The 72089-nt window shown below is 48.8% G+C and overlaps 1 protein-coding gene across 1 annotated transcript; it reads right to left on the minus strand.

The window, feature by feature from the left end:
• Window positions 1–5340: 5340 nt before the first annotated feature.
• On the minus strand, window positions 5341–46112 carry FAM174B (family with sequence similarity 174 member B). Its single transcript, XM_025271284.3, has 3 exons — window positions 45745–46112; window positions 23136–23267; window positions 5341–7070 (listed from the first exon to the last, which is right to left on the minus strand). The coding sequence occupies exons 1-3, from the start codon at window positions 46095–46097 to the stop codon at window positions 7067–7069; spliced, it is 489 nt and encodes a 162-aa protein (XP_025127069.2). The 5' UTR covers window positions 46098–46112; the 3' UTR covers window positions 5341–7066.
• Window positions 46113–72089: the final 25977 nt, after the last annotated feature.

The following is a 72089-nucleotide window of genomic DNA, read 5'->3' on the forward strand; positions in this document are numbered from 1 at the left end:
ACAGCCCCTTTTGAGACAAAGAGTGCTGCTGTTTTCTTGGGGCAGAGGCAGCAAGGAAGGGTATGATCAAGACTCATGGAAGGAGGCGAGGTTCCCCAGAGCCTGAGGGAGACCATCCCAAGGCTCAGCGAAGAGTGGGGACTAACTGCCCCCAACAAGTAGGGGGAGGGCTGATGCTTTTGATTGAGGGGGAAGGGATGGAAGGGGAGCATACAGAGTCAAGAGAGGGTGGGAGAAGAAAGGGGTGTTGGCAAGACTCCATGCGAGGCTGGACGCTGATCGGGGGCCCAGGGGACACTCCAGTGGCAAGAGGAAAGAAGGTTTAAAAGCAGCAAATGTCTGAAGCCCCTTGTAGAAGTGTGTGCATGCGCGCCTGTGACACGCAGGGTCAGCCCTCCCCGGAACACCCGCCCCCGTTCCTCCAGAAAGTCACAGCACTGCCCCTGAATATTTCATATGATGCAGCCTTAATGGCATCTCACACCCAGGGTGGCCTGGTAAATAAATACAGCTGCAGATGTGCAGAAGGCAGAAACCAGGAGGCCAAAATGACCCCATGGTCTCAAGCCCGCAGGCGACCGACAAGCGCACGCAAAGGGTGCTGGCCTCTGAGATCCCGCTATCTTAGATGCCAACAGGGCCCGGCCACCTCAGAGAACAGACCCCTCTGCAGAGTGCCACCAGAGCCATCACCCAGCGCGGTGGGCGATATCACCACGGAGAAGCAGACCTTGAACTGGATCTGAACTGGAAAGGCACGGTGTGTGGCTCATCCAGAAACCACTGAGGAGGTTGGCTGGATGCAAACAAAAGGGCTGGGCAGGTGACTGGCGGGGCGAGGGGAAACGGAGGGCCAGGAGGGGCTGGGAGAGGCTGTGAAGAGCCTCCAGGGCTGAGTTAAAGAGTTTGGACTTTTAATCTGTTGGCAACAGGGAGCCGCTGAAGGTTTATTGACCAAAGGAGCACTTGGGTCCACTGCCCTCCCTGCAAAGAAGGTGGGCAGAGCCCGGGGCGCCCAGGGGCTGAGAGACCAGTTAGGAAACTAGCTAGGAGTTTAGGGTCTCCGGAGGAGGGATCCTGACCAGAGCAGGGGTTGTGGGTGGGAAGCATGGTGGCAGGGGAAAACTTAGGATGCCCGGAGATGCGACAGGACCGGGGAGCCACCGGGTGGGGGCGGGGAGGGCGGAGGAGGAGAATAGACATTGAGTCAAAGATGACTCGGCTGACATCAGGGCCTGGGAAGGTAAGCGGGTGCGCCCAGGGGACCCCAGAGAGAGGCCAGTGGGGCTCTGGGGAGCCAGCTGGGAGACGCACCTGATGAGTTCACGGTCGGGGAGAGAGAGATTGGGGGGGTGGGTGGTGCTTCGGGAGGCTCCTCCTCAGGAGGAGACTTGCTGGCGGCTGACTCCTCTGCCTTCTCAAGGGCTTAGGGGTGGCGTGCCACCTTGCCCTTCTCTGAGAGCAACGTCTCGTTGGATGGAGACGTGTGCCACCCCAAACGGCCCCATTCACGTCCCCCTCCCCAGTTCGCAGCAGTTGCATGGAGCCCGAGCTACGCAGCTCCTCCCCTCTGCCACTGGGTCCTCCTGGGAGTCAGGCCTAGGGACCCCCGCCCTGCAGTCTTCCCCCACGCCCGCTCAGAATTGGCACAGCCACCCATCCACCTGCATGATTCTCTTACGCTTCTTCAGACCCATGCCGCAGCGGGTGCTGGCATGGCGCCTGTGGCTCAGTGCGCCTGAGACCTGGCCTGTCATCAGGGACTTAACAAGGCACTGGGCTCCAGGCAGGACCCAGGCCGCTGCCTCCAGATGACCTGGCCTGCAGGACCAGGTGAGCCCTGCGGGACCAGGTGAGCCCTGCAGTGGGCAGCTGGCTTTTCCTCATGGGCAAGACACCCTCTCTGAATTGGAGCTTTTCACCTGTAGGTTCTGAGAAGGAAACTCAGTAGTACTTTTTGAAGTTTTTTTGTTTTTTCCCCCTGCTCACCAGGAAGAGCCCAGACATACAGGAGCGTTGACAACCAACCCTCCACTCAGACTAGTTTTAACCCTTCCTTAGACATCAGGACCATCTTACCAGGTACCCAGGAACCTGGAAACTCTGATCCTCCAAGCAGGATGGTTCTCCTGCGCACGGGAAGGGACCTGCCGCCCCTCTAAGTCCCCGCTCTCCCTCCAAGGCACGTCGGGCAAGCCCCTGCTGGCTTTCTGGCCTCCAGTATCTGGGACGAGGGACCATGGGTGACCCTCCAGCTGGGACATCGGGGCCGGGTTGGGGGCGGGCATCGCGGTAACTACGGGCTGTGGCGGAAGACGGGCCAAGGCCTGGGGGCCGGAACTCGGGAAGGCCTGGGGCCGTGGCGCCGGGCGGGGCGCAGGGAGCCCGCCGCCTTCTAGCTCTCCGGGATGAGGCCTCGCCTGGGAGCTTGTTGGAAATGCAGAGTCCCAGGCCACAGGCCTGCTCTTTGAGGGCCCACATGATGAGGTCCGGCGAGTGCATCGTCGGGAGGCTCCTCAGTACCAGGAGACGTGCAGCCGATGTCGCCGCAGCGGAAGCTGAGGTCGGCCAGGGTGGGGCGGGGGCAAAGTGTCGGGGTGTCGGGGTGCCCCCACCGGCCGCAGTGCTCTTTGGGCAGGCCAGGTGAGGTTCGGGGCTTTCAGACTCTTGAGTCTTGGCGCCTGACCGCCTTCGGGAACGCCCTGACGGCGGTCTCCCTCGGGGGGCACCGTGTTGTCAATCTGAGGTGTGTTTGTGTGTGTGTTTTTATAGGGGGGCCCGAATCCACCCCCGGCCCCGCAGGCTGTCGCCACAGCCTTTCCAGTGCCGGGGTGCGGAGACACAGCCCCCAGCACCCCCGCCGCGCCAGCCGGGGCGCGGAGAGCCGCGAGGCGAGGCGAAGGCAGCGGCCTCCGGCTGGGTCTTGCTTAGGGTTCTGGGTACAGACGCTTCGGGCTCGGCGGGAACTTACCCCCAGTGAGGGAGAGGGCCGAAGCTCCCGCCAACTCCAGAGCCCGAGTCTCCTCAAGTGTGGACCGACAGTGCTGGACTCTGCGACCCCAACCTGAACCCCCGCCCTACACTTTCCAGCGTCGTCTCGCTCCGCGGTGCTCCATCCCGGGGTGCAGACTTTGGGGTCGGCTCCGTCCAGGCCCTGGGATCTCGTTCCAAGGATGACCAGCAGCACCGCAGAGGTACGCTGCAAAACTTTCAACACAAACCTCTGATGTTGAACGTAGTAGTGCACGACAGAGGCGGCATCCCATATCAGTGATGCCTGGACCTTTGGATAGACATCTGAAAACACATAAGACTGAATCCTGACCTCCTTCGACGGCCGCTTCCAGGACAGGGTTGGGGGGGCCAGTGCTCCGGGACCCCCCCTGCACCTCGGGACCACAGGGGACACGTGCTGACGCCACGCCCACGGCGGTTTTGGGAAGCCAGGTAGGGCTCTGATGAGTCTGCTGCGCGCAGGTCGGGAGCCAGGGCAGCAGCTGCCCTTTGTGAGCTCCACTCAGTGCCACATGGACGGTCCCTGAGCTGCTCGACCAGGGTGCAGACAGCGAAGGGTCAGAACCACACACAGCCGGGCCTGGGCGCGAGCAGAGATGACACTAGACCGGAATGAGCCAAGCTCCGCACTCAGGTCGACCTCATCCTTCCCCAGGAAGGGGCCTAAAAGGGAGGAAAGAGGAGGAGGAGAAAAAGAAACTAGCCATAGTCTGAGCTCTCCTTGGGGTGCAGTTCAGACCCCAGGGGCCTCACTCCTTGTGCTTGGCCAAGGGGCTCTTCCTGTCCCTCTGCTTTTGCGGGTATCAGAGATGGAGTCCCTCGGTGGTGCAGTTCTCCCAAATACAATGCCAAGTCTCTTTTAAAAAGTGTTAAATATTTGTGGACACGGGGAAATGCTAATAATGCTACGTGAAAAAAATCAGGTCATATGACCCAAATGTGTAGAGAACAGTTGAAAAGGCACAGAAGTGTAAGCAGAGCTGGCTCCTTCGCTTGTCAAGGCTTCTGAGGCCCCTATCCACCCCCCATCCCTGCCACACCCTTGTCACCCTGCCATCCCTCTAGGCCACCGTGTCTGGTCTTCCTTTCAGACTCAACTTCCTGAGCTTTCCAGTTAACACAGAGCCCTGCATAAGTGGGTCCTCAATAAATGGTTGCAAATGATAAATGCAGATAAATGACCAAAGGAAGGGAGGGAGGGAGAGAAGGGGAAAACACTGAAATGCCATTTGGAGTTATCTGATAACTTATTTTATCTTCTTTATAATTAACTATCTTCCAAAATGTCCCCCATAAAAACATTGCTTTTATAATAAATTCACTTTTAATCAAAATTTGCTTTTTAAATCAGTCTGAAATGTTTTTCTCATAACTTCCAGTCCTATTTTTTAAGTGAATCCAGAAGACACCAGACTAGATTGTGTCTCCACAGCATTCACACCTTTCAGATCTGATGCTGGACATGTGATGGGGCTTCCCTGGTGGCTCAGATAAAGCCTGGTAAAGAATCTGCCTGCAATGCAGGAAACCCCAGGTTCAATCCCTTGGGTCAGGCAGATCCCCTCGAGAAGGGAATGGCAACCCACTCCAGTATTCATGCCTGGAGAATACAGGCAGAGGATCTTGGCGGGCTATAGTCCATAGGGTCACAAAGAGTTGAACTGATGGACTAACACTTTGAATTTCATGCACTTGTAAAAGAATGGGAACTGGGTCTTCGGGATCGGGGTACCCCCATTTAAGGACACCTGAACTTCCACCAAGGGAGGAAAGCAGAGATGTGGGAAAGCTGGGGGTGTGGGATCCTTTTGGACCTTGGGCCCCTTTCACCATGAAGTCGGCCCCTCTGAAGGGCCCAGGAAAAGAACAAAAAGAGGGAGGAAGACCACCTACCAGCTCTGACATTCCCTCCAGCCCAACTTTGCTTTTCCAAGGCCCAACTCACTCTGCTTTTAAGAAACAGAACTTATCTTCACAGAGGAGGGGCTGGATAATGCAGGTAATGGAAGGGTCCCCCCATTGCCTCCTCTCCTACCCCACCCTCCCTTCTTCCCACTGCCTGGACCCCACTCCCCCCAGTTCCAGTCGACACAAAGGCCGGCCTGCCTACTTCACCTTGCCGCCTCTCCACCAGCGAGGGGTGTGCAGTGGACAAAGGGGGGCAGTGTGCCGTGCCCCTGGGATTTTTTTCTAAACTCCCAGGACCAGGGACCTGCCCATGGTCCCCCATCTCTGCCCCTCCCAGCCTCAGGTCCGCCTCTCTGATCACAGGAAGGCACCCTACTGGACTCCCAGCTCAGAAAACATCCAAGGCAATGCACACAGTTTGCGCCAGAAGGGTTTTTATTTAAGAGCCTGTGGTGCCAGAGCCCTGGCATCTGGAAGGTCATCCTTGGGGGCTGCCTCTGCCAGGCCCAGTGGCAAGCACCTGGCATTTACGCATCAGGCAGAAGAACCAGCTTCTCCAAGGATGGAAAGGCAAGTGGGAGCCGTGGCTCCAGTTCGAAGGTTCTGAGGGCACACAGCTCCCAGGTGCCCCGGCCCACTGAGTCACCCCCCGCGAAGACACAGTGGATGGCAGAGACAAAGCTGTCCTAGCCCTCCGGCAAACAGGGCAGAGAAAGGGAGAAGGGAGGCCAGCGAAAGCAGTGTGGTCACGGGAGGCACCAAGGGGCAACGGGCCCCCACCTTCAGGCTGGCCATCCCCAAGCATTGTCCTCTGTCCCCCACAGGCCGGCGAGTCAGCCTGGCAGGCCCAGCGGGGCTTGGGAGCCAGGGGACCCCAAAGCAGGGCAGCCCCCTTCTCAGGAAACTGAAGAATTTGAATAGAGGAGGCAAGTGGGAAAAGGCTGGAGTTTTTCATCCCAAGCGGTGAAGCAGCCAATACACAGGCAAAGATGGGAACCCTGCAGAATGCCAGGAAAGAGGAGATAGAAAAATTTTAAAAACATCCTTCCAGAAAGGACAGAGTCCCCAGCACCCCAAGGCACTGCCCGGAGACTTTAGCCAGAAGGACACTGGGAGACGGGAGGCCTCCAGCGTCCCAAGAAGTCAGCCCGAGGCCCCGCTTCCAGAAGCCGGCAAGTGTTGGGCGCTCGAGCTGTGGGACAGCCCGCCGCCCCGACCCCCGGCCCCACCTGTGGGAGGGGCCCGCCTGCTCTCAGCACCTGCATCCGGATGGGCTCCTGGACCAGCCTGGCCTGGACCAACAGTCCCTGGCAGGGGTTTTTTATCAGCAAACCAGATCACCATTCAAATTATCACAGTGATTTTTTTTTGTTTTAATTCCATTTCTAAGACCAACAACGTAGAACGGTGACAGGGCAGAGAAACAACGGATGTTACTAACTGAAGATGGGTGAGCACTTTCTCTTCTCTTTGGAGATGGAGAAATTATCTCACGTATACACACACACACACACACACACACACACACTCACACACTCACAGCAAACACAGGTAGAGGTCTCTCCCTGATATTCAGAATTCTTTGTGAGCTAGCCATGGCCAGTTCCGCTGAACCCTTTGGGAAAAGGAAAGAAAAGGAACCACAAGGACTTGTTTACACCTTGTACGAGCTGAGCAGCTCTACGCCCCGCACTCTAAAACTTGGACACAGCCACCACCAACGAAAGGCCAGCGCTCCAGCAAGCCCAGAAAAACCATGTCCAACACATCGCTGATCCAGGAGAGCGGACTGTCGGAAACTCTTAGGTCCTTGGTCACTTCTGATGTCTCTCACTTTTGTCGACAGAGTTGCTTTAAAATTATTTTTAAAATCAGCCTGTTTCTACCCCTTAGCAAGGCAAAAGCCCTCTCGGGGAGGAAAGGAAGGGGTGACGTTTTAAAGGGGCGTCCGGAGGGTGGTGTCTCCTGCAGTGACACACAGAGCCGACGTTGCACACACACACACACAGGAGTGTGCCAGAGTTGCACAAATAATGTTTGTTTTGGTTTCAACACCTCGGATGGGACAGCTTCCAGATCTTTCACACCCCGAGCCTCAGCTGACCAGCTTGCCACAGGACACCGACACGCTGGTGAACAGGTTTTACCTAAAAGAAGAGGAAGAACAAGTCAGCGGCCTCTGGCAGAGCCGCACACCCACTGCCACCCCTCCCTACCCACGGCCATCCCCCAGGCCACATAATCACTGTCACCATGGCAGGGCAGATGGCACCCTTCTCCATGCCCCTCCAGCAGCACTTCCTGAGCTGCCACCCCACCTCTATTCCCATCACACTGAAAAGCCATCTTTTCAGTTCTTGAAAACCCCACCCTCCTCAACCCCAGGACCTTTGAACATGCTGCCTGCAATGCACACCCACTCCTCCAGGTAATGCCTTCCCTTCACTCAGCTCCCAGATCAGCATCCTTTCCTAGGTCCCCACACAGACCTCTGTACACAACCTCTCTTCTTGTAACCCTCCTTCCTAGCACTCCTGCGAGTATTTACACCAGGGCTTGGAAAAGGAATTGGCAACCCACTCCAGTACTCTTGCCTGGAAAACCCCATGGACGGAGGAGCCTAGTAGGCCACAGTCCATGGGGTTGCAAAGAGTTGGACACGACTGAGCAACTTCACTCACTTACTCAGCAAGCTCTCCCTGTTTAGAAGTCCGGAGAGTATTAGATATTTTTGACTTTTCAGGTCCTTTAGTTTTTGTGGCAGCTGCTCGACCTAACTGCTAGAAATGCTTGTGGCTGAGTTTCAATAAAACCTTATTTGTGGATGCCGAGGTCTGAACTGCATTTAAGTTTTACATGTCATGAAACATTATTCTTCTTTTGATTCTTTTCAATAAAACCTTATTTGTGGATGCCGAGGTTTGAACTGCATTTAAGTTTTACATGTCATGAAACGTTATTCTTCTTTTGATTCTTTTCCAACCATCAAAACTGTAAAAATCATTCTTGGCTCGGGAGTCATAAAAAAAACAGGCAGTAGGCCAGGTTTGGTCTGGGGGCCGTAAGCTGCCGGCTCCTGGTTTGTGGATTATGACCTGTGGTTTATGTAATAATCTGATTGATGTCTGTCTCTTGTTTAAACTGGGAGCTCCCTGCAGATGAGATGCTTGTCTGAACTTGTTCACCTTTAAACACCAGCACCAAGCACAGCATCAGACAATTGTAGGGGGTGCAAGAGATATTTGTGCAATGATCAAGGAAAGCTGAAAGACTAAATCTATTCAAGACATCATCCAAAGACTTACAAAAGGAGGGAAAATCTGAGACGTGTCCATCTATTAACGTTTAAACGTGGGCATTATATAATCTGGGCTTCCCAGGTGGCTCAGCAGTAAAGAATCTACCTGCCAGTGCAAGAGACATGGGTTCAATTCCTGGGTCAGGAAGATATGCTGGAGAAGGAAATGGCAACCATTCCAGTATTCTTATCTGGGAAATCCCATGAACAGAGGAGCCTAGTGGGCTACAGTCCATGGGGTCGCAAAAGAGTCAGACATGACTGAGCAGCTAAACAATGATAAAATCACATGAAAAAATAGTAGGGACTTAATAGAACTTATAAAATAACAAACTTCTCTGCATGATATTGCTGTTGTTCAGTTGCTAGATTGTGTCTGACTCTTTTCAACCCCATGGACTGCAGCATGCCAGGCTTCCCTGTCCTTCACAGTCTCCCAGAGTTGGCTCAGACTCATGTCCATTGAGTCAGTAATGCCATCCAACCATCTCATCTTCTGTCACCCTCTTCTCCTCCTGCCTCCAATCTTTCTCAGCATCAAGGTCTTTTCCAGTGAGTTGGGTCTTCGAATCAGGTGGCCTAAATTTTGGAGCTTCAGCATCAGCCCTTCCAATGAATATTCAGGCTTTATTTCCTTTAGGATTGACTGGTTTGATCTCCTTGTTGTCCAAGGGACTCTCAAGAGTCTTCTCCAGCAGCACAACTCGAAAGCATCAATTCCTCAGCACTCAGCCTTCGTTATGATCCAACTCTCACATCTGTAGATGAGTTCTAGAAAAACCACAGCTTTGATGTTATATGATCCCAAATATAAATATCAGGTAGCTAATTACTGAAAGATATGGACATCCTATTTTTAGGAAATGCACACTTTATTTTGGGGGGAAGGGACATGATACACGTAACTTATTTCAAATGGTTCAGAAAAAAATAATCTGAACACACAGAGCCACCATAAGGCAAATGAGGCAAAATATTAAAATAGGAAAATCTAGGTAAAGTGTATCTGGGTGTTCCCTATACTCTATTTGTTTTGCAACATTTTTTAACTTTGAAATTATCTCCAATTAAAAAAAAAAAGGTGGGGGGTATCCTCGTACTGTCCACTAGCGTCCCCTACTCAACAGAGTAGAGAAGAGAAAGATAAATCCCCATGGCCACGTCCACACTGTGAAGGCTTAGATCACCCACATGCCCCCTTCTCTGGGTTGGGGAGTGGGCGGCTCACTCCCACTGACTGACATCCACAATCTACAGAGCCAAGGCACTCACCCCCACTCTATAGACGCAGCCTGAGGACCTCCCAGCAGCCCTGACCCCACCATCAGGCTCTCCACTGCATCTGGCTGCAAGTTCAGTGTTGAGCGTGAAGGGCAGGGGCCAGGACCCAGGAGATGGAGCAGCAAAGGTTTCCGAAAATGAGAATCGGACCAGAGTAAAGGGGCCCGATTCCCAAGAGCTATGCCCGAGCAGACGTGCATGTGAACAGAAGCACAAGCCAGTGACCCTGCTGAATCTGGAAAAAGCAGACCGTCAGCACTCACAGAGATGTGAGCTTTACATACCACCAACGCGCTGAAAATTCCCTTTCACTGGCATCCCCAAATTGCCATTTAGTTGAACTGCATCTTCCGGATGCCCTTAGGGCCCGCCCCCTGATTCTCTGATAGGTTCTCTGCCTGCACCCCGGCCCCTGCCACATACACCATGTGCAGCTGTTGACACCCCTTGTGTTTATAGGAATAAACACCCTCGTGTGCACACACACACACAGAGCCGGTGGAACTGGATCAAGAGGAGGGGAGCCCACAAGGAATCAAGCACATCTGATTCCTCAGGCTCCCTCTCCAGCGGAACTAAACCTCGGAGGCTGCTGCCGGACAAAGGAAACAGACCTGCTCATCCACCCCACAGGGAGTTCTGGGGGCGTATACCAGCACCCTGGAGGTCACCGGCTCTGGATCTCAAGTCTGAGTGCTGTGCTCAGCTGTGCTTCAGACTCCACTGCTACCAGGATTTGGGAAGTTCTGGGGAAAACCAAGATGGGGATTGGGGTGAGGAGGCTGGCCGTAAAGTCCCCACTCTCTTCTTTTCACCCCACTGTTTCCCTGAGGCCATGAACTTTGGGGTGCTCTCCTGGGGAGGGGCCTAGGTTCACAGCTGTAGGCCACCTGGTTAGCTCTGCATGCTTAAGTCACTTCCGTCGTGCCCGACTCTTTGTGACTTAAGCTCCTCTGTCCACGGGATTCTCCAGGCAAGAATACCAAAGTGGGTTGCCATGCCCTCTTCCAGGGGATCTTCCCAACCCAAGGACTGAACCTGCATCTCTCATGTCTCCTGCATGGGCAGGTGGGTTCCTTCTGGTTGGTGCCACCTGGTTAGTCCCACATCTGCTTAAAGCTGCACCTGTCGACATGCCATTATTTCTTCCTCCAACGCCCTCACACTCCCCCCTGCCTGTTAATCAGCTCCGGGCTCACTCCCTGGTCCTTCCTAATCCCCTGTAAGCTTCATCTCCACTGGGAAGGGGTGCCAGCGAGACGAGACCCTCCTGGCGGCCCACAGAGCCCTGTGTGACCAGGTCCTCTTGTGAGAGTCTGTGTTCCTGCCGTCTCGCCATCTCAGCCCAGAACCTGCACTCACCGTGATCTGGACACACACAGAAGGTGATGGGCAGAGACTCCAAGGGGGTTCTCTGGGTCCTTTCCCTCCTCCAGAGCAGCCAAACCACTGTTGACATCCTTGCTTTGTCATTAAGGCCAACCAGAAAGGGGGTCCATTCTGACCCTGTCCCCACCCTCCCTGGAGACTCCAGGTGAAGTGAAGGCATGTTTAGGCACCATGAGATATGTTTATGCCCTTCAGATTTGTAACTAACCTGCATGACACATCCCAGAAAAGGAGAGACACTCCCCAACCTGTCCCTGTCCCATGCTTCACAGGAAGCTTATCTGTGGGTACAAAGAGCCCTCCACAGGGGAGCAGCTGTCTGGGAACCAGGATGCCACAGAAGGACGGCACAGCAGGCACGGGAATAAACAATGGAGAAGCCGGGCGGGAGGCCGGGCTGCACGTATGAGTGCTCCGGAGACAGGCAGACGGGAGGACCCCACCACCCCGTGCCAGGGGCCCCGGGCAGTCCCCCTGCTTTGATCCCACCGCGCCGACCACAGAAAAGAACAATCCAACAGCGCGGCAAGCTTCTACCAAAGCTCTGCCGGCAAAGATTGTGTGTGTTCCTTCCCTTTCCCCCCTTTTCACGCCTGATTCTCACACAGCACTGTAAACCGTATATGTACGTAAGCAGGCCACTCAATCAAATTCACTGAAACATGGACGGGCCTAGAGAGTATCGTACGAGGTGAAGTAAGTCAGAAAGAGAAAGACAAATACCACAGGATGTCACTCAAAAGTGGAATCGAAGAAAATGATACACATGAATTTATACACAAAGCAGAAACTGATCCACAGATACAGAAAACAAACTTATGGTTATCGAAAGGGAAAGGGAGGAGGGAAAACTTGGGAGTCTGGGATTAATACATGCACACTGCTATATATAAAACAGGGATTCCCAGGTGGCGCTGGTGGTGAAGAATCCACCTGCCAGGGCAGCAGACGTAAGAGACGTGGGTTCGATCCCTGGGTCAACAGAAGATCCCCTGGAGAAGGAACTGGCAACCCACCCCAGCATTCTTGCCTGGACAATTCCATAGCCAAAGGAGCTTGGTGGGGTGTGTCCATGGGGTCGCAGAGAGTCAGACACAACTGAGCACGAAGGTATATATAAAATAGATAACCAACAAGGATCTGCTGTACAGCACAAGGAACTATACTCAAGGTTTTGTAATAACCTAAGAGGGGAAAGAATCTGAAATAGAATAGATATATGTATATGTATAACTGAATCACTTTGGCTGTACACCTGAAACTAACACATTGTAAATCAACTATACTTCAATAAAAAAAGGAGTCACTGAGCAGTAAATTTTCATCACCACACAAATTCCTGTTTCCATAGTCTCCCTCCTCATAGACATAAAACTCAACTAGTTTTAAGGGGCACAATACCTTAGCTGAGAACTGCCCCCAGAATGCCAGAATTGCGATTCAAAGAAACAAAAATGCCTCAGGAGACACTCATTTACATATAACACGTAAGCTCAGCATTCTGCAAGCAAGAGGGCTGGCAGAGAGTTAGTCAGACTGCTTTGGGATGGCCTCTGAGGTTGTTTCAGGTCCAGGTAGGATGCTCTGGGGGAATCCATGTGCCAATGCAGGAGACGCATGTTTGATTCCTGATTCAGGAAGATCCCCTGGAGAAGGAAATGGAAATCCACTCCAGTATGCTTGCCTGGAAAACCCCATGTGCAGAGGAGCTTGCTGGGCTACAGTCCACAGGGTTGCAAAAGAGTCGACATGACTAAGAGACTCAACAACAAGAAGGATGCTCCAGCACCCCTGGGGAGCCTGCAGGTCCTCGGGTCCCCTCTGATTCCTCCCAGGCCCCAGCAACTCAGGGTACCCACTGCCTCTGCAGCTGTCCCCACGCTGACACTCCAATAGCCTCACTCCTCATCCTCAGGAGATGAGGGCTCGTGGGGTGAGCCAATGGGCTTTCCCAGCTCGAGGATTCGAGAAGTCATTGCCCTGAGTGCGCTTAGCAGGGACTTAGCTTTGGCACTGCCCTAGGGTGGCCGTGGGGACCCAGGTCCCGGACCTCAGTCTAGGATAACCAAATCAAATCTGTTTTTTCCCTCTCCTACCACAGCCTCCAGGGGCCTCTGGCTGCAAACAGCCACTGAATACGTTTTGTTCCAAAGATAAGATGATGCTAGGCACAGCCCCCAGAGGTGCAGGGGACATCTCGCGCGTTTCTAATTATATTTCCTCCGGTAGCCCTATCCAGGAAAAGGTGGGTGGCAGGCATCTCTGGAACGCACATCGGCACTCCCACGGGTCACATCTTTTCCAGACTTAAGACGCAGAGGAACTAAACCCTCCCTCCCGGCCCCAGGGAACCAGTCTGGTGTGTTCTCCAAGCAGAGTGCCTTTGGGCTGTGCTGGTCACAGCTGCCGGTGCCGCCTACCAGATGGAGAAAGAGTAGCATCCGCCTCGCCCCTGGGATCGCCTAGATGATGTCACAAAAGGCCTCAGTAATAAACCGGGGAGGTACAGAGGCCCATAGCATCAGCCACCATATACGCAAGGCCAACCAAGCTCAAATGCATGCAACCAGGATGCAAATGCCTTTTGAAATAAGGAACCATTTCAAAACCCCAGGGTTCTCTGCACTCCACTAAGCCATCATTTCTCCCTTCCAATTAGCCTTTTTAAGTACAGAGTTGGAAACTCATTTCCACAGACTCTCTTCCCTCCCCACACAGGCACATGTGTGTGCTTAGTTGCTCAATCATGTCTGACTCTTTGCAGCCCCATGGACTGTATGTAGCCCACCAAGCTCCTCCGTCTCTGGAATTCTCCAGGCAAGAATACTAGAGTGGGTAGCTATTTCCTTCTCCAGGGGATCTTCCTGACCCTGGGATCAAACCTGTGTCTCTTAAGTCTCCCGCGCTGGCAGGCGGATTCTCTACCACTGCACCATGTGGGAAGCCCCTTTCCCTCCCCGCACCTGGCCCTAAATGTCAGGGTTCTAACCTGACATGTTGTAACATCTCAGTGCCATGGGAACCTGGGAGGAGGGCTGCCCACAGAAGCCTTGCTCTGCCTGCCTTCTCTCCGCCCCACTTCCTGCCTGGCTGATGCTCACGGGCTCCAAGTGAGGAGATGTTATCCGAGCCACAAGCGTAATACAAGGCAGGGTACCACCTCACCACCCGGGCGCCAGAAACACGATTTTCCTCTTTGCACTCATTCATAAAACCAACTAGGGTCATGATTCAGCCACATCCGATTTAAATGTAGTCTGTTTCCCAGCAGGAACCAAAAACTTTAGCTGAGTTCTGTCTAAACAGGAAAGATGAGGACCGGTGAGCAGACCATCACGTGTAGACAGAGAAGGTCTCAAAAGCACTAAAGCCGACATAAAACCGGCCTTAAAATCCTTGTTCTTTCAAACGTATTGACCTAAAAACTGGTTTGTGACATGCCATTCAGGTGGAAAACCATTCCAAAGCTATGTGGGTAACACAGTCCTATTTCTGTTAAAAAAAAAAAAAAAAAAAGAGGATTCTACAGGTACGTACTCACACACACTCTACTGGCTATCGTTAAGTAGCGAGATTAAATGTAATTTTATTTTTCCTTTTTTTAAATCTGTAATCTCCATAGCATACATTACATCTGTAATAAGAAAAGCTATGACCCAGTCTTTGTCTTTTTCAATGACCGAAGGTCTTCGAGCCCGAGGACTAGAGTGGTCTTTTGTCGGATGACTCGGCCCCAAGTTCACTCACATCCTCACAAATGGCACCAACTTCTCACAGGAACCACTTGAAGTCCATCGTCCTTCACAACAAACAGGGAGGCAGGGTAATGCCTGGCACTGATAAGGAGAGCCTGAGGGAGGCAGCTGAAGTAGATAAGATTACAGAATAAATGCTAACATCAAGGCAGCTGAAAATAAAGGAGCTGAATAGCCAATGGAAGAAGTTAGAAAAAAAAACAGAATGCACTCAAAGAAAGCTTAAGGAAGAGAAGCAGAAATCAACTGAAATAAAAAATGATAATACAATAGAAAGGATCAAAGAAATCAAAAGTTGGTTCTTTGTACAGATGGATAAAATTAAATGTACAGCAAGACTAATCAGGAAAAAGGAGAAAAGGCAAACAAGCAATATTATTATTGGAGAAGGCAATGGCACCCCACTCTAGTACTCTCTCCTGGAAAATCCCATGGGCGGAGGAGCCTGGTGGGCTGCAGTCCATGGGGTCGCGAAGAGGCGGACACGACTGAGCGACTTCACTTTCAAGCAATATTAAGAATGCAAAGGGGAGACTTCCCTGGTGGTGCAGTGGCTAAGACTCCATGCTCCCAAGGCAGAGGGCCCGGGTTCAATCCCTGGTCAGAGAATGAGATCCCACATGCTGCAAATAAAGATTACACGTGCCACAGCTAAAACCTGGCAGAGCCAAATAAACAAATACTTCAAAAACAACAATGAAAAAGAATGAAAAGGGGACCATGACTACACACGGGACAAAGAATAAAAAGACGATAAAAAGAGAACATTGTGAATAACCTTAGACGATACATTTGAAAACTTGGATGACAAGGACAAAATCTCAGAAAAATAAAACCCATCAAAACTGCTCCAAGAACAGGACCTCCCGGTGGTCCAGTGGCTAAGACTCCATACTCCCAATCCAGGGGGCCCGGGTTCCGTCCCTGGTCAGGGAACTAGATCCTACATGCCCCAAGTAAAGATCCTGCATGCCCCAACAAGACTGGGCACAGCCAAATAAATAAATAAGTATTTTTTAAAAGCCAAAAAATTGCCCCGAGAAGAAACAAAGACTAAATAGTCCTGTAACTATTCAAAGAATTAGACATCAATAGTGTTTTCCAGTCTTCAAACAAAGAAAGCATCAGGGCCCAGACAGTTTTAGCAAATTCTACTAAACATTTAGAAACAAATAATTCCAATCTGATACTATCTCAGAGAAAAGGAAAATAAGGAACTGCCTCAATTTGTTTTATGAAGCTAGTAAAACTTCTACCAAAGCCTGACAGTTCAGTTCAGTCACTGAGTCGTGTCCACGGACTGCAGCATGCCAGGTTTCCCTGTCCATTACCAACTCCCAAAGCTTGCTCTAACTCATGTCCACTGAGTCGGTGATGCCATCCAACCATCTCATCCTCTGTTGTCCCCTTTTCCTCCCACCTTCAATCTTTCGCAGCATCAGTGTCTTTTCCAATGAATCAGTTCTTCGCATCAGGTGGCCAAAGTATTGGAGCTTCAGCATCAGTCCTTCCAATGAATATTCAGGACTGATTTCCTTTATGATTGACTAGTTTGATCTCCTTGTAGTCCAATGGACTCTCAAGAGTCTTCTCCAACGCCACAATTCAAAAGCATCAATTCTTTGGCGCTCAGCTTTCTATATAGTCCAGCTCTCACATCCATAACATGACTACTGGAAAAACCATGTAATGCAGGCATAAGTGGTTTAGCCACTAAGTCATGTCTGACACTTGGGACCCCATGGACTGTAACCAGCCAAGCTCCTCTGTCCATGAGATTCTCTAGGCAAGAATACTGGAGTGGGTTGCCATTTCCTTCTCCAGGATTCTTCCCAACCCAGGGATCGAACCTGGGCCTCCTGCATTGCAGGCAGATTCTTTACTGACTGAGCTACAAAGGAAGCACCATGGCTTTGACTAGATGGACCTTTGCCGACAAAGTAATGTCTTTACTTTTTAATATGCTGGCTAGGTTGGTCATAGCTTTTCTTCCAAGGAGCAAGTGTCTTTTAATTTCAGGGCTGCAGTCACCATCTGCAGTGATTTTGGAGCCCCACAAAATAAAGTCTCTCACTGTTTCCATTGTTTCCCCATCTATTTCCCATGAAGTGATAGGACCAGATGCCATGATCTTAGTTTTCTGAACATTGAGTTTTAAGCCAACTTTTTCACTCTCCTCTTTCACTTTCATCAAGAAGCTCTTTAGTTTTTCTTCGCTTTCTGCCATAAGGGTGGTGTCATCTGTGTATCTGAGGTTATTGATATTTCTCCCAGCAATCTTGATTCCAGCTTGTGCTTCATCCAGCCCAGCATTTCGCATGATGTACTCTGCATATATGTTAAATAAGCAGGGTGACAAAATACAGCCTTGACGTACTCCTTTCCCAATTTGGAACCAGTCTGTTGTTCCATGTCCAGTTCTGCATACAGACCTGCATACAGATTTCTCAGGAGGCAGGTCAGGTGGTTTGCTATTCCCATCTCTTGAAGAATTTTCCATAGTTTGTTGTGATCCACACAGTCCAAGGCTTTGGTGTGGTCAATAAACCAAAAGTATATGTTTTTCTGTAACTCTCTCGCTTTTTCTATGATCCAACAGATGTTGGCAGTTTGATCTCGGGTTCCTCTGCCTTTTCTAAAACCAGCTTGAATATCTGGAAGTTCATGGTTCACATACTGTTGAAGCTTGGCTTAGAGAATTTTGAGCATTACTTTGCTAGCATGTGAGATGAATGCCATTGTGCAATAGTTTGAACATTCTTTGGCATTGCCTTTCTTTGGGCAAAGCCTGACAAGGATATGACAAAATAGGAAAATTACAAACCAATCTCAGTCTCTAAGAGAAACAAGAAAGTCCTAAGCAAAATATCAGCAAACTGAAGGTAGCAATGTGAATAAAAACATGACCAGGACCAAACTCCTTTTATCTCAGGCATGCAAAATTGATTTAATATTAGGGGAAAAAATCAATAATTATAAGTTCACCACCTTAACAGATTAAAGGAAAAAGTATAATATTCTCAATACAGCTGGGAAATACATTTAATAAAATCAACATTAGCAAACTGTGAATAGAGGGAAGCTTCTTGGGAAAAAATCTACAAACCCTATATGGTTTGTACAGGGTTTGCTATAGCAAACACTGCAGTTAGTATCAATACTGAAAGCACAGCTGTTGAGATCAAGAATAAGACAGGATGCCTATTACCATCACTTCTATTTAACAAGGACCTAGAGACCAAGAATGAGTATAAAAAGGCTTTTTAAAAAAGGGTGAAATGATGAAGGACTTGAGGGAAAGGGGGGCACTCCCATTAGTCTCACATGATATATCGACATAGAAAACTGAAAAGAATCCACAGTTACACTACTAGAATTCATAAAGTTTAATGAGGCTGCTGGATATTTTTTAAATCACCATTTAAAAAAAAATCAACTGCATTTCTAGACACCAAGAACAGAAAGTACGAAAGCGACATTTTTTAAAAGGAGGCTCAGATTGAGGTCATGAATCGTGTGGCAGCGGCTTGCAGAGGTACTTGTCTTTGAAGCTGTTCCCAAAGTGACAGCAAAGAGAAGCCTGCAGCCCCAGAAGCAGAAACGCAGGCGTGGAGACTGATCCGGTGGGACACGGGGGCCATTACGGTGGATGATCGGGGATGAAAGACTAATATGAAAGGACTTGCTGGGTCTCGACTTTCTGCCCAGAATTGGGGTGGAGGAGAGGCACAGAGGTGCCTGGGGGGCCTTAAGTGATTCCTGTATTAAAAATCACCACAGGTGAAAGGGCCCCATGCTGTTGCTGTGTGACTTAGAGAATGGGGCGGGGGGGCATTACTACAGTGACCAAAGAACACACTCCAGAGCATGGCCACAGACCAGGGAGCAGACTCAGATTCTCAAACAGCAGAAGTATTATCTGCTGCCTTAACACTTTCCAGGTGGTTCCATGTAATCATCTGGCAAAGTGTCCACTGACAGACGAATAAATAAAGTGTGGTTTACACACACACACACACACACAATGGAACACTCCTCAGCACCAAACAGAAAGGAATCTTGCCACTTACAAGACCACAGACAGCCCATGAGGGCATCGCGTTAAGTGAAGTAAGTCAGACTGAGAAAGACAAATATTGTGTGATCTCACTTATATGTGGAATTTAAAAAAACCAAACTCATAGAAAAGGAGATGAGATTTGCAGTTATCAGAATCAGGGCCCTGGGGATGGGAGAATTGGGTGAAGACGGTAAAAAAGGTTCAAGCTTCCAGGTGGGAGACGAATACATCCTGGGAAGGTAATGCACAACGTGATGACCCCACGTAACACTGCCGCATGACGGACCTCAGAGCTGCCCGGAAAGTGGATCCCAGAAGTTCTCATCACAAGGGAAAAAACGGTTTTCTAACTATGTGAGGTGCTAGATGTCAACTAAACTTATTGTGGCAATCATTTCCCAATACATGTATGTCATATGTTTTCCTTCAACTTATACAGTGCTATGCAAGAAAACTGAAAAAAAAAAGTTTTAATTTTGCCTTTGCAAAATCACCCATCATTTACCATCATTTGCCTTTGCTGGTGACTGTCCTAGCCAGGAGCAATACCAATACAGCACTAATTGTTCCTAGGAAAGGAACTTGCTCCATGGTCTGAAGCACTGAGATTCACCGGGGAAGGTTCTTGGTCTGACAGTGGGTTCTGTATGTTCCTCCTCCTCATGCCATTGGACACGACTTCCACCCAGCTGTGTTCAGACCACAGTAATACTTATACCCAGACCCTCTTCCCACCTATACTCAGGAACAAGCCTACAGTTAAGACTGTCCAGACAGACTATTATATTTCTTTCCTCAGGCTTTTCTTATGCAGTCAGACCTGGGGCTACCACAAAAATCACTCCGTCCATCGCAGCCCCAAAGGAGTCAGCTCAGACACCAAATATAAACGAGATCCCATTCCATGGCTCAGAATCAGAACAGTCTGTAATCCACTAAAGCCATCCAGGGCTCCCTCCTGTACAATAACCCCAGCAGGCCTGCAGGACACAGCCAAGCCTTTCCATTGTGACTCAATGAAGACAGCGTTGTCTTCACATTTCATTTTATTTCGGTGACTTGAATGTGAGATAGATAAAATGGCTTAGCAATAAAATCAGTATAACCACTTCTTATGTACATAGTATTATGCAGTACAGATGCATATTAGTAATTGTTTTGATTCTTCTCAAAGGGGGCCGTTATTTACCTAAAATGCAAATCATAGTTAATGGTTTGTTCCTCTATATATAACAAACCCATGTCTTAATGTTGTGCATTCCCCATAAAATTTATGTGTGATTCATTAACAACTCTTTTTCCAATACCAGTATGTACATGAATACAATAGTACATTTTTTTCAGACATGAGTATAAATAAAATAGCATTTGAAAGCAAAAAATATACATGTCAGATTGTAAAACACCTTGGAATATATCTAGCAAAAATTCATAATACATTAATGGAGAAATTTTTGAAAGACATTTCTTAAAATACCTAAATCAATGGGAAGTCATTCCACACTCATGGATGAGAAGAGAGAATATAAAGGGCCTGATTCTCTTTATTTTTTTTTTATTGAGGTATAGTTGATATACAGCATTATGTAAATTACAGGTATGCAATATAATGATTCAAAATTTTTAAAGGAAAAACTTTTAAAGGTTATACTCCATTTATGGTTATTATAAAGTACTGGCTATATTCCCCATGTGGTGCCATATATCTCTGTGGCTATTTTTATACCTAGTAGGTTGTACTTCTGAATCCCCGACCCCTATCTTGCCCCTCCCCGTTGCCCTCTCCTCACTGGTAACCACTAGTTTGTTCTCTGTATCTGTGAGTCTGCCTCTTTTTATTTTGTTATATTCACTACTTTGTTGTATTTGTTAATTCCACACATAAGCGATATCATATAATATGTCTTTCTCTGTCTGATGTAGTCCACTTAGTATAAAGGGCTGATTCTCTTTAAATCAATCTACAGAGTCAACATGTCTCTCATCAAAATCTCAAACACTGCTTTCTCAAATCTAACTCATTTATAGCCAAGTACACCCAAGGTCGTGCTAGAAAAGGACAATTCAGGAGAGATATGGATGACCTATATTCACTCCCTGGAGGAAAGACTATGACCAAGCTAGACAGCATATTAAAGAGCAGAGACATTACTTTACTGACAAGGTCCATCTAATCAAAGCTATGGTTTTTCCAGTAGTCACATATGGTTGTGAAAGTTGGACCATAAAGAAAGCTAAGCACCGAAAAAGTGATGCTATTGAACTGTGGTATTGGAGAACACTCTTGAGAGTCCATTGGACTGCAAAGAGATCCAACCAGTCCATCCTAAAGGAGATCAGTCCTGAATATTCACTGGAAGGACTGATGCTAAAGCTGAAGCTCCAATACTTTGGCCACCTGATGCGAAGAGCTGACTCATTGGAAAAGACCCTGATGCTGGGAAAGATTGAAGGCAGGAGGAGAAGGGAACAACAGAGGATGAGATGGTTGGATGGCATCACTGACTCAATGGACATGAGTTTCAGCAAGCTCCGGGAGTTGGCGATGGACAGGGAAGCCTGGTGTGCTGCTGTCCATGAGGTCCCAAAGAATCAGACAGGACTGAGGGACTGAACTGACTGACTGACTTTCTCAGTCATGGGAAATCTGTGTGCAATGTGACTCTTATGCGTCAACCTGACTGGGTGACACGGTTCCCAGATATTCGGTCAAACAGTAGTCTGGGTGCATCCGGGAGGGTGTTCCTGCTGAGATTAATGATTGTCTGGGTCAACTCAGTAAAGTAGGTTGCCCTCCCCAGCGTGGGTAGGTCTCATCCAACCTGTTGGGGGCCTGAACAGCACAAAAGGCAGGATAAGGGGAGATTTGCTCTGTGCCTGTGTTGAGCCAAGACACTGGTCTTCTCCTGCGCTCCCACTGCTCACACCACCGGCTCTCCTGGTTCCCAGGCCTTCAGACCTGGACCTTTGTACAAACCTCTTCCTGTATGCACATATGCTGTTGATTCTGTTTCTCTACAGAACCCTGTGGGGGAGGGTGGAATCTCCAGATTGGGCCCAGCCTGCTTTTGGGTCTCATCTTTGCCATTAAGACCTGAGACCTTGGCCAACCCAGGGCCCCTCTCTGGGTCTCCATGCCCTCATCTCTAAACTACATTCGCCAGGGCCACCCTGGCAGTCTAGTGGTGGGGAGTCCATTTTCCACTGCAGGGGATACAGGTCTGATCGCTGGTTGGGGAGCTGGGATCCCACATGGCTCGGGGCAGGAGGCCCACACATTCTAGACACTAAGCCTGGGTACTTAGTGGCTCACCAGATTGAGCTCATGGCTCACCCATGAGCCATGGAGAGCCCGTGTGCCCCCACTATAGAGTCCACACCCACACTCTGGAGAGCCCATATGCCGCAGCGAAGGCCAAAGACAGCCATAAATAAATAAATAAACTCCAGTCACCCCAGCTTTCACACTGAGAATCCCACAGACCCAAAAGCAGTACATCCCAAAGGAGCCAAAACCCAAAAGACAATCCTGAAGTCACACAGTCATTCTGACTTTCCATAGGCAACCTTAAAGAAAAACACCTGCCTTTGGAACTCAGCAGTCAGTTCCATCCAAGGAGTAGCCCCCACCCCACACGCTCCGTTACCAGCTAACCAAGCCCAAAAGAGCAGTTTCCATTCACGTGCATGGCGTGAGGCACAGGAGGCTGTGTGCACCAGACCCCCGCCAGCCTGTGCTCGGGAAGCTCATGGTCTGAAATCCAGCCCCCTTTTTGCTCCTGTAAAGCTGGCTCCTCCCAGTGAAGGAGTCCCGGGTTCAACCCCTGGGTCGGGAAGATCCCCCAGAGAAGGAAACGGCAACCCACTCCAGGATTTTTGCCTGGAGAATCCCATGGACAGAGGAGCCTGGTGGGCTACAGTCCATGAGGTTGCAAAGAGTTGGACACGACTGAGCGGATAACACTTTCACTTTCACCTTATTAGCATATGGAAAGAGCTGAGAATACCCATTTCCCTGCTGGCTTCCTGGGTGCTGTGCATTCCCAGAAGGGATCAGAGCACTTCTCCCCACATAAGCAGAATGCCCCAAAGTCAAAGACAGCCAAAAAACAAGATTATACTCCTGGCCACTCAGTGTCTTCAAAGGTGGACCACCCCACCTTCCTGAGTCTGTGAGCTCAGGAGGAAGCCGCTGTCCCCACCCAGCCTCTGTTGTCGTTTAGTCTCTCAGTCGTGTCCGCCTCTTTGCGACCCTGTGGACTGTAGCCTGCCAGGCTCCTCTGCCCGTGGGATTTCCCAGGCAAGAATACTGGAGTGGGTTGCCATTTCCCTCTCCAGGGGATCTTCCTGACCCAGGGATCGAACTTGCATCTCTTGCTTGGCAGGTGGATTCTTTCACCACCAAGCCTCCAGGGAAGCCCCCCAGTACCTGTATTTGATGTCAAATACTGTGGAGTCCTCGTCCTCATCATCCTCTTCGTTCAGCGGGGCCATTTCCACTCGCTCAGCAGGAGTGGTGATGATGTCATACTTGCGGGTCTTCTTCAGCCTCTTCCCAGACCTGGACAAGGGGAAGCACATGCCTGAGACCAGAGCGATGCCCACTGAAGTCAGCCACACTGCCACCCCCAGCCCAGCTCCCAGGAGATCTGGCAAAACCCCATCCAGCTCCTTCACTTCTAGCCATGGGACCTCGGGCGGGATCCTGAGCTCAGCATCCCTTGTTGGTCCTCACCCACAAAGCAAAGATGTGCCCTGAGCGCTATAAAGCCCAGGGATCAGGATCCATAACACCCAGACTCAAGATTTTCAAAAGGCAAAGTAAGGCAAAGAAAACCCACAACGAGCCAAAGATCAGAATGTTCACCGTGGATGGAGCTCAGCCACGCCCTGGGCCAGGCCTGAGATACCTTGTCCCCTCATCCCCCGGCCCCTCACCTTTATCTCAGCCCTGCTGTGGCGGCATGTCACTGCTCCAAGCACAGGCGTCACAGCCTGGCACCACCGTGTGCGCTGCCCCACAGGCTGGCCTGCTGAATCAGAACCCAGGCTGGGCCACCTTCTACCTGCGTGATCACAGGCAAGTCAGTCAATCTCCCGGGGCCTCAACGTACTCATGAAGAAAATGGGCTGAGGACAGGATCTGTACCTCACAGGCCAGGGAGGATGAAGTGAGACGAGGCATTCAATCAGCCCAGGCAGCAGGCTCTCAGCAAAAAGGGCTGCTGGTGAAAGAATCAACAGAGAGGGACCTCCCTCGTGGTCCAGCGACCAAAACTCTGCACTCCCAGTGCAGGGGGACGGGGCTCAATCCCTGGCAAGGAAACTAGAGCCCACATGCCCCAGCTGAAACATCCTGTGTGCCACAACTAAGACCCAGCACAGCCAAATAAATAAATTTTTAAAAAAAAGAATCAACAAAAAGGACTTAAATGGGCTACGGCCTCTCTCATATGACAAAGACTTGGACAAATGAGTATTGTTTCCATCACAAGGATTTACGACCATCGGGAGCGGTAACCCTTAGGCTTTTACCTCTGGGATGGTGGACGGTCACTAGGGGCCCCCAGGAAACTGCTGAGCAAGCCTTTCGGTCTCCAGCGTCAGACCTTCTCTATGAAGCATGCATCATTGATCAGGCCACGCTGAGAGTTTATGATGCCACAAGGAACAATATTGTTTTACGACTACTGATGCTCTATGCGTTTATTTCTCCACTATTTTGAACTTTTTCCCAAATGCCTTGTATCCTCTGATGTCCCTCTTCTGAAAAAAAATATTTGAAACTGTCTGTGAGAAACCAGTCAAACCACCACCACCCCCAAATCACAAATACGGCGCTGAAGAATCATATTCTCTAAACATGCTTCCCACAGGCCGTAAGCCGTACCTGCACAGAGACCATGTCAAAGACACATGTGGGGTCTCTTTGTCCCCAGCACACAAAACACCTCAAGAAGTTTGCAAAATAGTGAAAACAGAAGTTCACCTTCAAGTAAGAATTTCTTAGGAACAGCAACTTGCTCTTTTCTTGAAGAAAGAAAGCGTTAGTCTCTCAATTGTGTCCAGCTCTTTGCAACCCCGTGGACTATAGCCCACCAGGCTCCTCTGTCCATGAAATTTTCCAGGCAAGAAGACTGGAGTGGGTTGCCCTGCCCTCCTCCAGGGGATCTTCCCAACCCAGAGATCAAACCAGGGTCTCCAGCATTGCAGGCAGATTCTTCACTGTCTGAGCCAACAGGGAAGCCCAGGGAAGCTCTTTTCTTGCCTAGTATTCATCAAAAACATGATTTGTGAAAGGATTATTTACATAGAAAATATATATATTTATCTACACCTTTGACATAAAGCAACCTACATAGCCTATAGTATTTGCCGCCCGCGGTTCTCTGTGTAGAGACTTTGCGGCATCAGGTATACAGCCTGACAACCCCCTAGCCTCATTACAAAGCAATCTGCCATTCTGCTTCCATCACAAGCACTGTGTGTGTGTGTGTGTGTGTGTGTGAGACACACCACATGCATTTCAAGCACAATGCAGCAAGATGCAAACGCCAAGCCAGGTGTTAAGAGGGGCACAGCCATTGGCCTCCCCGGGGCCACAGGACAGCAGTATTTAGGAAGCAGGTTTGTGCGGGAGCTTAAATGCTAAGGTGATAAACCCCACCAGTCCAGATTCTCACCATCAAGATTCTTGTTTTCCCTCCACCTCCTGGCAATGGAATAAAATAGATCTTTTGTTCTGCCTCAGAGGACTTACAAACCCTGACCAATTTAATCTCCAACATTAGATGGAGACATTTAAGCCCAGAAATGGCTCCATACGCCACAGGCAACCCACGACAAAGCCACAAGGAAAACCATCCACCCCCGAGCCCTCTAGACTAGGGTCAAGCCCCAAAAGTATGCTGACCCACACACCACACCTTTCTCAGGAAGTCTCCTATCTCCGCCCTGATGGGTCACAGCTGTTCAGAGGAACACCTGACTTTGCAAAGGACTTGCCCTTCTGTTAGCTGTGCCCAGTGCCAGGGCTGCCCACTGGGCACACACCTGCACGAGCATCTGGAACACTAGAACAGGAGATGGCCTGTGGACCCGAGGGCTCAAGAAGGCTCCTATAGATGCCCAAAGAGACTAGCACCCAGATGATTTCTGGATGAAGTCACCACTGTTGGTCACCATTTTTCAAACATCATGAGGCTTACAGTGACCGCTGTTGGTAGGTGAGGCTTATAGAATGCAAAATCTGGACTGTAAACCTCAGACTGTAGTTGGAACCTGAAGCCTCATGTAGTCACTCATTCTGGAGCAGGACTGACCGCTGACCCTGGGAGAAGATTCTGGGGGCTTTGACTTCAGCCCTGCTTCACGGGAATGAATCCCCATCACCCACAGAATCACTTTCCTTCTCCTGACTGCTTATACAAAGTCTTGTGATGAGAAAATTAACCTACTGAGCTTAAAATAAGACCCTTGAACACTTACCCATGGGAGAAGCTGGAACACAACCCAGCCTCTAGAACACCATGGCCTACTTGCACCAGGCATTCCAAACCAGGTCACCTGAGAAGATAATTTTAAACCTCAAGATTACACCAAAGGTGTGACAGTTAATTTTATGCATTGACCTGACTGGGCCACACTGTACCTGACTGGGTACCCCAACATTTGTTTAAGCACTATTTCTGGATGTGTCCGTGAGAGCGATTCTGGTTGAGATTAACCCTGGAATCGGTAGACTGAGCAAAGCATATTGCCCTCCCCAGTGCAGGTGGGCCTCACCCAATGAGTCAAAGGCCTGAATAGATAAGAAGGACTGACCTCACACAAGGAAGAGAGAATTCCTCTGCCTGGGGACTGAGACACCATTTTTTTTTTTTTTTTTTCCTGCCTTCAGAATTGAAATCTTAGCTCGTCTTGGACTTCTGGCCTGTATGTGTACACACACACACACATATACACAACACACACACTCTTGGTTCCATTTCTCTGGAGAACCACATCTAACAACCCTCTGCAGGAACCCTCATGCATACATCAAGCACCAGTTCTGAAACAATAAAGACACTGCATTTCCAACAAATCTCTGAGACACAACACCCTTCACAAAAGAGGGGTAATTTCTGCTGTTTTGCTACTGGGTCTGTTACTAAGGGGAAACCAGGATTTGGGAGAGGTTGAAAGAGGCTCAGCTTCATCTGTGGCAGAAGCTGTGAAGCTGGTAGGGCAGCACTGGAGGGAAACCATGGCATACAACTGGAGTGGGCCGGGATGGGGCAGGGGTGGGGTGGCTCGTGTGTCTCTCAGATTGAAAGGTGAGCTCTTTCTTTACCGTGTGGGAGTCAGAAGCAAGGAAGTGCATGAACAGGGTCAGTCAGCATTTCCTGCAAAGGCTCTGACTCTTGAGCCTCGCTGGACTGGAGTCAGAGAACGCAGTCATCCTGCCTCAGGGAGGGAGATGTGAGACAAGGGGAAAACAGACTCACTGAGAGTGCATAAAACTGCGCCGAGGCCTGCTGTCTCTTCAGAATGCTCTAACACAGCCATCCCCAACCTTTTTGGCACCAGGGACCAGCTTCATGGAAAACAATTTTTCCATGGAAGTGGGGAGGGGCAAAGTAGTTTTGATTTCACCCACTGCTCACCTCTTGCTGTGCAACCAGGCTCCTAACAGGAACCCCAGTTAGGGTTGGGGACCTCTGGTCTAACTCATCTTTCCCAATAACTCATCTTTTCCCAAAAATTCATCTTTTCCAACTGGCACAAGCCAGTTAGGGTTGGGGACCTCTGGTCTAACTCATCTTTTCCCTAAGAGTTGAGCTCCTCCTGAGCACCAGCTAACCAATTAACATTAAGATTGCATGCAAGACATAAATGATCCTATAAGGCAATGGGCTTCCCATGTGATGCTAGTGGTAAAGAACCCGTCTGCCAAAGCAGGTTAGACACAAGAGACACAGGTTCAGTCCCTGGATTGGGAGGATTCTCTAGAGGAGGGCACAGCAACCCATCCCAGTATTCTTGCCTGGAGAATCCCAAGGACAGAGGAGCCTGGTGGGCTACAGTCCATAGGGTCACACAGAGTTGGACACAACTGAAGGGACCTCGCACACACGTAAGGCAGCACTGTTATCTCTGTGTTACAGACGAGGAAACCAAGGCTCAGAGAGGTCAACGTCCCCACGGCCGAGGACCGAGGGCTGCCCCAGCACAAACCTCCCTGGAGGGTCACCTTGAACCACCTCATGCCAGCCAAGAGGAAGGCTCCAGTTCTCCGCTCACTCTTTCTGCAAGCTCACGCCACACTCCACTAGAGTCCGCCTCCACTTAACTTTAACATCAGGGAACTCTCTGCCCTTGGTATACATTTTTCTGGAACTTGTTGCTTAACACAGCTCACACATTCCTATTTCAAAGGGATCGGGGCTGACTGCTCATAATAAATGCCTTCTAATAGTAACTCCCTCTGGACACGAGTTGGTTTGGGACAGGCCAGCCTCCATCTCCTCCCTCCTTTGGGCATCTGTATCCTTTGTGAATCCCCCTGCCCCATGGACCCTAGGGGAAGAGGAGGCCTGACCACTGGCCATACCCTCAGTTCCAGGAGTGGACCTGGGACTTAAGTCTGAGTCAAAATCAGTGTATTGCCACCCTAAAGCCGTGACTGGGAGGTTGTGGGGAGTATGTGACTAATCGGAGCCAGTGACCTTTGCTGGTCAGGCAGCAAAGAAGGCAGGGAATCACCCAGGTGAGAGCCACCTCGCCACCTTCTAGAGACGGAAAATATCCTTTTCCGGTAAGCAGTCTCTGAGGTGACCTCTAAAAATGGTTCACCATTCACCTGACCCAAAAACCGCACAAAATCATACAAACCAAGAGGTTCAAATCTTCACGTTCACTTTAAGAACACCTGTGAAACTGCCCGGGCCATGAAGGGTATGCATATCTGGAAAACCACCATGAATGCGATGGGTGTCACTTTAAAGCCGCAATGCGTGTCATTCCAGCGTTACATTGCTAGAGTTGGCAGGCGTGCACCGTCCAAAAAGAGTGCTGAATTTTGGCAGCCCAAGCTCAGAAATGCAGAGAGTGGTGCTGAATTTACAGGTTTAGATGTAGATTCTCTGATCATGGAGCAGGCCCAGGCAAACCAAGCCCCCAAGACGCAGAGCAGGACTTACAGAGCTCAGGGTCGGATCAACCCAAGCTCTCCCTGCCACACGGAGAGGATCCACACTGAAAAAAGAAGAGACTGTCCCTAAACCAGAAGAGGAGGTCGTACGGGAGAAAAAAGATACCCTGGAAGAAACTCAAAAAATAAAAACTTAACAGCCCAGGAATAAATGCCACCAAAAAAAAAAATGCAAATAAAAGTTTTGTTTTTTTTTCAAAGAAAGGAATGGAAAATAAACCAACATGGCAGAGGACAGACTGGAAGGAGAGACCCAGCTCCAAACCGCCTATGACGCCAGCCCTCCTTGACACCAAGAAACTACCCTCGTTGTCACCGAAGCCCGTCCAGCCAGGGCTTCTGGTCACACACACACAAGGAGTTTGACCGTCCCTGGGTCTCAGAGGAGCGCAAGCACAGCTGTGAGGACAGGCACCACTTCTGATTCTCCCACATTCTAACAAACCTTCAGTGTGAGTAGAATTCTCCCATTTCGTCAAACCCTTTGAAACCGCAGGACCCTTGTTCTGGTCCTAGAGGCAAAGAGCCACACAGATGAAGGGTCTCGGTGACAATGTTGTCCAAGTTTCCGTTCAGGGCCTACCGGTCAACTGGTTTTCCAAGATGACAAACGGCCCCTTCCCACGGGGCTGCTCACCAGCATGCTGGTCTGAGGAAAGGGCAAAGGGGACGCGGCTACAGGGAATCTGAAGCTCCCCGAGGGTGCCCGGGGGCAGTAGGTCAGCCTCCGGGACACAGCTTGAGAGGAGCATCAGGTTCTAGACAGAGGCCTGGGTCAGAGTCAGACTTGGGTTCCTATCCTGGTGTCTCTAGTTACAGACCTGCTTCCTCTGGACCTGGGGCAGCCGTGGGGATGGGGAAGACCAGCAGGAGGGCAGCTTGCCACAACTGCCACAGCACCCGCTGCCCAACAAGGGGGAGACTCAGGGAACAAGGGAGGGAAGTGAGAAATGATGCGGCTGGCCCATGCTCCACAGCACGGCTCCCCGCGGCCGTTGTTTTGCTCTTCCGGTACCAGGTCCACTAAACCAGGAGGCCTCCACAGAGAGACAGCGAAGGGTGCTTTTAAACAAATGCCTATGCTGTGCTTCAGCAAGACCAGAGAAGTTCTAGAAGAGAGGAAGGACCCTTCCACTGGGGCCGGAACACACATTTCTAACAAGACAGAGAAGTCCCAATTCCTTTCCTCGGAAATGTAATCCTACAGCCAGAGGGTTTGTTTACTCAAAGGCTCGCTGGACAGCTGCTCAGAAGCTGGTCTCCCCATGCGCCCTGGAGGCTGGGGCGCGAGGGGAGCCCAGAGGACCCGCATGGACAGGAGCCTGCTCACCCCAGCCTCCCTTGCGAAGATACACAGAACAACGCAAGGCCGGGTGGGCTCCTTTGTTGTCAGGAGTTCAGTCTGGGGGCACAGTGATCAGATCCACAGGCCGAGCGTCCAGAGGCTTGACTCCACCTCAGTCCTTCCAACTCCTCTGTCTGGGAGCCTCTGGCCAAGTCCTCACCTTGAACCTGAATTTCGTATCCACGTTGACCACCTGCCAAGCGCCGCTGGGGTTCCAGGAGCAGATCTCACCACAGTGGGGGAAGACTGCAGGAGACAGGGGGAAGACCCGTGGGAGGGAGGCATGGAGTGAGCTCACATTTCCTTCTGGAACGATATTCTACCACTGACCGAGGTGACGGCGCACAACTCTGTGAATGGACTACAAAACCACGATCTGGGCACTTTAAATAAGTGAACTGAAAGGCATGTGACAACTTACAAAGCTGTCATTAAAAACAGGGGAAAGACAGGGACTTCCCTGATGGTTCTGTGGTTGAGAATCCACCTTGCAATGAAGGGGATGCAGGTTCAATCCCTGGTCGGGGAACCAAGATCCCACGCGCCTCGAGGCAACTAAAGCGCCTGCTCTGCAGCTGCTGGAGCCCACACGCTCTGGAGCCCGTGGGCCACAACTAGAGCATCCCTGCACTGCCAGAGTGTCCTGCAGGATGCAAGGAAGAGCCTGTGTGCCGTAGTTAAGAGCTGACCAACCAAATAAATAAATATTTTTTTAAAATAACAGGAAAGATAGATATATCTGTATGCATGCGTGTCTGCCACATTCATTCATTTCTGTATTTATAAAGTCTCTCTCAAAAGAGTCCCAAGAAACTGACAGCATCCGGAGAAGGAAGCTGGGTGGCCCAGGGGCAGGGCTGGGAAGGAGACTGTTCACTATGCACGCTGGCTCCCCATGAATTTCAAGCCATGTGAATATATGAGCTATTTTTAAAACACATAAACAAGTAAATACAATTCAAAGGCAGTAATTCAGGTAAAGATGTAAACAGGCCAGGGGTGTGTCAGGCCCACCTCTGGGGCAGGAGACCCTTTCTCTGGAGAGGCCCATAGCCCGCCCCACCACGGCCCCGTCCTACCCAGAGGCTGCCCGCCGCCTCCTGCTCACCTGCTGACATGAGGGGCCGAACCCAGAATCTCTGGCCTCTCCTCCACCCGAGCTGTGCCCGCTGTGAAGCCCAGGAAAGTCAACAGCTCTATGGCCCAAGGGCCAGCTTCCTGCTGAAACCACACTACTTGTTCCAAGGAACACGCCACCTTTGACATTTGGAAAATTAATAAAGAAGATGGAAACAGAATGTGTAAGGGAAAGGCCGAATCGAGCAGCTGCTGAGAGTCAGCTGCCCGCCTCCGTGCCGGGCCAAAGCTTCCGAGGCCCTGAGGACACAGGCCTTCCCTGTTTGTAACGCTTTTGGCCGCGCTGGGTCTCCGCCGCAGGGCAATCGTGCGGGCTTCAGTGGTCGTGGCATGCGGGCTTAGGTGCACGTGGGATTTTAGTCACCGGACCAGGGATCGAACCTGCGTCGACCACAGTGGCAGGCAGACCCTCAACCACCGGGCCCCCAGGGAAGTGCCCAACCTCCGACCTCTGCCCTACATCTTCTCCCTCCGGACGTGACATAACTGAGCCTTCCCTAGACAGCCAAGCAAGCTTGGAGAAAGGACATGACCCCAAACCCACTTTCCAGCCCCACCATGGTGGGAAGAAGCAGGTGTAGGAGAGACAGCCACAACAGTGCCTGTATCCCAAGAAGGGGCAACGGCCTGGCATCAACCCTGGGCTCAGTGGCAAACCCAAGGCTGGGGAAGTGAAAAGGGAAGTTACTCAGTCATGTTGACTCTTTGCAGCCCCAGGGACTGTAGCCCGCCAGGTTCCACCATCCATGGGATTTCCCTGGCAAGAATACTGGTGTGGGTTGCCATTTCCTCCTCCAGGGGATCTTCCTGACCCAGGGATCGAACCTGGGTCTCCCGCACTGCAGGTAGACTCTTTACCGTCTGAGCCACCAGGGAAGGCTGGGACTGGGGGACAATTCCCGATCACTGGCCTCCTCCCCTTACTGCCTGGGGCGCGGCCCCCAAGCTCTGCCCATCACCTTTCTTTGAAAGCGGCTTAAACCGAGCCCAGGCCCAGGGTGATCTGAATCTCACCTGGCTCCGCTCCAGAGAGGCAACTTGAGGCTCTCGGTCACATGAGACAAAAGCAGCGAGAGCTTCAGGGCCTCAGTCAGCCCAGCGCTAACAGGGCTCCGGCCAAGCCCTCCAGAACGCAGGTGTTCCAGAGCCTTCCGGGTACAGGAGCATCGGTGTCAGGCCCGACCCCTAACCTGGGGCCTCCCCTCCCCACCTCACGGGGCTCTCTGCTCCAGTGCCAGCACCCAGCCAGGACGAATGACGCAATGCCCCGGAGCCCGAGGGCACAGGAAAGCAGTGAAGCCAGCCAGCGCAATGTAAACAGACATCGGCAGCCAGCCTCCGCCTCGGAGGCAAGGAGACACAAAGATTGGGTCTCGCAAACCCAGATGAGATGGGATCGCGCCTGCCCAGCTCCCCACCCCCGCACACCATTATTCTCCCTTGTTATAGGGGCCGTGTGTTTCCATAAATATTCCCATCTGTTGAAAAAAGCAGATGAAGTCCCAATTTGAAGTGTTCTCAATTATCTCAGTTGTTAAAAACACTGTGTGTTTATGTGGAATCTAAAAGAATGACACAGATTAGCTTATTTACAAAACAGAAATAAATTCACAGACTTAGAAAACAAACCGTTACCAACAGGGAATTATATTCACTACAGTAAGTCCCCTACGTATAAACAGGTTCCATTTCAAGAGCACGTAAGTCCAATTTGTTCATAAGTCCAACAAAGTTAGCCTCAGTACCCGACTAATACAATCGGCTATATAGCCCTGTACTGCAATAGGTTTATAATACTCTTCACACAAATAATACATCAAAAACTAACACAAAAGATAAAGAAAACATTTTTAATCTTACAGTGCAGGACCTTGAAAAGTACAGCAGTACAGTACAACAGCTGGCACTCGGGGGCTGGCACGGAGTGAACGGGCCAGAAGAGTTCCTGATGGAGGAGGGAGAGGAGGTGGGAGATGGCAGAGCTGAAGGGTCGTCAGCAACAGGAGACGGAGGCCAAGCTGCCGTGTCCCTCACGCCCAATGTGACTGGACATGCAAATGCACGCTTGCATTTTAGAAAGTTTGCAACTTGGTTCATATATAGGGGACTTAGTACCTTGTGATAATCTATAACAGAAAAGAATCTGGAAAAGAACATATATATGCATGTGTGTGTGTATGTATAACTAAATCACTTTTCTGTACGCCTAAAACATTTCAAATCAACTCTAACAAAAATCAAAAACGTTGTGCTGATCAAAACAAAACACAAAAACATACCCGTGGGCCATAGGTCTGCAACCTCTGACTTAAGTCTCCTGACCACGGTTTAGCTGGACCTGGGTGCCACATATGAGTGGTGAAGAACAATACAGTTAAAATCATGGGCCCAGAGAGGTGGACTGATATGCTTGGTCAGCTGAGGTCTGGGATCTGCTCAGCAGCAGCTCCATCACCATGTAGAGGAGCTGGTCGTCACCTGTACAGCTGAGCAGTTCCTTTCCTTTCCTGGCACCATCCCTGAGGGATTAACAAAGTTGACACCATCCTCAGCTGAGCCCAAAACCCGCCTGGAGCCCCGAAGGCCCAGTGTTCCTGGGGCTTCCATTCACACAGGACCAGAGGCAACGCAGGCCAGCAAACTCCAACCAGCTCAACAACGGGCCTTGAGGTTCTTCTTCATAACACCTCAGGGTTACTCCTCCACCCCCTTCCCTTTCCTTCCCCCGGTCCCTGAGGGACAGATCCACCTCTTGTTCATCCCAGAAAAAAGAAGCATGACCCGGTCTGACCTATTTGAGGAGTCACGTGAAATGCGGTAACAGCAAATGTCCCAAGACCTGCTCCTCCCTCCAGCTCCCAGGTGTGTTTGCAAAGGGTTGGGTCCACTCTGCCCACATGGAAGGTGCCAGGCGAGGGCAGTGAGGCTAAAGGCGGGGGAGGAAGCCCCTCAGGGCAGCTCCATTGGTTCACAGGCAGCATGAGGACCAGGAGGGACTCTCTGGTGGACCCAGGGGGCCCAAACACAGCCCAGAAATTCAGGGGTCGCTGTGCTCACGACACACGTCTTAAGTGACCCTCTCAGCACCCCTGTGCCCCTGGCATGCCGCAGTGGGTCAGCTGTTGCCACCACAAGCCCCGCTCAGGGCCAGCCACTTCTCAAGGGCACTCCCAACCTCTCCACCCCAGGCCGAGACATCCAGCTGCATGGCTGGCATTTCTGGGCATTTCTGTCTCCCTCTTTCTCACCGAGGCTTCTCCCCTGCCAGACCACCCCTTCACCAAGGTGGGGAGGATGTTGCATCAGAAATCAGACCCCTGGGACCCCCTGGTGGTCCAAGGACTGAGCGTCTGCCTTCCAAAACAGGCAACCCAGGTTCCATCCCTGGTCTGGGAACATGCCACACGCCGCAGAGCAACTAAGCCTGTGCCCCGCAACGACTGAAGGCTGCACGGTCTAGCGTCCACGCTCGGCAACAAGAGAAGCCACAGCAGTGAGGAGCCCACACACTGCAATGAAGACCCAGCACAGCCATAAATAAATCCATAAAGAAAGAAAGAAATCAGACTCCTGTCCTTCACCAGCCTCACGGCCGTGAGCAAGACACTCCATCACCCTGCACCTTGATCTACTCATCTGTCAAACGGGATTCAGACAGTACACTCCGAGGACTGAGGCAACGTGAAATGTGTGACACAGAGCCTGGTACACAGTAAGGGTTTAATATTAGCTGCTATGATTATTACTGTCACCATGATTCCCAAGCGATCGTGTTCACAAACGCTGTCCACCCCAAAACCTGCCCGGCCAGCTGGTCCTAAAAGACCCTCTGCCTCTCCTCCCACCCCGTCAAGTCCTAATCCTCCTCCCTTCTCCCCACATGCCTTTCCCTGACCCCTGCATCCCCCATCAAAGTCCCTGGGGCTTTGATAGGTCCTTTTGTAACTTATCAAGTACTGCTTTTGACACATGACTCCCTACAGAATTGGACTGTTTCTTACCTGCCAAGGAAAATCACACAAAGGCATTATCCCATCTCCCAAACTGAACTGGAAACCCCTCACCTTGACTGTTTCTTCCGCACCTTCTAATCTTCCAGTGAAAGTGAAAGCGTTAGTCACTCAGTCGTCCAACTCTTTGAGACCCCATGGACTGTACCTTTGTCCACGGAATTCTCCAGGCAAGAGTGGGTTGCCATTTCCTTCTCCAGTCAGTCTCATTAAACACACTGGAAGGATGTCTCCATCCACTCAGCCGTGCTCTCTGCTGGATCCTTAGCTGAGCTTCAGGGAGAACCAAATGACCGGGCTAAAGCCAAGCACACCACATCTGAGCATCAGCACACCTGGGCTAGAACTTTCCTCTTCCAACAAACTCACTGAGTGAGCTTAACAAACCCTTCCCATTTCTGGGCCTCAGTTTCCTCATCTGTACTATGGGTAGAAGGAGCAAGACTAGTGGAGCTCTGAGTGCAAAGAAGCCCCACATCCAACAGGTTACAAGGCCCCGAGGCCCTCCCATGCCTGAGGAGCTCTGTCCAGGCTCTTCCATGGCCCCTCTTCTGCTCCACACCTGCCAATGAGAAGGGACTGCCTTCTCCCTGCACCCTGGGGATGAAGTCTGGATTCCTGGCAGATCGCCTCAGATTAAATACAGATCTTTAAAAGTGAAACCATGCCAACATGATTCTCAATTCATGGTTCCAGAATTTCCCTTTGTAAATAGAACCAAAACATCAGTCATAAAACTAAAATTCCACTCACAACCCATGAAACCTTCTCTGCTTAAATCCTGGAGGGCTTCCCTCCTGAGACACTCTCCTTACAGAATTTCCTGCAGACATTGACACTGGAGACCCCCACCCCACCCCTACTTGTGCCCCGCCATACCTCAAGAAGAGCCTGTGATTGCAAAGCCCCCAGACTCAATGGGTACATGGACATCAGAGCTTATGAGCAAAGCCAGCTAATCTGGAGGGCTCAGGTTTAAATTAAAGAGGGATTTTTATCCCTTTCCAATTTGATAGAAGAACTCAGTGGCAGGTCCTGGGGCCCCACAGGCCTGTTAATAAGGACAGTCATGAGGCACTCCTTCCCCAGGGAAATTCAGTAGTACGGGGGGACAGACCCCTATGTGAGGTCCTCAGTGTCCAGGGAAGCTCACACAGGCTAAAGAGTCACCAGTTTCATTTCTGAAAGGCTCAGAAGCAGATGCACCTGTCTGATGATTCTGGCCATATGGCTGAATCCTCATTTACTGGCAGAAGCAAGACCGAAAGGTTGGGCATAAGTTACGTCTGCTTTCCGAATCATTTTTTCAATATAATAGGAGACACCTGGCTGCTCAAAGGAGAGCCAGGGACTTGATAGACCCAGTCTCACTGCAAATACCCCAACAGCCCTGAGCAGCAGGGACTTTAATTAGCACTGGGAAGCAGAAGCCCAGAAAAGTTAGGTCACCTGCTGACGGAGACTGCCAGGAGGTGCCCGCCTGCACTATTGGCATCAGGGGCTGGCACTGGTGGGCGGCTCTGTCCTGGGCACTGGAGAATGCCCACCAGCAGCATCTCTGGCCACAAAATGCCCCCTCCCCAAGTCATGACAACCAAAAACGTCCCCAGAAATTGCCAGATGATTTGAATTTGGGAGATAAAATAGACATATTTTGGTCTATAGACACATTTGTTCATTTGGGGCCAAATGACCCCAAGGCAGGCAGAATCCACCCCAGGAAAGAAACTCTGAGAGCCCTATTCCTCCCACATGCAGAGCTTTCCAGTGCTGTGTTAGTTTCTACTGCACAGCACAGCAAGCCAGTCATGTGCACACCTGTACCCCCTCTTTCTCTAATCTCTTCTCATTCAGGTCACCACAGAGCAGTAAGCACACTTCTCGGCACTGTCTGCACTGCACAGCGGGCTCTCGTCAGTGATCTCAGCACTGTGTACGCTGCACAGCGGGCTCTCGTCAGCGATCTCCTCTCGGCACTGTCTGCACTTCACAGCGGGCTCTCATCAGCAATCTCTTCTCAGCACTGTCTGCACTGCACAGCAGGCTCTGATCAGCGATCTCCTCTCGGCACTGTCTGCACTGCACAGCGGGCTCTCACCAGTGCTCTCGTCTCAGCACTGTCTGCACTGCACAGCAGGCTCTCATCAGTGCTCTCGTCTCAGCACTGTCTGCACTGCACAGCAGGCTCTCACTGGTGGTCTCGTCTCAGCACTGTCTGCACTGCACAGCAGGCTCTGATCAGCGATCTCCTCTCGGCACTGTCTGCACTGCACAGCAGGCTCTGATCAGCGATCTCCTCTCGGCACTGTCTGCACTGCACAGCGGGCTCTCATCAGCAATCTCTTCTCGGCACTGTCTGCACTGCACAGCAGGCTCTCACCGGCGCTCTCTTCTCGGCACTGCCTACACTGCAGAGCAGGCTCTTGTCAATGATCTCAGCACTGTGTACACTGCACAGCGGGCTCTCGTCAGCACTCTCTTCTCGGCACTGTCTGCACTGCACAGCAGGCTCTCATCAGCAATCTCAGCACTCTCTGCACTGCACAGCGGGCTCTCATCGGCGATCTCCTCTCGGCACTGTCTGCACTGCACAGCAGGCTCTCATCGGCGATCTCCTCTTGGCACTGTCTGCACTGCACAGCAGGCTCTCATCAGCAATCTCTTCTCAGCACTGTCTGCACTGCACAGCAGGCTCTCATCAGCTGTCTGCACTGCACATCAGGCTCTCATGAGTGATATCGGCACTGTCTGCACTGCACAGCAGGCTCTCATCAGTGCTCTCTTCTCAGCACTGTCTGCACTGCACAGCGGGCTCTGATCAGGGATCTCCTCTCAGCACTGTCAGCACTGCACAGCAGGCTCTCGTCAGCAATCTCTTCTCAGCACTGTCTGCACTGCACGGCGGGCTCTCATCGGTGATCTCCTCTCGGCACTGTCTGCACTGCACAGCAGGCTCTCACCGGTGCTCTCTTCTCAGCACTCTCTGCACTGCACAGCAGGCTCTCACCGGCGCTCTCTTCTCGGCACTCTCTGCACTGCACAGCAGGCTCTCACCGGCGCTCTCTTCTCGGCACTGTCTGCACTGCACAGCAGGCTCTCACCGGCGCTCTGTTCCATTCTGCTGTTGCTGTTGTCAGTCGCCCAGCCGCGTCTGGCTCTTTGGGGCCCAGAGACCACAGCACTCCAGATGATGACGGTGCCTCAGCACCTCCCGCAGTTTGCCCAAGTTCATGTCGATTCTTTCGGGGATGCCATCCAGCCATCCCATCCTCTGATGGCCCTCTTCCCCTTCTGCCCTCAGTCTTTCCCAGCATCAGGGACGTTTATACCATGTGTAAAACAGAGGCTATTATACAGAACATCAATAGTGTATATATGCCAGCCCCAATCTCCCGATTCCCCCCACCTCCCTTTCCCCTCTTTGGTGTCCATACATTCATTCTCTTCGTTCTCTTCATCTGTGTCTCTATTTCTGCTCTGTAAATAAGATTGTCTTTGCCAATTTTTTTCAGATTCCACATATATGCATTACTATACTACATTTGTTTTTCTCTTTCGAACTTACCTCACTCTGGATGACAGTCCCTTTTTTAACTTGGTGGAGATCTCAATCAAGGGCATGCTCCCTCCCTTCTCTGCTTTTAATCTGGATTTTTGCTGGGTTAGATTTATTTAACACTTCCTTCACTGTGGTGTATAAAATTAAACACCCATGGGAACTGGATGAAAGTACAAACTTCCAGCAAGACCAGTAAGTCCTGGGGATGGAACGGGTACCATGACTATAGCTAACACTGCTGTGTGATAGACAGGCAAGTTGCTAAGACCACAGAATTCCTCATCACCAGGAAAAAAAAAACTATCTCTTTTCCTTTTTGGGGGATCTATCAGAGATGATGGATGTTAACTATGTTTATTGTGGTCATCATTTCATAATGTACATAATCAAGTCATTATGCTGTCCATGGAAACTTACACAGTGTGGTATGCCTGTGTTATCTCCACAGAACTGGAAAACAAGCAAAAAAGGAAATTACTCTGCAAAGAAAAACTAAGATAGATATGTTTCACAGCTATCACTCTTCCCTTAATTCAAAGCTTTAACCAAGCAATTAAAAAGGACCTCCTGATAAACAAGGTACAGCACAGGGAACTATTTTCAATAGCCTATGATAAACCATATGGAAAAGAGTAGGATAAAGAATATCTATGTGTATAACTGAGTCATTTTGCTGCACAGCAGTAATTAAACACAACATTGACAATCAATCATAGTTCAATAATTTTTTTTAAAAAATGACCTCCTGGTGCTACACAAGCACCACAAACCCAAAGTCATAAAAAGGGGTTTAACTTTGTAACCAAGGCCCTGCCCAAAACTCCAACTTATTAAAATAATATTTATACACTAATGAGCAATAACTAAAAACATTTCAGAATACTTGCCCCCAAATCCTGAAAGTATTAAGCTTCTATATTTTCTCTTAAATAACTTTCATTCTCTGGACAAACAATGGGAGATGTGGGGATCCCAGGAGAAGCAGGAAATGTTCTGGCTCCTTTTCAAAGACCTGGCTTAGTAATTAACTAAGCTCCCGTGGTTCCAGCGTCTTCAGGCTCTGATGGCGTGTATCTTTGCCATTGATCCAAGTGCGACAGCTGGGTAATATCAGATCACCTAGAATTTGTCTTCCTCCTCATCCCCCAGGAAGCACCAAAACAAACCCTCCTTTCAGATAAGACGATTTTACAGAGCTTTTGAAATAAGGGTGTGGGTAGGCAGCCAACAGAGATCTGGGAGAAACCTGGCCTGGCAAGAGAGCCGGGAGCTTCCCAGGATGAGGAAAGGAGAGTCGTGGTTTCAGGTGGCACTCTGTGACTTGTCTCCACCTCGTTCATAAGACACCAGAGAGTAAAGTCAGATTCCCCCTGGCTCTCAGAGGGTAGAGCCTGATCTCAGAGAGCATGGGGCGGGGGAGGGCAAATGGTTCTGATCAGCAGCTACTGGGCTTTACACGCATTATCCCCAAGTCCATGCAACCCCATGAGATGCTTCCTAACATCCAAACCCAGAGGAGTTTTCTACTTCCTAAACACAGCTTCTTTGTTGATTTCCTTCCAGCTCTCATAACCATGTAACCAGTAACAGACCCAGGAAGGCTGGCCCTACTGCGAGCCAGGCAGAACTGCACACACACACACACACACACACACACACACACGAAGATACCCTCACCAACGGGCACTAAAACTGCCTTTCCCTCCTCCAAGTTTGTCTCCAGTCTTAAAATAGTTTTCCATAATGATTCCAATACATGAAAAAGCTGTAAATGATTCTGTAGATGGGACATCAGATTGATTAATATGTATGGGAAATAAATTTAATTATAAAAAGAATATGTATGGGAAGAGACGGCGGCTCAACCTCAGGAAGAAGTGGAGATCTGCAAAAACAAGCAGAGAGATACCGAGTCATACCCGGGAAAGGACAGATGAGAAAAGAGAGCAGCTAAGAGGTCTGGCTAAGATAGCAGACCCCAAGAGTCCTCACTACCAGGAAAAAAATCAATTTTTTTTAAACATTAGAAAGTCAGATAATACTAAGTGTCAGATATGATGGGAGGATCTGAGAGCCCCAGATACTGAGGGTGGGAGGGTAAGCTGATAAATCCTCAAGGAAGCCAAGTAAAAGCACCCCTGGGACCCATAAGCCCCACTGCAAGGGGTCCACCCCACACTCTTACACAGGTCCTCAGGAGAACACATTTAAAGGGGCAGCAGACAGTTGAGTGCACAGAGAGAAAATGAATAAATGTCCGCTGAAAGGAAATTCAGACAATGTAGAAATACATCATAAACAATAAGTACATAATAAATAAATGATAAAGAATCATGGGGACATAGAGAACAGATGTGTGCACGCATCAGGGGAAGGAGAGTGTGGGATGAATTGAGAGAGTAGCATTGAAACATATACATTACCACGTGCAACACAAGACAGCCAGTGGGAGACTGCTGTGTAACACAAGGAGCTCAGCCCAGCACTCTGTGACAACGTAGAGGGCTGGGGTGGGGTGGGGGGTAGGAGGGAGGTTCAAGAGGGAGGAGACACATGTACGCCTAAGGCTGATTCATGCTGACGTACAGCAGAAGCCAACACAACATTGGAAAGCAATTACCCCCTAATTAAAAAAAAAATTTAAGTATCTCCCACAGTCACATGTGTACACAAAAAAATTTCTTTGCACATTCATATATATATATATAATTTATCTATTTGATGAGATCATACTACACATGGTTTTAGTAACCTGTTCCACTTAACAGTATATAGTGTTAGACCAACATCATTTTTCACGGCTGCACAGTATTCCATTATAAAGACTACCATAATTTGTATAATCAACTGTTAGATACCAAGCTTACTTAAACATTTTCACTATTAAACAGAACTGCTCTGAACTTCATTGATCACGCATCTTTGCTTCCTCTTTGAAGTAATAAAATTTGAAGCAAAGAATATATATCGCAGTAAAAAAATGTGTGTACCTTAGAAATGGAATTGCTTGATTAAAAGTATATACCTTTCTTTGCTTCTAAGTTTAACAGTTTCCTTGGATGCACATTCTTTCTGCTGTCTGGTAAAGTGACTCCTTCAGGGAAAACAGACACATGGGCTAGGGTTCTATATAACCAATAACACATACTACACTCTCCCCCTCTTCGTATCCATCGTCATGGAAATGGTGGCCCCCATCCAGACAAACTCCTACCTTACAGGCTCCCTGCACCAGCCACACAGCTCATCACAGAGACATTCTGGGAAGCACCAACAGGCAAAATACTCTGGGGTCCATTCATTTGCTAAAAATATCCGTATTAGATGCCAGCTTGTGCTTGGAGCCCCAGGAGGCGTTAGAGAGGCACAAATGAGTACGGGCCAGTCTTGCTCTTAGGAGCCCTCCACCTGGGACGTCCAGTGACGCTCTTGACCCCAAGTAAAAAATTCAAATCTCGAGTGTGCTCTGGGAGCACTGGGGGGCCCTGGCTAGGGGGCTTCTCAGAGGAGGTGACACCCAGGCAGTCAAACAGCAGTGAGCTGGTCACAACGTCTTGACGGCGGAGGGGACTTAATGCAGATGATCAGAGTGACATGTGGAGCTAGGGCCACAAGATGCCCCTGGAGGACACCTGGACGTAAAGCAGGGCTGGGGCAGCCGGCAGAGCTGAGATGGAGGCTTGAGAGGGAGTGGGACCCCAGGTACGAAAAGCCAGCTGGTAGGTACACTAAGGAGCCCGTGCCTGCGGGGATGGGAGGGCAGAAGGGTGAGAACAAAGAAGGAGGACGCATGGAGTGGAGACAAGGCTGGCTGTGGGGACACCAGCCTGAAGGACACTGCGTGACTCTAGAGACAGAGCAAAGTGAGCCGGAAGCACCGGCAGGTTCCGCGGGGGGCGGGGGGGGGGGGGGGTGCGCCCTGGGGTGGGGGTTGTGGCCCAGGTGAGACGATGCAGGGAGACTGGGGGCAGAATGGCCAGGACGCGTTCACTGCAGGCAAAGGAGCTAGGAGGATGTCCACCCAGGGCAACAGGCCTTCAAAAAGCCTGATGAAAGCAGCCTGCAGGGGCCCATGGAAAGGTCACAGTATATACCCTGGGCTTGTAGTGTTCTAGAATCTACTGTATAACTTAGCACACACTCCCCGGGCTTCCCTGGTGGTTCAGACAGTAAAGAATCCGCCTACAATGCAAAAGATCCAGGTTCAATCCCTGGGTCGGGAAGATCCCCTGGAGGAGGGCATGGCAGCCCACTCCAGTATTCTTGCCTAGAGAATCCTCATGGACAGAGGAGCATCATGGGCTACAGCCCATGGGGCCGCAAAGAGTCAGACACAACTGAGAGACTAACACTGTCACTGAGATGCAATTTTCCTCTCTGCCAAGGAGCACGTGGGGCCGGACTGTCTACCATCAAGGCCTTTCCCAGCTGTCCGATGCTATAAAGTTCCCCTGCACATCAGATCCAGGGTGCCAGCTGTCCCCACTGGAAACTCGACCCTGCAAGAAGGCCATAACGGCCTCTCCTGAGAAGTCGGACCCTCTCTCCACAGTCAGCTCACTGGCCAGCAAGGGCCCGTCCTCTCCAGCTCAGACGCACACCCTCACATCTGGCCACAGGCTGCTGAGTGTTCTCCCCCCTCTCCTGGGTAATAAGGAGCAGACTGGCAAAATAGTTCAAATACCTTCTGAAAAAGTACACCGCCTTGTGGGCTGGGCGGCCTATTTTGAGCAAAATGTTTCAAACCCCCAGGCTCAGAGCTGCTCTGGGGCATCCATGTTCAATGTAACCGAGTGATTGGGAAGGCCGTAAAGGATGACGGCCGCATCTGATGATGGCCAGGCCGTGCCTGGGCACAGAACGGGATGTGCCCACCCTCCAGGACTGTCTGCTGAGCGGGGGAGCCATCAGCCTGATGTGAGAAGGGCCATCTGGAGGATGAACAAGGTTGGGGCTGGGGGTGGCCAGAAAGGGAAGTGAGCTCCTGGCCCCTATGTGCAGGAAAACGACCCAGAGGAAGGGACGTGGGAGCCGGGCCCTGGTGGCCGCGTGCAGTCACGGCAAGTGTGCGGCAGGGACAGGCCCAGGAGCGGAAAATCCACAGGCTGGCAGCCAGGAATGTAAGGAGAGAAGCGACAGGCAGTCCAGAGGATGGGCGGATGGCCTCAAGGTGCTCCGGGGCTAATTTCAAGGCGCCCGAATGCCACACCCAGGTAGTGGCTACAGGGAGCCACTGAACTTTGCAAGCAGAGGAAGGAGGGCAGGGGGACGATGGGGTGCAGAGGGGATCAGGGGATCAGCACAGAGAGGAACAATGTGGCTGGAGCCAGGAGAGGGGAGGAGAGGGGATGGGGGAGGGGAATGTGGGTCCACAGCGCTCCCTTCTCCATTTTTTCAGGACCACAGGCATATTTAATCCCGTGGACCCACAAAGAAACACCTTGCCTCCAAGTCACACAGCAACCAGCAGCAAACCTCAAGGGAGAGCTCCCAGACCTGCCTTTGCAGATCTGGTTTCTGCTCCTGCTCTGAAAATGCTCGCAAACCCCTGGCCCCAAACCTCCAACAGCTGATCAAACACCCAAGCACTCTGTGTAAACTCAGAAGGGGAGGGAACAGGCCGTGACAAACTGACACGCAGACGCCCAGATTTCCGGGAGGCCCGCCTGAGTAACAGGATACATTTGGTTCATTTCCTGCAAAACTAGAATTTCCCAGCCATGGGGGGAAACGCAGCCCTCCCTGCATTGCCTGTAGCCCTCTCCAGCTCCCTACTCCAGACAGTCTTCCTAATATCCCACTTTCTCCCTGAACTTGAGAAACCCACAACAGCCTCTCTAAGATCTCTCACATCCCTGCGAATCTTCACTGCAATAGCTCTTTCAGGCACAGAGGTAGGCAGAAAGTTACTGATGTCACCAAGGGCCGCCAAACATCCTGAAGCCCAGCTCCAACTCTCTGGCTCAAAAAAGTGGGCCTCCAACAGGTATCCTGGAATCAGCCCACCCAATAGACACTGCTTCTTTTGGTAGCAGAACCAATGAAAAGAAAAAAAGCAGGTGGCACCTCAGGAACCCTCAAAGGAAACAGAGGGTGGGGCAGCAAGATGGGTAAGGTGGACCTGGATTATAATCCTACTTCCACCATTGAGTTTACTTGGATAAGCCACCTTGCCTCTCCGGAAAATTTTTCATCTGTGAAATGGGCATAAAAATAAAATCTGCGTAAGGCTGTCAGAATTTGAAGCGCTATTGTTACTGTTAAGCATTAGTGAAAAGTTAAAAGGAATTCAATATTTTATATACGTATAATTTTACGTATACATATGCATGTATTACGGGCTTCCCTGGTGGCGCTAGTGGTAAAGAATCCATCTGCCGATGCGGGAGACATAAGAGCCACGGGTTCAATCCCTGGGTCGGGAAGATCCCCTGGAGGAGAGCATGGCCAACCACTCCAGTCTTCTTGCCTGGAGAACTCCATGGACAGAGGAGCCTGGTGGGCTACAGATCATGGGGTCGCAAAGAGTAGGACACGACTGAGTGGCTGATCACATATCTATACATATACATATGGATATATTTATCGTTCAAACAGGAGAAAATTCTAGTGTGCAAGAGGGAAAAAGCCTGCGGGGCAGGGCCGGGAGTCCCGGGGTAGCAAAAATGCAACCAGGCACCTGGGCCGGAGCGTCTGATGTGCGCGCGGATGCCGAGGGCGCGCGGTGACAGCGGGGTGGCGGGGCGGCGGGGCGGGCTGGCCCGCGGAGCTGCAAAGGGGCGGCGGACCCACCTGAAGACTCGCAGCAGCAGGCAGGCGATGAGGAAGGCGGTGAAGGCGCACGCCACGATCACGGCCGCCTTCAGGGTGGGCAGGTCGCGGAGCAGGCTGGAGATGCGGGTCACCAAGGCGTCGCCGCTGCTGTTGGAGCCGCCGCCGCCGCCGCCGCCGCCCGCCGCCTCCACGGACCCGGTGCCGGTGGCGTTCCCGGGCCCTGGGCCGGGCGGCGGCCGCGGCTGGCGCTCGGCTCCGGGCTGCGGAGGGGCGGCGGACTGGGCTCTGCTGGCGCGGGCGGCGGGCGCGTCCAGGAGCGCGAGCAGGAGCAGCAGCGGCAGCAGCCGCGCGGGAGGCGGCGCGGCGCGCATGGTGCGGGCCGGCGGCGCGGAGGCCGGGCTGGGCGCGCGCGGCGGAGCCCCGAGTCCCGCAGCGGCGCCGAGGCCTGCCCCGGGTCCTCCCGCGGCGGAGCCCGGCGGCTGCGCGGTGCTTGGCAGGAAGCTGCGGCGCCCGGAAGAGTCCGCGCCGCCCGCGGCCGCGGCCGCCGCAGCCACCAACACGTTGCACCGAGTCATTCGACGGGCCGCGGCCCCACGTGGGCGGGGCAGGCCACCAGGCCGGGTGCGGGCTGCACTGTTCCCCCGGGGACATGGGACACCCTGGGAGAAGTAGCAGTCGCCAGGAGCTGTGCTGCACGTTACACATTTTATCTGTTTGATATCATCACCCCCCTTAGGAGACAGGTATTGCTGTTACCCTTCTTTAAGAGCTGATTTAGCTCCCAGCAACTCAGGTTGTGCCAGACAGAGAATCAAAGACTCCATTCTACAGATGCGGAAACCTAAGCCTCCGAAGTGAATGAAGTGTGCGGCCGAATGCCCTGTGCACTGTGTATATGTATAGTTCAGCGTCTCCCCAATTAACTTCTTTTTCCCTAAGAGTTTCTTATCTCATGGCTTCGCTATTTCAGACATTTTGCACCTCTGCTTCTGAACTGGATTGTGCTGCGTGCTAAGTAGCGTCAGTCGTGTCTGATTCTTTGGGACCCTATGGACTGTTGCCCACCAGGCTCCTCTGTCCATGGGTTTCTCCAGGCAAGAATACTGGAGTGGGTTGCCAGAGGATCTCCTCCAGAGGATTATCTTCTCAACCCAGGGATCCAACCCAGTTCTTCCGCATTGCAGGTGGACTCTTTACCATCTGAGCCACCAGGGAAGCCCAGTGTGCATTCCTGCCTTTGTACCTTTGCTGTAGAGTAGTCTTCCTGCAGTCCATGGGTTGCGAAGAGTCGGACATGACTGAGCGACTTCACTTTCACTTTTCACTTTCATACACTGGAGAAGGAAATGGCAACCCACTCCAGTGTTCTTGCCTGGAGAATCCCAGGGACGGGGGAGCCTGGTGGGCTGCCGTCTATGGGGTCGCACAGAGTCGGACACGACTGAAGTGACTTAGCAGCAGCAGCAGCAGCAGCCGCAGTCTTCCTCCTAGGTTGAAGTTTCAGCCCCCAGGGAGTAATTGGCTTGCTGCCTCTGGTTTGTAAGCTAGATTATACTTCGGTAGAGAAAGATAGTTGTGGATGTTCCCGTGTGAGGCCCAAAGGTGGGACCTGATGGAGGTCACAGAGGGCCTTCCTGGATCGCTAGGACCTATCCTGCAGGCCTCCACCTTTCAGCATGAGGCTGGATCTGGCCAGAAGCTGGTGATATGACCAGCTTCTCTGGTGATATGACAAGTATTCAGTGACCTTACACAGCTCACTCCTGGTCCTATTTATAAAAAAGCAACAGGTAAATAAAATACAGTACAATGTATCAGTTTGCTATTGCTGCCTAACAAATTATCCCCAAATTTCTCAGCTTAAAACACACACACACATATTTTATCAGGGTTTCTGTGGTTTAGCAATCTGAGCATAGCTTAGGGTCCTCTGCTTCAGGGTCTCTCACAAAGGTGCAGTCAGTGCTGGTGGCTAGAGTCTCATCTGAAGGTTCAACTGGGGAAGGATCTGCATCCAAGCTCAGTCAGTGGTTTTTGGCCAGATTCAGCTCTTTATGGGCTACTGGACTGAAAGCCTCAGTTCCCCACTGGCTATTGGCCAGAGGCTGTCCACCGTTCTTACCATGTGGGCCTTTCCAGCATGGCAGCTTGCCTCATCAAAATGTGCATGTCTAGGACTTTTTTGGTCCAGTGGTCGAGAGCCCACCTGCCAGTGCAGGAGCCACAGGTTCCATCCCTGGTCTGGGAAGATCCCATGTGCCGCAGAGCACCTACACCCATGTGCCACAACTACTGAGCCCAAGCTCTAGAGCCTGCAAGCCACAACTGCTGAGCCCACATGCCCTAGAAACCATTCTCTGCCATAAGAGAAACCATTGCAATGAGAAGCCAGAGCACCAGAACTAGAGAGCAGCCTCCAGTCACTGCAGCTGGAAAAAGCTGGTGTGCGGAACAAAGACCCAGCATAGCCATAAATAAATAATTTTTTTTTAATATGTAAGTCTAGAAGGCAATGGAGAAACTCTGTTAGCAAGACTGAAATCATTGTCTTAGGAAACCTGACAACAGAAGCAACATCCCAACACCTTTGCTGTATTCTGTCGGTTGGAAGCAAGTTACAGATCTCATCACAAGGGGAAGGGGTTATACAAGGGTGAGAGTATCAGGAAGAAAGGATCATTGGGGACATCTAAGAAGCTGCCAGGAGACCCGGGTTCGAAATCTGGGCTGGGAAGATCCCCTGGAGAAGGGAATGGCTACCCACTCCAGTATTCTTGCCTGGAGAATTCCATGGACAGAGGAGCCTTGGTGGGCTACAGTCCATGGGGTTGCAAAGAGTCAAACATGGCTGAAGACTAACACACACACACACACACACACACACACAAGCTGCCTGTCACTTATAATGTGATACATTTTGATTTACTGGGATGAACAACAAGCAGGCTATCAGAAGTTAACACCCAGGAGGTACTATTTGAAATGCATGCTGAATAGTCCAGCATGCCTCAGTGGTGAGAAATTTGGACAGATCACAAGCTTTAGGTCTCTTCCAACTCTCTAAAATACCACTTTCTGTCAAAAAATGGTGTGTTGATAGAGAGCCAGCATTTTATCGTATCATCGTGATAGAATTCAGAAAAGAAATTTCTTAAAGAACCACTGCTGACGTCCATGATTTTGCAGGACTGCCCTCTAAGGAATAAACCTCAGATATCACAGGCTTAGATTTTTGTCCTTATCAGAAATCCCTCCATGGAGAGTTAAAGAAGTCCTGGGTTTTGGAGCCTCTATTCAGGGTAAGAGGTTTGACCACTGAATGGCCTTGGCTGAAAACTTACCCACAGAATCCAACTCTTTAATGTCTAAAGTGAGGATGGCCATACTGAGCTCAGAAAGGTCACTGGAAATGTCCCTAAGAAGGAAGAAAACATTTGTCTCCTTATCCTTCTTTTACCACAATTCATGGACTAGGGTAGACTCGCTTGATTGTTTAACGCCAAGAATTACATAACTTAACACCAAGAATGTACATAACCTACCACCAAGAATGTACAACACCAAGAATGTACATAAATGTTAGATTATTTTAGTAAAGTGAAACTTTAGAACCTTTCCTTCTTCCTGATTACTCGCTGTGCAAATCATCACAACGAAGAACTTACTTATAAACTGCCCTAGAGTTCTCAAACATTTTTGAATCAACTGTTGACTTAAAAAATATTAACAACCTAAAAGTTGAGAGTTATGTTTTATTCAGTGGGAATTTTTAGGATCTCAAGCCCAGGAGACAGCATCTGAAGTGACCCTGGGAGAACTGCTCTGCTGCTGCTGCTAAGTCACTTCAGTCGTGTCCAATTCTGTGTGACCCCAGAGACGGCAGCCCACCAGGCTCCCCCGTCCCTGGGATTCTCAAGGCAAGAACACTGGAGTGGGTTGCCATTTCCTTCTCCAATGCATGAAAGTGAAAAGTGAAAGTGAAGTCGCTCAGTCGTATCCGACTCTTAGCGACCCCATGGACTGCAGCCTACCAGGCTCCTTCATCCACGGGATTTTCCAGGCAAGAGTACTGGAGTGGGGTGCCATTGCCTTCTCCTAACTGCTCTGAAGAGGTAAGGGAAGGAGCCAGGTTATATAGAGGTTTTGCCATGACGTGCAGGTAGTCTGAACGTCACAAGATGATGATTAAAGAAAACCAGATATCCCAAGTTAAGGAATTTAGCACTTCTCTATGTATGGGAAGATGCAAGAGTCTGGGCTCGCTGAAATCATTCCTTTCCTATGCACCTCGTCTCTCTGGGGCCAGTATCCTATGTTTTTTCCGTCCTGGGCTTCCTTGGGGCTCACTGTAAGGAGTGACTGCAGACTGATGCCTGCCAGGTAGCACGTTTTCTTCTCCTTCCTGGCTGTCCTTAGGGCTCAGCAGCTCATATTGCTGCTGCTGCTGCTGCTGCTGCTGCTGCTAAGTCGCTTCAGTCGTGTCCAACTCTGTGCGACCCCATAGACGGCAGCCCACCAGGCTCCCCCGTCCCTGGGATTCTCCAGGCAAGAACACTGGAGTGGGTTGCCATTCCCTTCTCCAATGCATGAAAGTGAAAAGTGAAAGGGAAGTCGCTCAGTCGTGTCTGACTCTAGTGACCCCATGGACTGCAGCCCACCAGGCTCCTCCGTCCACGGGATTTTCCAGGCAAAAGTACTGGAGTGGGGTGCCATTGCCTTCGATTGGAGGGCTGCAATTGCTGATGACTGTGACATCCTTATTTACCAATATGGCAGGAAATGGTTCATTTCTCACAACTAACCACAAACAATAACCTTTTTAACACGGAACACTGGTGAGTGGCAACAGAAAGCAACTTGGGCTGATTTCAGGAAAAGAGTTTATTGGAAGCATGTTGGATTGCCTCTAGAATCAACGGCAAGCTAAAGCAGAAGTTCTAAAGGTGTGGTCTGGGGCTCCTGGGGTCCCTGAGACCCTTCCAGGAAAACTGCAAAGTCAAAATGAATTCTGTAATAACAGTAAGATGTTATTTGGCTTTTTCATTGATGGTGCAAAAGCTATAGTGATGAAAACTGATGCTTTAGAGTGTATTAAGACAAACTATACTTAAAGCTCAACATTCAGAAGACGAAGATTATGGCATCCGGTCCCATCACTTCATGGGAAATAGATGGGGAAACAGTGGAAACAGTGTCAGACTATTTTTCTGGGCTCCAAAATCACTACAGATGGTGACTGCAACCATGAAATTGAAAGATGCTTACTCCTTGGAAGGAAAGTTATGACCAACCTAGATAGCATATTCAAAAGCAGAGACATTACTTTGCCAACAAAAGTTCGTCTAGTCAAGGCTACGGTTTTTCCAGTGGTCATGTATGGATGTGAGAGTTGGACTGTGAAGAAGGCTGAGCGCCGAAGAATTGATGCTTTTGAACTGTGGTGTTGGAGAAGACTCTTGAGAGTCCCTTGGACTGCAAGGAGATCCAACCAGTCCATTGTGAAGGAGATCAGCCCTGGGACTTCTTTGGAAGGAATGATGCTAAAGCTGAAACTCCAGTACTTTGGCCACCTCATGCGAAGAGTTGACTCATTGGAAAAGACTCTGATGTTGGGAGGGATTGGGGGCAGGAGGAGAAGGGGACGACAGAGGATGAGATGGCTGGATGGCATCACTGACTCAATGGACGTGAGTTTGAGTGAACTCCGGGAGTTGGTGATGGACAGGGAGGCCTGGTGTGCTGCGATTCATGGGGTCACAAAGAGTCGGACACGACTGAGCGATCTGATCTGATCTGATCTGATACTCATAGTAATTGCATTCTTTATGACCATGCACAGCAGGAAAAAAAAAGAGTCACTTTCACTTTATAATGTCCTTGATAGAGTCATGAAATGATTAAACCTTGACCCTTGAGAAGGAAACATTTTACTGTTAGATGTGATGAAATGAGAAGTATGCATAAACCACTATTTCTGCATTATGAGCCATGATGACTGTCTTGAGATAAAGCATGTGTGTGATTCTTAGAGCTGCAAACTGAACCAGCCACTTTTTTCATGGAATGTCACTGTTAATCAAAAGAGTGCCTGACAAACTTCAGACTTGGTCCTTGGCAGTGCCTGCTAAGTCGCTTCAGTCATGTCTGACTCTTTGCAACCTACAGATGAGCCTTCCAGGCTCCTGTGTCCGTGGGATTCTCCAGGCAAGAATACCGAAACAGGTTGCTATTACCTCCTCCAGGGAATCTTCCTGACTCAGGGATCAAACCTGCATCTCTTATGCTTCCTACATTGGCGGGCGGGTTTCTTTACCACTAGCGCCACCTGGGAAGCCCCAGGTCTTTGGCGAGCACTCTCTCAAAAAATGAACAAGAATGAGTCTGTCGTTTCAATGATAGTTACTGATAGTATTGTAAGCAATGATAAAATTCAAACCTTCAAGCTAAAATCTGAATTTTGAGGAAAACCTTGTCAATTAGGACTTTCTGCTGTGAGCTGAGCAGCTTCCTAATACTGCAAGACTTTTCTGATGAGCTTGGTGGTGTTTTTGATATTATATAATATAAATACGTCAAAATTTGGAAGATGTGCTTAAATCAGCAAGCCAGTTCTTTTCTACATGGCCAAAGCACAGTGTTACAAAATTATGTCTGGCTGAAAGTTCCATTCAAAGTGCAAGATAGACCAATGGATTTCAATGAAACAGAGTACAAAATTTCCTTGATATGGTTCCAGACTTCACAGTGCAACTAATCTTTAAGAAACTTCTTTAAGAAACTACTGCTCACAAATTTTGGTGTGAAATTAAAAGAGTATATCCATACTATCTGAAAAGGTTATAAAAATCCCCTTCCCTTTTCTAACTGCATATTAGGGCAAGGCTGAATTTTTTTTTTTTTCATTTTTCAACCAAAACAACAAATTGTAACACAATGAATTCAAAAGTGAATGTGAAAACCTACCTATTTTCTACTGTCAGACATTAAGGAGTTTTACCAAAAAATGTTAAAACAATGCCACTCTTCTGGGTTTTTAAAGAAAATATAGTTATTTTCATAACAATGTGTCAATGTTACCTTATTTATTATTTTGTTTCTATTTGAATTAATATTTTAGGATGTTGTTGTTGTTCAGTCACTAAGTTGTGTCCAACTCTTTGTGACCCCATCAACGGCAGCATGCCAGGCTCCTATGTCTTTCACTATCTCCCAGAGTTTGCTCAAAGCCATGTCCATTGAGTTGGTGATGCTATCTAAACATCTCATCCTCTGCTTTTGCCTTCAGTCTTTCCCAGCATCAGGGTCTTTTCCAATAAGTCAACTCTTCACATCAGGTGGCCAAAGCGCTAGAGCTTCAGCTACAGCATCAGTCATTCCAGTGAATATTCAGGACTGATTTCCTTTAGGATTGACTGGTTTGATCTCCTTGCAGTCCAACGGACTCTCAAGAGTCTTCTCTAGCATCACAATTTGAAAGCATCAGTTCTTCAACGCTCAGCCTTCTTTATGGTACAACTCTCACATCCGTACATGACTACTGGAAAAACCATATTTTTGACTATACATACCTTTGTCAGATATGCAGATGACACCACTCTTATGGCAGAAAGCAAAGAACTAAAGAGCCTCTTGGCCAAAGTGAAAAAGGAGAGTGAAAAAGTTGGCTTAAAACTCAACATTCAGAAAACGAAGATCATGGCATCTGGTCCCATCACGTCATGGAAAATAGATGGGGAAATAATGGAAACAGTGACAGACTTTATTTTTCTGGGCTCCAAAATCACTGCAGATGATGACTGCAGCCATGAAATTAAAAGATGCTTGCTCCTTGGAAGGAAAGTTATGACCAACCTAGACAGTGTATTAAAAAGCAGAGACATTACTTTGCCAACAAAGGTCCATCTAGTCAAAGCTATGGGTTTTCCAGTAGTCATGTATGGATGTGAGTTGGACTATAAAGCTGAGCACCAAAGAATTGATGCTTTTGAACTGTGGTGTTGGAGAAGACTCTTGAGAGTCCCTTGGACTTCAAGGAGATCCAACCAGTCCATCCTAAAGGAGATCAGTCCTGAATATTCATTGGAAGGACTGATGCTGAAGCTGAAACTCCAACACTTTGGCCACCTGAGGCAAAGAACTGACTCATTAGAAAAGACCCTGATGCTGGGAAAGATTGAAGGCGGGAAGAGAAGGGGACGACAGAGGATGAGATGGTTGGATGGCATCACTGACTCAACGGACATGAGTTTGAGTAGGCTCCGGGAGTTGATGATGGACAGGAAGGCCTGGCGTGCTGCAGTCCATGGGGTCGCAAAGAGTCATACACAACTGAGAGACTGAACTGAACTGAATGAACCTTTGTCAACAAAGTGATGTCTCTGCTTTTTAATATGCTGCCTATGTTTGTCATAGCTTTCCTTCCAAGGATGAAGTGCCTTTTAATTTCATGGCTGCAGTCACCATTTACAGTGATTTTAGAGCGCAAGAAAAGAAAATCTGTCACTGCTTCCACTTTTACCCCTTCTATTTGCCATGAAGTGATGGGACCAGATGCCATGATCTTAGTTTTTTCTTTAGTGCTGAGTTTCAAGCCAGCATTTCCACTCTCCTCTTCCACTCTCATCAAGAAACTCTAGTTCCTCCTCACTTTCTGCCATTATAGTGGTATCATCTGCATATCTGAGGTTATTGATATTTCTCCCAGCAATCTTGATTCCAGCTTGTGCTTCATGCAGCCTGGCGTTTCTCATGAAGTGCTCTGCACATAAGTTAAATGAGCAGGTGACAATATACAGCCTTGATGTACTCCTTTCCCAGTTTTGAACCAGTCTGTTGTTCCAGGTCCAGTTGTAACTGTTGCTTCTTGTCCTGCATACAGTTCTCTCCGGAGGCAGGTCAGATGGTCTGGCATTCCCATTTCTTGAAGAATTTTCCACAGTTTGTTGGGACCCACACAAAGGCCTTAGTGTAGTCAATGAAGCAGAAGTAGATGTTTTTCTGGAATTGTCTTGCTTTCTCTATGACCCAATGAGTGTTGGCAATTTGATCTCTGGTTCCTCTGCCTTTTAGGAACCCAGCTTCTACATCTGAAAGTTCTTGGTTCACATACTGCTGAAGCCTAGCTTGAAGGATCTTGAGCATTACCTTGCTAGCATGTGAAATGAGATCTCTTGCAGTGTGAAGTCAAGTGGGCCTTAGAAAGCACTACTATGAGCAAAGCTAGAGGAAGTGATGGTATTCCGGCTGAGCTGTTTAAAATCCTAAAAGATTATGCTGTTAAAGTGCTGCACTTAATATGCCAGCAAATTTGGAAAACTCAGCAGTGGCCACAGGACTGGAAAAGATCAGAGAAGCTATAAGAGAAGTAATTTAGTCCCATAATCCTGTTATGCCTCCATTTCCTCACCAATAAAATACATATAATAAGAGAAACTGGCTTATGAGAGGATTTTCAGAACTAAATGAGTTAACACTTAAAATATGCTTAACACAGTATCAAAGAAATGGCACATGGTCAGCAAATGTTAATTATTAAGATATCAGAACAATGAAGAAGGAACATGGCAATAACTGAAAATACTTACCTATAAAATTGTTTTTCCAAGCTTCAAGTCTCACCAATATGCAAGGGAGAGAGTTTCCAATACCCTGCATGGGACACCTCCAGGGACAGCTGCTGCAGAGCAAAGCTCGCTACCTGAGTTAATCATCTAGATTCCTTGGATTCAGAGCAGGAACAACCATGGTCAATCAGCACCTACTCTTGGTTTCACATGTCAGCCCTGAGGAAATGGATCTCAAGCAAGTAACCTAATCCTTCAAAAGGTCTACGTTCTCTTTTCCCTGGGATGAACAGGGCTTCCCAGCTGGTGCTAGCGGTAAAGAACCCACCTACCAATACAGAAGACATAAGGGACATGAGTTCGATCCCCGGATCGAGAAGAATCCCATGGATAGAGGAACCTGCAGGCTGTAGTCCATGGGATCGCAAAGAGTCGGACATGACTGAAGCGACTTAGCATGCATGTGACAGCTGACTTAAAATGTAAGGATGCTCAAGAAAAATGATTAGAAGGAAATATATCAACATGTAAACAGAAACTATCCCCAAGTGTGTGGTCAGTGTGAAAGTGAAAGTGTTGGTCGCTCAGTTCTGTCTGACTCTTTGTGACTCCATGGACTGTAGCCTACCAGGCTCCTCTGTCCATGGGATTCTCCAGGCAAGAATACTGGAGTGGTTGCCATTCACTTCTCCAGGGGATCTTCCCAACTCAGGGATCAAACCTGATCTCCTGCATTGCTGGCGGATTCTTTACCATCTGAGCCATGGGGCATTTATATTTTCTTCCTTTCCTTACCAGAAATATCCTAGTCTCTGCAGTAACCTTGTATTAATTTTGCATTTATTTTTTAACTTGTAGTATATATTTTGAATCTGAACTATTTTGTTGCCTAAAATGGATGATGATATGAATCCTCTTCTTAATATAACTCTGAGGGAAAGGTCTATAAAGGTGACCAAAGATCAGACATCAGAGTGTGAGTAAAGGAAATGGGAAAGGTGGACTCAAGAACCCCAGAGCAGTCTCTCTCCGTTTCTGCCTCACACCCACACTTGACACTCTTTATCAGAAATAATTTTTAAGGACAGACTTAATGGGAGTAAAGAAGTTCCAGGTAATAGTGGCCAGTATTCACTGAGCTTTACATGCATAATCACACTTAACCTTCCAACTCTATATTACAGATTGGAAATGGGGGCTCCCAGCAGTTTCTCAGTCTAGGGACTTGAGAAGGATCCACGAGCTTGGGCAATGGGAAGAAGGACTGGCTTGGAGAGGGGTCCCTATAGGCTTTGGGGGGTATTTCTACTCCAATTTGCAGAAGCATGTGACCAACCATCTTCCCAAAGGGCACCTGAGGCAAAGAAGTGGAGGCAACTCAGCAAGAGATCCGGAGGGGGCAGGGGGGCGACCCCACAGTGACTCGACCCGTCTTCCATCTTTTCCTCATTATGTCTCCTGGAGGGCTTCTTGCCAGAGCGGCAGTTATTTCACGGGCTGGGCACCGTGGGGAGGGAAGAAGCACGTGACACGTGGCTTCTGGTCTTAATGAAAGCCACTCTGATTTGCAGACAAAATCTACTGCCTGGTAATCGAATCACTTGTAAACAAAGTTTCCAGACCCAAGAGAAAAGGGTCAGGGAGAGTAGGGAATGGATTTTACGTGTACCATACAATCATTACTGGAGAGGTTCTGACAGGGAACTGATGTTTACACAGTGCCTGCTGTGTGCCAGGCTCCACCTCACACATGGCATTTCTTCAGTCCTACCAGCAACCCTCTGTGGTCTATTTCCCTCCCCCTAGGCCTGAGAAATGCCCTGTTCTCGGCACAGTGCTCTGAATCTCAGAATGCATTGAAAAGAATAGTGCTGGCTTAGACAGAGAAACTTCTGGAAACCTGTTCCAAACCTCCTTTGTACTGGCCCTGATCACTGCAACAAAACATACTCCTGAAATACCAGGGAAATGCTACATTCAAGACAAATTCTAAAATGGGCTCCTTTAAAGCTAAAAAGAAATGATACAAATGAACTTATTTACAAAGCAGAAACAGACTCACCTACTTAAAGAACAAACTTACGGTTACCAGAAAGAAATAATGTCATATGCAGCAGAATGGGTGCACCCAGGGATTGTCATACTGAGTGAAGGAAATCAGACAGAGAAGCAAAAACATCATATGACATCCCTTATATGCAGCATCTAAAAAGACGTGATACAAACGAACTTATTTACAAAATAGAAAGAGACTCACAGACCTAGCGAAGGTACCTATGGTGACCAGGAGGGGAGGAAGAGAGCAAGGGATAGTTAGGAAGTTCGGGATGGACATGTACACACTGCTATGTTTAAAATGGGTAACCAACAAGGACCTCCTGTATAGCACAGGGAAGTCCGCTCCATGTTATGTGGCAGTCTGGGTGGGACGGGAGTTTGGGGGAGAATGGACACATGCACTTGCCTGGCTGAGCCCCTCTGCTGTGCACCTAAAACTATCGCAACATTGTTCATTGGCTACACTTCAGTATAAAATAAAAAGTTAAAAAAGAAATGAAATAAAATGGGGTTCTTCATACACAGTTTCTGCCATCCACATAATAAAGGGAGTTGTATTTCTTCCCCTTTTCAGTGTTTGCACTGTTTCCTCCCATTTCTCCTAGGTCGGCTGGGAGGTCTGGAGGAAGCCCCCCGAGGGGAGGCCGGGGGCAGGTGGCCAGACTGAAGGGACGCCTCACTTCTCGGTCACTGGTCACATAGTCCATGACCAAGTGGCCAGGCAGGCGGAGGGGGTCCCGCAGAGCTGGTTCCCGGCAGGCTGTCCCCTTCCCTTTCTGTGTGCCAGGCAAGTGAGTGTCCTTGTAACCTCACACGTGCTGGAGCTCTGGCCCCGAGACACAGGCTCTGATGAGAAGAGGGAAGACCAGAAGAGGACAGAGCCAACCCGATCTGACCCAGGAAGGCGATCAGCCACCAGTGAGGCTGCTCTGGAGGTTCCCACGGGGCAGGGCTTTCTGTTTTAAGTTTATGTATTTAGCAGTGCTGGGTCTTCATTGCTGTGCAGGTGTTTCTCTAGTTGCGGTGCTCAGGCTTCTCTTTGCAGTGGATTCTGTTGCTGTGGAGCACGGGCTCGTGGCTCGTGGGCTTCAGTAGCTGTTGGTCCCGGGCTCTAGAGCACAGACTCAATAGTTGTGGCGGACCAGCTTAGTTGCTCTGCGGCAGGTGGCATCTTCCCAGACCAGGGATCGAACTTGTGTCTCCTGCATTGGCAGGTGGATTCTTCACCACTGAGCCACCAGGGAAGCCCAGGACTTTCCATTTTGAAACCAAGTAACTATATAGTGATGGATGGAAGCTAAATTTTTGGTGGTGAGCACACTGTAGGGATGAGGTAGCAATATAATGTTGTACATGTGAAACTTATAAGCTAATGTTACCTCAATGAAAAACAGTTCTGATGTAGAATGAAAGTTAAAAAAATAAAAAATAAACCAGTTGGTCCTGGACAAACCAGGAAGCGCTGGTCACCTTACTCACCCTCTCCCTGTCCACGGACTGTGATCTCTACCCACGAGCACACCCACCCTGTGTGTTCCCAGAGGCAGGCTCTGATAAGAGCTAATGTTTATCGTTTGCTCATTGTCAGGCGCTTTCCATATCCGTCCCCTTTACTCCTCATCACAGGCCTAGGGAGAAGATATCATTAGCACCTCCTTTCACTGATGAAGAAACTGAGGCTGACAGAGGGTGAACAACTTGAATTCGCAGTTCCATAAAACCAGCTTGCTGACCACACTTGAGTGTAGGAAGGATTTCCCTACTCTGCTTTCTGAAGTTTGGCCGAGCGAAACGGAGGGAAAGAGGGAGGAAATGGAGGAAGGAAGAGAGGGAGGGAAGGGGAGGGGAGGTGCGGGGGAGGGGAGGTGGAAAGGGAAGAGGGGGGAGGGGAGGGGCAGGGGGAGGGCAGGTGGGGGGAGGGGAGGGGCAGGGGGAGGGCAGGTTGGGGGGAGGGCAGGTAGGGGGAGGGGTAAGATGGGAGGCGGCCAGGGAAGCAGGAGGGAAGAAGGGAAGGAGGCTGAGAGAGCACGAGTGAGGTGGAGAAGCACTGACGGTTCTCGGGATCACACACCGCATCTCAGCCGCCAGCAGCATCCTCAGCGTGCTCCGGCTCAGCTCGCCTGCGCATTTTACTCCCTGAGAGAACTGAGGGTATTATCATATGATATTCATGCCTATTTTCATAAATAATTCGCCTTTTTCTTTTCTTTTTTTTCTTTTTTTGCACGAAAGTAAAACAGCCTGAAGCTAGAACATTTAAAAGGAACGCTGGTGCCTTATTCATAAAATAATAATGTGCTGGTTTGCCAGTTTGTAAAAAGTCCCGAAGCTAAAATACGCCGAATTCTAGGTCTATTTTTAGCCTGGAAAAGGCCTCCCTGTGTCTTTCTCAGTTCACACTTGATAAGGGCAGTTGTTCTGCTGTCTCTGAAACGGGGCTTTCCCAAATCGGTTGCATTTGCACAGGGAACTCTTAAAGATAACTTGCTGTATAAACATATTTATGAAATTCGAACACCCGGGACACAAATGCTTTTTTTAACCATACAAAAATAAATTGTAAACAAAAGGATAATGGTCAACCACACCTATGGGAAATGGGGCCACAGAGTTCACCGTTTTCATGACATTTTTCCCCAAGCCTGGCAGGGAGATTTCTTTTGTAGAGGAATAGCAATTCCAGGGCTGGAAATGCTTAAAAATAACGCTTAGAGGATAAGAATTGTGCCTCCGTGTTATTATGGTTTCCTCCTTTCTCAACATCATGCGCTAGTTGTTTACAACAGCTTTGTCACCTGTGATGATTTTTTAAATAGTAAGATCATTCTTGTCAAATTACATACCTCTAGAAAATCCCATGGATGGAGGAGCCTAGTAGGCTGCAGTTCATGGGGTCGAGAAGAGTCGGACACGACTGAGCAACTTGACTTTCACTTTTCACTTTCATGCATTGGAGAAGGAAATGGCAACCCACTCCAGTGTTCTTGCCTGGAGAATCCCAGGGGCGGGGGAGCCTGGTGGGCTGCCGTCTATGGGGTCACACAGAGTCGGACACGACTGAAGCAACTTAGCAGCAGCAGCAGAAGGACACACAACAGACTCATAATGTCAGCTATGCCTGTGACATTGGGTGACCAACCAGTTGGCTAAGGACTTTCAAGGCTAAATCAGAAAGCCTCAGACAGACCAGGGCTAGCTCTCCCCTGCCTTTGCAGAGGGAGCCTGACTCACTGGGACAAGTCCAGGAGGAAACGGTGACTCCATATCCCTTCCTGTGTGGGTGCGCTTAGTCGCTCAGTCGTGCCTGACTCTGCAAGTCCATGGACTGTAGCCCACCAGGCTCCTCTGTTCACAGAGATTCTCCAGGCAAGAATATTGGAGTGGGTTGCCATGCCCTCCTCCAGGAGATCTTCCCAACCCAGGGATCCAACCCAGGTCTCCCACACTGCAGGAAGATTCTTTACCATCTGAGCCCCCCGGGAAGCCTTTCATCTCTTTGGAATATTAAACCCTGTGAGTTTTCTACCTGTTCAAAAAAAATTACATTAAAAATATTCTGTCAGATGAATGGATAAAGAAGATGTGAGATATATATGTGTGTGTATATACACATATATAATGGAATATGTATAAATGTTGTTATTGTTCTTGTTCAGCCAGTCAGTTCAGTCACTCAGTTGTATCTGAGTCTTTGCGACCCCATGGACTGCAGTATGACAGGCCTCCCTGTCCATCACCAATTCCTGGAGTTTACTCAAACTCATGTCCATTGATATTTTGGTGATGCCATCCAACCATCTCATCCTCTGTCATCGTTGTCCCCTTCTCTTCCTGCCTTCGATCTTTCCCAACATCAGGGTCTTTTGAAAAGAGTCGGCTCTTCGCATCGGGTGGCCAAAGTATTGGGAGTTTCAGCTTCAGCATCAGTCCTTCCAATGAGTATTTAGGACTGATTTCCTTTAGGATGGACTGGTTGGATCTCCTTGTAGTCCAAGGTACTCTCAAGAGTCTTCTCCAACAATTCTTCTGCACTCAGCTTTCTTTATAGTCCAACTCTCACATCCATACATGACTACTGATAAAACCATAGCCTTGACTAGACGAACCTTTGTTGACAAAGTGATGTCTCTGCTTTTTAATATGCTGTCTAGGTTGGTCATAACTTTTCTTCCAAGGAGCAAGAGTTTTTTAATTTCATGGCTGCAGTCACCATCTGCAGTGATTTTGGAGGCCGAAAAATAACGTCTGTCACTGTTTCCACTGTTTCCCCACCTATTTGCCATGAAGTGATGGGACCAGATGCCATTATCTCAGTTTTCTGAATATTGAGTTTTAAACCAACTTTTTCACTCTCCTCTTTCAGTTTCATCAAGAGGCTCTTTAGTTCCTCTTCACTTTCTGCCATAAGGGTGGTGTCATCTGCATATCTGAGGTTATTGATATTTCTCCCGGCAATCTTGATTCCAGCTTGTGCTTCATCTAGCCCAGCATTTCTCATGATGTACTCTGCATATAAGTTAAATAAGCAGGGTGACAATATACAGCCTTGGTGTACTCCTTTTCCTGTTTGGAAACAGTCTGTTGTTCCATGTCCAGTTTGAACTGTTGCTTCCTTACCTGCATACAGATTTCTGAAGAGGCAGGTCAGGTGGTCTGGTATTCCCATTTCTTGAAGAATTTTCCATGGTTCATTGTGATCCACACAGTCAAAGGCTTTGGCATAGTCAGTAAAGTAGAAATAGATGTTTTTCTGGAATTCTCTTGCTTTTTCCATGATCCAGTGGATGTTGGCAATTTGATCTCTGGTTCCTCTGCCTTTTCTAAAACCAGCTTGATATTGTTCTTGTTGTTTAGTTGCTAAGTCATGTCTGACTCTTTTGAAACCCCAAGGACTGTAGCCTGGCAGACTCCTCTGTCCATGGGATTTCCCAGGCAGGAATACTGGAGTGGGTTGTCATTTCCTTCTCCAGGGGATCTTCCCAAACCAAGGAGCGAACCCCAGTCTCCTGCATTGGCTGACAGATTTTGTTTTAACCCCGAGCCACCAGGGAAGCCCACCATGGAATATTACTCAGCCATAAAAAATAATGAAATAATGCCATTTGCAGCAATGTGGATACACTTAGAGATTATCATACTAAGTGAAGTAAGTCAGATAAAGACAAATATCATGTGTCACTTACATGTGGAATCTAAGAAAATGATACAAATGAACTATTTACAAAATAGAAACAGCCTCAGAGACACAGAAAACAATCTTATGGGAAAAAAAAAAACAAAAACTATCTGATAGTTACCAAAGGGGAATGGGACAAAATTAGGAGTTTGGGATTAAAAGATGCATACCGTTATATGTAAAACAGATAAACATCAAGGTCCTACTGATTGCACAGGGAACTAAAGTTAATATCTTATAATAACCTACAATGGAAAATAATCTGAAAATTTTATATATATAAAAACATTGCTGTACACCTGAAACTAACACAATGTAAATCAGCTATACTTAAATTTAAAAAATATATTCTGTCTATATCAGGTGAGAGGATTATTTACTTAAGTTAATAGATCTCTAAGAATGACAGTCTATTAGATCCACATGAGATTAACATCAGTACATTTAAGTTCTGCTTTGTTACTTATTTCATTTGTTTCTAAAATATGCCCTCCAGGGCTTCCCTGATGGCTCAGAGTTAAAGAATCTGCCTGCCAGTGCAGGAGACACAGGTTCAATCCCTGATCTGGGAAGATCCCACATGCCACAGAGCAACTCAGCCCGCGGGCCACAGCAATTGCCCGCAACTACTGAAGCCCGTGTGCCCTAGAGCCTGCACTTCTGCAACAAGAGAAGCCACCTAAATGAGAAGCCTGCACGCCACAACTAGAGAGCCGCCCCAGCTCACCGCAACTCCGGAAAAGCCAGCGCGGCAATGATGACGCTAAGTCACGTCAGTCGTGTCCGACTCTGTGCGACCCCATGGACGGCAGCCCACCAGGCTCCCCCGTCCCTGGGATTCCCCAGGCAAGAACACTGGAGTGGGTTGCCATTTCCTTCTCCAATGCATGCAAGTGAAAAGTGAAAGTGAATCGCTCAGTCATGTCCGACTCTTAGCGACCCCGTGGACTGCAGCCTACCAGGCTCCTCTGTCCATGGGATTTCCCAGGCAAGAGTGCTGGAGTCGGGTGCCATTGCCTTCTCCAAATGATGACGCAGCACAGCCTAAATAAATAAATAAACAAAATCATAAACTGTGCCCTCCAAAGGACTTTACGCTTACTCTTTATTCAAGAACTCAAAATTTCGCAAACTTCTTTAACTGTTCATTCTCACACCAGGAGGTAATTAGAGCTCCTATTGTTGTTCCACTTCAAAGATGAGAAAAAGGGAAAGGGGCCGGAAGGAAGTTATCTAAGCTGTCCAGGGCAGGACGTGAGTGTGTGAGGGTCTCTGATCCCCCGGGGCCGGCCTCCCCTTTGCTGGTCCACTTTGCATCTGGTTAGTGTTGTCAAACCATGGAAACAGCCGGCTGTTGCCAAAGAGAAATGTTTCTATCAACGTTTCTCAAGTGTCCCTGAGGAGCCCCCGCCAACAACCAGTGATGACATAATGTTGGCTGATGAAGCCCTCCCGGCCAATCAGGCTGCGGAAACAGTGCCACCCACGGAGGAACTTTTTATGGGATTTCATAGGAAACAGTCCTGAGGCGCACACGGGGCCAGCTCCCGGCTGTGAGCGGAGCGCGGACTGTCCGCAGCTCCTTCTGCAGTTCTGGTATTTGTCTCCTACACATCAAAGTCACGTTCACTCGTTTTCTTCTCAAAATGGAGATTTTGAGAGGCAAAGACCAGCTGGGCAGAACTAAACAGAATCCAGGCTGATTTCCTCGGAAAAGCTGAAAGGGCGGGGCAAGCGGGCGGGGCGGGGCGCAGTTCACCCTCCCCGTGGTGGTAGTTAAAACACAGCGAATGGCACGCCGAGTGCAGCCTAGCCTGGTGGAAACACACCAGCTGTTGTCTCTGCGGCGCAGGGCCACCCCCGCGTCCAGAGACATCCCCTCCAGGTCTGCCCCGCTGTGACCCCACAACTGGAATCCTCAGCGTCTCGGTGAAGGCCAGAGTTCAGGCTGAATTGGGCTTCCCTGGTGGCTCAGCAAAAAAAAGTCTGCCTGCCAGTGCAGGACACACAGGTTCGATCCCTGGGATGGGAAGATCCCCTGCAGGAGGGCATGGCAACCCAATCCAGTATTCTTGCCTGGACATTCCCATGGACAGAGGAGCCTGGCGGGCTAAGTCCATGGGGTCACAAAGAGTTGGACACAGCTGAGTGACTAACCGCCCCCCACCCCCACCCCACACACACACAGGTAATCGATAGGCATTAGATGGAGTTGCTGCTGTACTCGGCATTCTTTCCTGGCCTCGGTTCTCACCTGTATCATAACCATCTTCCAGTTGTAACCCCCACCCTGCTCTCATAACCAGCTTCATCTTTTTGAGTGCAGAATCAAGCATAATTCTCCCTTGCTGAAAACCCTTTTGATTTGTTTTATTAATTGTATTGGGGTATACTTGTTTTACAAAGTTGTGTTAGTTTCTACTTTCCAGCAAAGTGAATCAGCTGTCCGTATATACATATATCCCCTCTATTTTTGAAAGGCAGCTGTGTTCACCACTATACCACCAATGCCCACCATCTCCTGTTTTTTGGATTTCCTTCTCAGGTAACCCTACTCAGTGCTGAAAACTCTTAAGGTGAACTCTTTGCCTCTAGAATCCCAGTTCCTTAATACTGCCCCAATTCCCCCATCGCCAGCTTCATCAACCCCACACCCACACACCCCAAACTCTAACTTTACTAAATTACTTGCTATCCCTCCCCTCCAAGGCTGAGCTCCTTCCTGGTTCTTCCACCAGGAACACTCTTCCCTGGCCCCCTTGCCTCCATTTTTGACCTAAAGAACTCCTAAGCCTTCTACAGAGAGACATAACGTTCTTTGTGAAGTTCCTGATCTCTTCTCTACGAGCTCCCACCATCCCATACCAGCCCCAGCCCACACACAGTGCTCCGTAACATCCAGGGTGACCAAATGTCCTCATTCGCCCAGGACTGAAGAGTTGTCCAGAATTAAGGATTTTAGTGCTAAAACCAAAGAATCTTGGGCCAACAGGGGTATTTGGTCACCCAATAGCATTGATCACATGGTTTGGGAATTAGCTGTCTTTTGATAAGATTGGAGAGCAGAAATTTTCCCTTGTTCATCTTCACATCCACAGTATCTACCCTAGAGTCAGGCACATATAGGGCTTCCCAGGTGGTTCAGTGGTAAAAGAATCCACCTGCCAATGCAAGAGATGTGGGTTTGATCCCTGGATCAGGAAGATCCCCTGGAGGAGGAAATGGCAACCCACTCTATTATTCTTGCCTGGAGAATCCCACGGACAGAGGAGCCTGGTGGACTGCAGTCCATGGGTTCGGAAAGAGTTGGACATGACTGAAGCGACTAAACAGCAACAAGAGGCACATATATGGTCCAGTCAATAAATATTTGTTAAATGCGTTGAGATAGCAGTTAGTTGCATCAACAGAAGAACTAAAGGCAGTGGTTCACATCCAGTCCCCCTACAAGACCTTGGGCATGTAATTGCTTTCATTTACATATTTATGTATTTGCCCTTGAAAGATTTGAGGCAAATTCCTTGGTCTTGCTGAGCCTGCATTTGTAAAAGGGAGATAATAATATCCATTTCACAGAGGTGTTGCGAAGGTTCAACGGATGTCAAGTGGTTAACACAACCCCTGGCATATAACAAGTTTTAATAAATGCTAGCTGCTATTACTATATATTATTATTATTATTATTTAAATAGCGAGCAGTGCAGTCAATAAGGGTTGGCTCCCTTCCCCCCGTTAAAGAAACGAATACAGGGGGCCTTAAATGTAATTATGCCGTAGAAAAAGCTTCCCTTCAAACACTGATCGGCCACCTTGCCCACACATTAGAATCCCCCAGGGACCTTTTACAAAGCCTGATGCCCAACCCCGACCAATTAATTCAGATCTCCAGTGATGGATGCATGCATCAGCTCCTTTAAAGGGCTCCCCCAGTGATGCTCACAGGCGCCCAGGTTGAGAACCTCTGCCTTAGGGCACTGGGTTAGCTGCTTTTTAATTCTTAATTGCTGCCCTGGGTCTTTCCAAACAATTCCCCTCCCACCCCAATCTAGATGTTGGAACAAGTTCTTAATTCCCTTTGTCCCCCCAGCTTTGTCATCATGGCAAGAACTGGAGAATTCTCAGCCCACCTGAGGGGAACCTTATTGCCTCTCCTCTTCATCATTCCAGGCTGGGACCCTCATTCCTAAAGCCCTTACCCCCGCGGCTCCCTGCCTTTCAGAACCTTCACTGTATTCTCTCTGGAATTTGGAGAAATGAGAAATAGATCACTTCATCTGTGTCTCCCTTAAGGGTACAGATGTTTCATTTTCTAGCCAGTGTTTCTCAAACTGGGGGCTACAGACACCATAGGGATCCACCTGGATCTGCGTGACAACTTCCTGTCTGCATTTTCGGTTTGCCAATATACGACTATTGTACATTATGTAGTCGCCACCTATTGTGCTTGTGTTTTGTAGCACAAAGGCGCTCAGTGCACATATGCGGATTTTGAAGGAGTCCAAACAGAAGGACCAAAGCACAAAGCAGGAGAAGCCAATAGATTCAAAGTGACCAGAACGTAGCCATTCGTGTCGAAATAACTGCAGAAACAGCTTGTGTGTCCTGTCTACACATAACAGTTTGCATGCATCCGTGTGCTTGCACAGTTGTGCCCAGCTCTTTGTGACCCCATGGACTGTAGCCCACCAGGCTCCTCTCTCCCTGGGATTTCCCAGGGCAAGAATACTGGGGTGGGCTGCCATTTCCTCCTCCAGGAGATCTTCCCAACTCAGGGATCAAACCTGAGTCTCCCGTTTCCGGCATTGGCAGGCAGATTCTTTACCAACTGCACCAACTGGGAAGCCCTAACAGTTTGCAGTAAGTAGTAAATATACACTTGAGACATTTTCTTCTGTCTCTCCAAAAACAGTAGGAAGGGAGACCCCATTTAAAGTACATTCTAATAAGGCTAACCATATCATTTTGCAAATGTGAGTGAACATGAGTATCTACCAAGGTTTGGGGGACTTCCCTGGTGGTCCAGTGGTTAAAACTCCATACTTCCAATGCACAGGCACAGTGGGCACAGGCTTGATCTCTGGTCAGGGAATTAAAATCCTACATCCTACGCAGTGTGGCCAATAAGTTAAAAAAAAAATAGTAAAGTGAAATAAAATCAGCACTTGGAAATTACTCACTGGCCAAATTTTGGTCATATAGTGCCTGATGGCCCAGCATTAGCAAATACAGTCGTGATGTTATAGATACCATTTGTGCCCCATCTCTATGAGAAGAAACATCTTTGATTAGTATTATTAAAGTGAAAATACAGAAACAGATTCTCAAACAAGACCCAAATCGACATTTTTCCATTATTAAACCAGCCATACTGACTTATTTTTAGTGGCACCTCACAATCATCATAAATCCCATCAAAATAACACTGTTTATTTAGGTGTCATTCCCATGTATTGTCTTTGGCTCTTTTTCTAATTTTTTTTCCTTTGATAGGTGTTTAAGACCAATAAGCATAAACAGTGTATACCTCGTTTTACTAAATCCCTAATTAGGAGATTATATAGTGCTTCCCTTGTAGCTCTGTCGGTAAAGAATCTGCCTGCAGCGCAGGAGACCCGGGTTCGATCCCTGGAGTGGGAAGATCCCCTGGAGAAGGAAATGGCAACCCACTGAAGTATCCTTGCCTGGAAAATCTCATGGGCAGAGGAGCCTGGTGGGCTGCAGTCCATGGGGTCACAAAGAGTCGGGCACGACTGTGTGACTAACACTAATAGTGCCTGACAGCCTAGGAAGTCAAGAGGTACCTGGAGCAACAGGCAATTTTGGCCTTGGAGTACAAAATGAAGCAGGGCAAAGGCTAACAGAGTTTCACCAAGAGAACGCACTGGTAACAGCAAACACCCTCTTTCAACAACACAAGAGAAGACTACACATGGACATCACCAGATGGTCAATACCAAAATCAGATTGACTGTATTCTTGCAGCCAAAGATGGAGAAGCAACAAAAACAAGACTGGGAGCTGACAGTGGCTCAGATCATGAGCTCCTTATTGCAAAATTCAGACTTAAAATGAAGAAAGTAGGAAAAACCACTAGACCATTCAGGTATGACCTAAATCAAACCCCTTACGATTATACAGTGGAAGTGACAAATAGATTTAAGGGATTAGATCTGATAGAGTGCTTGAAGAACTATGGACGGAGGTTCATGACATTGTATAGGAGGCAGAGATCAAGACCATCCCCAAGAAAAAGAAATGCAAAAAGGCAAGATGGTTGTCTGAGGAGGCCTTACAAAAAGCTGAGAAAAAGAAGAGAAGCTAAAGGCAAGTAAAAGGAAAGATATACTCATCTGAATGCAGAGTTCCAAAAAATAGCAAGGAGAGATAAGAAAGCCCTCCTCAGCGATCAATGCAAAGAAATAGAGGAAAACAATAGAATGGGAAAGACTAGAGATCTCTTCAAGAAAATTAGAGATACCAAGGGAACATTTCATGCAAAGATGAGCACAATAAAGGACAGAAATGGTATGGACCTAACAGAAGCAAAAGATATTAAGAAGAGGTGGCAAGAATACACAGAAGAACTGTACAAAAAAGATCTTCATAAGCCAGATAACCATGATTGTGTGATCGCTCACCTAGAGCCAGACATCCTAGAATGCGAAGTCAAGTGGGCCTTACAAAGCATCACTATGAACAAAGCTAGTGGAGGTGATGGAATTCCAGTTGAGCTATTTCAAATCCTAAAAGATGATGCTGTGAAAGTCCTGCACTCAATGTGCCAACAAATTTAGAAAACTCAGCAGTGGCCACAAGACTGGAAAATGTCAGTTTTCATTCCAGTCCCAAAGAAAGGCAATGCCAAAGAATGTTCAAACTACCACACAATTGCTCTCCAGCTCACACGTTAGCAATGTAATGCTCAAAATTCTCCAAGCCAGGCTTCAACAGTATGTGAACCATGAAATTCCAGATGTTCAAGCTGGATTTAGAAAAGACAGAGGAACCAGAGATCAAATTGCCAATATCCACTGTATCATCTAAAAAGCAAGAGAGTTCCAGAAAAACATATACTTCTGCTTTATTGGCCACACCAGAGTCTTTGACTGTGTGATTCACAACAAACTGTGGAAAATTCTTCAAGAGATGTGAATACCAGACCCCCTAACCTGCCTCCTGAGAAATCTGTATGCAGGTCAAGAAGCAACAGTTAGAACTGGACATGAACAACAGACTGGTTCCAAATTGGAAAAGGAGTAAGTCAAGGCTGTATATTGTCACCCTGCTTATTCAGCTTATAAGAGTACATCATGCAAAATACTGGGCTGGATGAAGCACAAGCTGGAATCAAGATTGCTGGGAGAAACATCAATAACCTCAGATATGCAGATGACACCACCCTTATGGCGGAAAGTGAAAAACTAAAGAGCCTCTTGATGCAAGTGAAAGAGGAGAGTGAAAAAGTTGGCTTAAAGCTCAACATTCAGAAAACTAAGATCATGGCATCTGGTCCCATCCCTTCATGGCAAATAGATGGGGAAACAATGGAAACAGTGACAGACTTTATTTTGGGGGGCTCCAAAATCACTGTAGATGGTGACTGCAGCCATGAAATTAAAAGATGCTTGCTCCTTGGAAGAAAAGCTCTGACCAACCTAGACAGCACATTAAAAAGCTGAGACATTACTTTGCCAACAAAGGTCCATCTAGTCAAAGCTATGGTTTTTCCTGTAGTCATGTATGGATGGGAGAGTTGGACTATAAAGAAAGCTGAGTGCCAAAGAATTGATGCTTTTGAACTGTGGTGTCAGAGAAGACTCTTGAGAGTCCCTTCAACTGCAAGGAGATCCAACCAGTCCATTCTGAAGGAGATCTGCCCTGGGATTTCTTTGGAAGGAATGATGCTAAAGCTGAAACTCCAGTACTTTGGCCACCTCACGTGAAGAGTTGACTCATTGGAAATGAGGAAATGCTGGAAGGGATTGGGGGAAGGAGGAAGAGGGGACGACAGAGGATGAGATGGCTGGATGGCATCACTGACTCGATGGACATGAGTTTGAGTGAACTCTGGAAGATGGTGATGGACAGGGAGGCCTGGCGTGCTGCGATTCATGGGGTCGCAAAGAGTCGGACATGACTGAGTGACTGAACTGAACTGAACTGAACACACGTATATCTTAAAGTAACACCTCTGTCCCCCCATAGGAGTGAGAGTCTGGGCAAGTTTCTTGATGGTCTGACTCTGTTTCCCCAGTTGATAAACCTTCCTCATGGAGTTGAGATGATCATAATAATAAATCCAAAGTTCCTGGCACACAGTAGGTGCTCACAGAATAGACTATAGTTCTACTAATTCCTCTAATCAAGACACAGGTCACCCATGTCCTTGGAATTCCATTCCCACCGTTACAGAAGGCTGTAGCATTTAAAATATGTAGGAGGGACTTCTCTGGCGGTCCAGTGGTTAAAACTTCAACCTCCAATGAAGGAGGTGTAGGTTCGATTCCTAGTTGGGACCTAAGGTATACTACCACATGCCTCCAGGCCAAAACACCAAAACATAAACATCAGAAGCAATATTGTAACAAATTCAATAAATATATGTAGGATATCTAGAGAGATGGTCATTTTCATTTGACTCCAGAATGAATGATTTACAAGACTGGTGGAAAGGATTTCAGCCCACTAACAAGTCTAAAGCATTGTTCATGGAAAGTACTAGCCAAGGAGAACCAGAGTGATTAGCAATAGCAGTGCCGATGCATAGATTCCCCCAACTTTCCACTCAAACTTCATACTGTCAACAATCTCACTGAGGACACATTTTTAAAATAAGCTCTCATGATCAAGCTCTCATGATGGTGGTGGAGAATCTGAAGTAAGTTGAATTTCCATTATTCATAGAATGGATAAAGAATAATGGACTCTACAGCCAATATCTAAACCATAATGGAAAAAAATATGAAAAGTATATATATATATATGTATAACTGAATCACTTTGCTATACAGTAGAAATTAACACAACATTGTAAATCAACTATATTTCAATAAAATAAAATTTTTTAATTTTAAAAAATTTACAAAATGAATTTCATTTGTTTGAAACTGATGGGCAGTTATTGAAAGTGAAAAACAGTAGTGTAAATATCAGTGTTTTATTTAACCCACCTACTCTGGTGAGGAAAAAACAATGACCTGTTATTTATCATACATGAAGTTTTTATTTGTTTATTATTTGGCTGTATCAGGTCTTAGTTGTGGCATGTGGGATCTTTTTGTTTCGGTACAAGGGCTTCTTTAGTTATGAAGTATGGGCTCTAGAGCCCGTGGGCTTAGTTACCTTTCAGCAAGTGGAATCTTAGTTCCCTGACCAAGGACTAAACCTGTGTCCCCTGCTTGGAAGGAAGATTCTTAACCACTGGACCATCAAGGAAGTCCCTATCACATGCAGTTTTAAATTGTATATAGTAGCATTGGTCTACTACCAATGCTTGGGCTTTCCCATGTGGCTCGGTGGTAAAGAATCCACCTGCCAACGCAGGAGAACTGGGTCTGACCCTGGGG

This window comes from Bubalus bubalis, chromosome 20, assembly GCF_019923935.1.
Source record: "Bubalus bubalis isolate 160015118507 breed Murrah chromosome 20, NDDB_SH_1, whole genome shotgun sequence".
Lineage (NCBI taxonomy): Eukaryota > Metazoa > Chordata > Mammalia > Artiodactyla > Bovidae > Bubalus > Bubalus bubalis.

Excerpts from the sequence above, each read along its gene's own strand:
- FAM174B (XM_025271284.3), bottom strand. The coding sequence starts at position 46,097 with ATGCGCGCCGCGCCGCCTCCCGCGCGGCTGCTGCCGCTGCTGCTCCTG. Across the intron at positions 23,268-45,744 it reads CTGCTGCTGCGAGTCTTCAG|GTCTGGGAAGAGGCTGAAGA; the intron begins GTGGGTCCGCCG and ends CCCCTTGTCCAG.